The 60,948-nt window shown below is 37.0% G+C and overlaps 7 protein-coding genes across 11 annotated transcripts; 4 read left to right on the forward strand and 3 right to left on the reverse strand.

Annotated features, from left to right (window-relative positions):
• Positions 1–3,034: 3,034 nt before the first annotated feature.
• Positions 3,035–10,088, reverse strand: bcl6b (BCL6B transcription repressor). The gene is made up of 12 exons (XM_052561119.1): positions 9,573–10,088; positions 8,933–8,997; positions 8,492–8,714; positions 7,538–7,768; positions 6,699–6,845; positions 6,418–6,607; positions 6,086–6,309; positions 5,859–5,971; positions 5,645–5,773; positions 5,267–5,397; positions 4,515–4,652; positions 3,035–4,417 (listed from the first exon to the last, which is right to left on the reverse strand). Exons 3-12 carry the CDS (start codon positions 8,704–8,706, stop codon positions 4,268–4,270), a joined length of 1,668 nt encoding a protein of 555 aa, XP_052417079.1. The 5' UTR covers positions 8,707–8,714; positions 8,933–8,997; positions 9,573–10,088; the 3' UTR covers positions 3,035–4,267.
• Positions 10,089–17,312: 7,224 nt separating this feature from the next.
• On the forward strand, positions 17,313–26,400 carry LOC127961844 (thyroid receptor-interacting protein 6). 4 transcript variants are annotated; one of them, XM_052561114.1, is made up of 11 exons: positions 17,313–17,413; positions 17,855–17,917; positions 19,162–19,375; positions 20,064–20,221; positions 20,628–20,732; positions 21,321–21,884; positions 22,928–23,021; positions 23,129–23,298; positions 23,401–23,579; positions 23,771–23,891; positions 24,631–26,400. In XM_052561114.1, the coding sequence occupies exons 3-11, from the start codon at positions 19,171–19,173 to the stop codon at positions 24,760–24,762; spliced, it is 1,728 nt and encodes a 575-aa protein (XP_052417074.1). In that variant the 5' UTR covers positions 17,313–17,413; positions 17,855–17,917; positions 19,162–19,170; the 3' UTR covers positions 24,763–26,400. The 4 variants fall into 4 exon arrangements, with proteins under 4 accessions (XP_052417074.1, XP_052417077.1, XP_052417076.1 ...); XM_052561117.1 differs by having other exon boundaries at positions 22,931–23,021; XM_052561116.1 differs by lacking the exon at positions 17,313–17,413 and adding an exon at positions 17,485–17,653.
• A 43-nt stretch (positions 26,401–26,443) lies between these two features.
• On the reverse strand, positions 26,444–28,935 carry LOC127961848 (somatostatin-1A-like). Its single transcript, XM_052561121.1, has 2 exons — positions 27,587–28,935; positions 26,444–26,911 (listed from the first exon to the last, which is right to left on the reverse strand). The coding sequence occupies exons 1-2, from the start codon at positions 27,716–27,718 to the stop codon at positions 26,720–26,722; spliced, it is 324 nt and encodes a 107-aa protein (XP_052417081.1). The 5' UTR covers positions 27,719–28,935; the 3' UTR covers positions 26,444–26,719.
• On the forward strand, positions 28,935–32,756 carry LOC127961847 (sorting nexin-15-like). Its single transcript, XM_052561120.1, has 8 exons — positions 28,935–29,146; positions 29,629–29,664; positions 29,751–29,871; positions 30,021–30,136; positions 30,472–30,820; positions 30,912–31,061; positions 31,178–31,387; positions 32,170–32,756. The coding sequence occupies exons 1-8, from the start codon at positions 29,045–29,047 to the stop codon at positions 32,280–32,282; spliced, it is 1,197 nt and encodes a 398-aa protein (XP_052417080.1). The 5' UTR covers positions 28,935–29,044; the 3' UTR covers positions 32,283–32,756.
• A 5,744-nt stretch (positions 32,757–38,500) lies between these two features.
• LOC127962616 (prospero homeobox protein 1) lies at positions 38,501–42,972 on the forward strand. Its single transcript, XM_052562240.1, has 5 exons — positions 38,501–38,764; positions 39,552–41,094; positions 41,301–41,408; positions 41,783–41,983; positions 42,071–42,972. Exons 2-5 carry the CDS (start codon positions 39,586–39,588, stop codon positions 42,257–42,259), a joined length of 2,007 nt encoding a protein of 668 aa, XP_052418200.1. The 5' UTR covers positions 38,501–38,764; positions 39,552–39,585; the 3' UTR covers positions 42,260–42,972.
• A 209-nt stretch (positions 42,973–43,181) lies between these two features.
• Positions 43,182–48,177, forward strand: LOC127962308 (transmembrane protein 179B-like). 2 transcript variants are annotated; one of them, XM_052561844.1, is made up of 4 exons: positions 43,182–43,283; positions 44,720–45,852; positions 45,957–46,035; positions 46,853–48,177. In XM_052561844.1, exons 2-4 carry the CDS (start codon positions 45,728–45,730, stop codon positions 47,072–47,074), a joined length of 426 nt encoding a protein of 141 aa, XP_052417804.1. In that variant the 5' UTR covers positions 43,182–43,283; positions 44,720–45,727; the 3' UTR covers positions 47,075–48,177. The 2 variants fall into 2 exon arrangements, with proteins under 2 accessions (XP_052417804.1, XP_052417805.1); XM_052561845.1 differs by lacking the exon at positions 43,182–43,283 and having other exon boundaries at positions 45,957–46,003; positions 46,853–46,996.
• Positions 48,178–51,613: 3,436 nt separating this feature from the next.
• On the reverse strand, positions 51,614–59,675 carry LOC127962666 (transmembrane protein 151B-like). Its single transcript, XM_052562308.1, has 2 exons — positions 59,060–59,675; positions 51,614–55,777 (listed from the first exon to the last, which is right to left on the reverse strand). The coding sequence occupies exons 1-2, from the start codon at positions 59,117–59,119 to the stop codon at positions 54,011–54,013; spliced, it is 1,827 nt and encodes a 608-aa protein (XP_052418268.1). The 5' UTR covers positions 59,120–59,675; the 3' UTR covers positions 51,614–54,010.
• Positions 59,676–60,948: the final 1,273 nt, after the last annotated feature.

Below are 60,948 nucleotides of genomic sequence, written 5' to 3' on the forward strand. Positions count from 1 at the left end.
TAGCAAAAATAATTAAGAATTTTAAGGTAAACATTTGCAAATTCTTACGTTTTCCTCCAGTGTAAACAAATGTACATTTTGTATTTTTCTTGCAGCTATATTTATTATTGTATTTATACTTAAATACTCAGTTTTGTATTTTATAGTATAATAGAGATATTACAAAAGTAAAATTCCTTATTTTGTTTAATGTTTTTATTTAGAAATAATAACTATATCACTATGGACCCGGACCTATATATCAAGCATGGATGGACATCTGATGCAATAGCAAAAAAATTATCTTGATATTTTATGAACAATTACATAAGAATAAAATAAATCATATTTTGTTTCCTTTTGAAACTTAAAAGGGATCAATTTGAGCAGATGATCTGACAATCGCTGTCAGAGCGCACTTCCACAGTACATTCAGCATCTGCATCACATTCATTATCTCAACCATATTCTCAAAACTATAGTTTTCAATTACTTCATATTCAATATTTTGATCACTGGCAGCTTATTCACATTTATATTTCACTGCATATAGTAATTGCTCTGCATTAAAGCCATTCACATTTTTTATTAATGATATGATATTTGCTGTTTTTACTGGAGGAAAAATAACAGATAATAAAACTGGCGTCTTATCGCCATCCTGCCACCAGAGGTCACTCGATGACAAACAAACATATTAGGCTACTGTTTACAAAATTACAGTGTTTACAAATAATTGTTTATTTTTGTTAAGTCCAAGTCCAAGTAATCATGAAGACAAGACAGTTTCTCACTTCTTCAAGGTTTATTCAAAACTTAAAGCAATACAACTACAGCACCATCTCCTGACAAGTACATAGACACAACAATTTTCTATTTGGTTTCCTCAACAAAGGACATCCATCTCCTTGTTTCAGTTTCCTGTTTAATCTCTCTCCTATATGTTGCTGGCTCATTAATATTCAATGTACGATTACCATACTGGGCTGAAATGCAAATTTAAAAAGTACTAGTATCTTTTAAGTTCAGGATATCTCTGTTTTAAAAAGTTTCTAGCAACTAAAAAATAAGAACTAGTCCTATTTTTTCCTAGCAAGAAGGGTATAATTAAATACTAGTTAGTATTGGAATAAGCATTAGTATAATGATTAAGTACTAGTACCTAATGAATAAGCGGGCTGTAAATTCACAAAATACACTACTTTACGAATAAGTTTTGATTCTGACTTATTCAGTTACATTTTAGATACCCAGTCATACAAGTAATATGAAGAATACAAATTATTTCAGGAAAATTAAATATTTGTCATATGCAATTTCTTATGTGTACGTTACATCATATGGATATCCGTACTGGTATTAAATTTCACAGTTTAATAGGTAAATTAATTTAACAGAAACAGATATTCAACAAAAACACTCACAAAAGCACTCACAAGCTAGCTAGTTTTCATTTGTTTATGAGTATGTACAGTACTCCGGTCAGTTACAAACAGGGGTGCACTTTTTTTTTTTTTTTAGAGAACCTGGAGATTTGGTTTGGTCCTCACACTGAATATAGAGTGACCCATTAAATATAACTATAGAAATATGAATATTAATAATAGTTATAATATTATAGCACTTTATTTATTTCGTTTTTAAAATAAAATAATAAACTAAATAATAACGTGTGATAATATTATTAAAAATTAAAGGTAGGCCTAGTATTACATACAAATACAATTGTTATATAGTAAACTTAAAATAAAATGCTAATGTTTACTATTACTCTTAGTTTCCCTGTTTAAGAAGAATCACTTTATGTATTCCCCAATTGTAAAATCTGCATTTCAATTTAATCTTGATTGTTTTATTTTAATTCTATTCTGGTGGCATACAGAGCCACAATTATGAAATTTGTGCTAGTGTCCAAATATATATGGACCTAACTATATATGTAAACTATCGTTCAAAAGTTTGGGATCACAATGATTTTTAGTGTGTTTTAAAGGAGTTTCTTATGCTCATCAAGGCTGTATTTGTTTGATCAATAATACAGGAAAAACAGTAATATTGTGAAATATTATTACGATCTAAAATTATATTTATTTCTTTGATGCAAAGTTGAATTTTCATCATCGTTACTCTCGTCTTCAGTGTCACAAGATCCTTCAGAAATTATTCTAATATGCTGATTTATTATCAGTTTACTGTATATTTGATCAAATAAATGGAGCCTTGATGATCATAAGCGACATCTTTAAAAAAACATTAAGTCTTACTGATCCCAAACTTTTGAATGGAAGTGTATATGTCACATGGAGATTGTCTTATGGTATTTTAACTAGATCACAGCATATATATATAAAACTTGATACTTTGTGAGTTGTGATCTAGTTAAAATGCCACACAACGATCTCCACCTGCCACACGTTTGCCTTCAGCTGTGAGCATGTTTGATCATCCATAAAATAAGAAACAGTGGGTGGTGCTCCTATAGGTCAAACTAAGAGGAAAACTTCCAAACATAAGGACAAACAGGTAGTGAGTGCATGGGGCCAGTTTTTGTCTAACACCGGAAACAGGTGCCAGCTGCTCCATTGTTCCTATTCCAGCACCACCCATAGAGAAGCTGAGACACTTTAGGGTGAGACGGGTCTAAGTTGTGAGCTAATCAGAGGAAGGAAGGGTTAAGAGGTGAAATCTTTGTTCTTCTGGGCTCCAAGAATCAGAAATTGAAGTTAGATGTGAAACATTTAAGTTTACTAGTAAGTGTCTTGATTGACTACTTTTAGGTTTAACTACTTCCATAATTATCTTCCCACTGTTCTTGTGATTTTTAAGAATCAGGATTCCATGAGAACAGCTGACCGAGGTATTTATAGTTAACTAAAACTAAAACCTAAAACAAAACAAAAAAGTTCAAATGTTTAACTGAAATAAAAAAGAATTAAAAACTGTATAAACTCATTTAAAAAATCAACACACAACAACTAACACTTCAAAATTAAAACTATTATTAAAATAATCATAATACTACACTATAGCACTGTAACAGACACACACACAATAATGAGAAATTACTTTAACTTTTAATTTATATAAAATAGGTCTTGTCTTTGTCCAGCAAAAGAGCGCAACATAGTATTGTTGACATCATTGTCCTCATCATCATAATCATCAATCTTTACATGTATATTAGTTTGACTAGTCCTCAACCTGCTTGGACTCTCAGCAACTATAATACACCATAAAAATCAAGAAATGGTTTCTCAAACATAAGTATCATTAAAAAGATAGACAGAGAGGCTAGTCCTCTATGCATTTTCTTATTGTTACTTAAATAGGCTCCAGGCCTTTTAAATTAGTACGCTTACATACTGAATAACTGGTAAATAAACAACTAAGAGGTTATATTTGAGCTTTTCCATTCTGCGTGTTCTGTTATCTTCTTAAATACGAAACAAAATATAGTACAAACACCAGAAAGCATCCAAAAACAAATAAGAGCAATACTTTTGGGCAAAACAAACAAACAAAACAAAATAAATAAATAAAATTACATCATATTAATTTTTAAAAACCATACAAACGTATCTTTTATCTGTTCCTTCTCAAACATGCTTAATTCCTTCTTTACACTTCCTTGCTACATCTATCTTTCTTTCATAATCTTTCCCACTTTCTCCCATATGTCTAAACATTTTTACCTTCATTCAACTCCTACACCTTAAATCTGAACTCACACTAATTCACACTCTGCCACAAACCATCTTTGTCTTAACAGCAAACAAAAAATAAATAAATAAAAACACATTGAATTCCCTATCAATTAAAGTATTTTCAAATAACATGTTTTTACTCTCTTAAGCCCTATTTGGATGATAATTGTTTAGCATCTTGTCATAACACTCTCACATTCCCCAAGAAAAACAATTACCATCTGAATTGGGCCGTATATAGATTACAACAATGATTTTCACCATTTTTCCTGGCACAGAACAATTTTTTAGAGCAACAAAATAACTGATTTAATAGCATGAGGAAAATAAAGTATGCAAAGCAAAATATATAAAAAATATTTTAACAAATAATAAAGGTAATAGTCAGCACATCTAGCGCAGGAGTACTGCATTCTTGGAAGACTGTATTCATGGGTACATTTATAGTTAAGCTGTCCTCGAATGCAGCACTCCACCTCTTTAAACTCTTTGCGATACTCTTTTATAGATCCATCAATCTTCAGCCTAAATCTTCAGTTTAGATCTTGACCTATCTGCAGAGAGAGCATATAGCAACAGTGCCCTTAGCAAGCTTGTAGCAGGGTGGGTCCAGGTTGGTAGGGGTCTGCCAGAACCTTGTAGCGGATCTTGGTGTTGGTGATTGCGCCGTGTTTCTGTCTCAGGTGAAGCCTCAGCTGGCTCTTATGACGGAAGTGCAGGTGACATTTCTCACACTGGAAGAAAAGGTTAGAGCAGCGAGTGAGATTGCAACATCACTTTGCAGTATGGAGGTATGCATATATTGTACATATTTGTTCTAATATGACTGACGCTGTAAGGCTTCTCTCCAGTGTGGATGCGCAGGTGGCTCTTCAGCGTCTGCAGGTGGCGGAAACGGGTTCCGCAGGTGTTACATGGGTACGGCTTTTCCCCAGTGTGGATCAGAACATGGGCACGCAGGTGAGCCACCTACAACACACATACACACATTTTACAAGAATATGATATTAGTTGATCTCTTTTTATTAATGCCTTTCGACAAGGAAAAAGGAAAAATCTATTGAGATTTATATATCATCTGAAAGCTGAAGAAAAATAAGCTTTCCATTGATGTTTAATAGGATCAGACAATATTTGGCAGAGATACAACTATTTGAAAATCTGGAATCTGAGGGTGCAAAAAACTACAAACTTAGAAAATCACATTTGAAGTTGTCCAAATGAATTCTTAGCAATGCATATTACTAATCAAAAATTAAGTTTTGATATGTTTACGGTTGGAAATTTACAAAATATCTTAATGGAACATGATTTTTACTTAATATCCTAATGATTTTTGGCATAAAATAAAATGTAAAATAATTTTGACCCATGCAATGTATTTTTGTCTATTGTTAAGAATATACCCCAGTCACTTAAGACTGGTTTTGTGGTCCAGGGTCACATATATGTGTGCACGTGTGTATTTCATATATATATATATATATATATATATATATATATATATATATATATATATATATATATATATATATGAAACCCTCTGCACCTACATTTACTAATGCGACTCTGTGCAGATGTACCTGGACAAATCTGGCTCCGCATGTGTCGCAGCGGTAGGGCTTTTCTCCAGAGTGGATGCGGGAATGAGTTTTTAAATTGGCAGGCCGGTTAAACTGTGCTCCACACACATTACAGTGGTAAGGCTTGTCTCCTGAGTCAGCGGAAGCATGAAAGAGTGAAATCAATGAGAAAGAGGTAGAACTAGTAATAATAAAATGTTCATTGATTTACAATTATAAGATAATTGAACTTGTACATTTGTAATTACAGTCTAATTTATTTTAATTTCATATAGTTCCTTTAAAAGAACCGTCTCAAAGGGTTTCACATTATAAAAACAATAATACAAACATATACAGGTACATGAAACTACATTAAAAAATACTCAGCAGCCTCACCTGAGCGGGGAGATTTTGTGTTTATGGCTTGATTTCCATTGTAACTGAACTGTGTAGAGAGGTTCTCAAACTTGATTGGGTGTTGGCCCAGTAAATGACTCTGATTGGAAATATAAGGACTGCAGAGACCTGTTAAAAATGAAGAGGATAAGATCAGTCTGTGTATTTTTGTAAGCACATCTATTCATTGTAAAGCCAAGAGATGTTCACTCACCTTTATCCTCACTGATCAAAAGGGGCAGGGGCTGCAAACTGCTGTCCACAACATGATGGGGACTAAGATATATTTTTTGCTGTGATATGTTATATGGAAGAGACAAGGTTTTCCTAGAGGAAACAGAACGTTGCGTTGAAAATGTAGTTTCTTCCTTAATAACGATATATTATTAAACCATTACATCAGAAGTTCTTTAATCAACTAAGTGAAAAGGGCCTATAAACCTATTATTCAGTCCAGGCTCCTCCCCTGTCTGAATGATATTTGTTGTTTTAGAGGAGACTTCCATCCTATCATTGTCAAAGGGGGCGTGACTCTGTGTTTGCCGCTCTTCTTCAGGCCCCTCCTCCTTTATAGGTGTGGCACACAGAGGGTTGAGGACAATATACTTGTACTTCTTCCAGTTACAGGCCTTCGGGTCAGGAGTAGGCTTGGATTCAGATCGCTTCTATATGGAAGAAATATTGGAATTAGTGAAAACTAATTTATTTAGACTCAGCAAAACATTGAAGATTTTCAAACTTTTGAAAGGCAGAGTTCATATCAACACACACACCTTTATCTGGGGAGACAGACTGCAGCCGCTGGACTCAGCAGGTGAGTTGGGCTGCCCGCTGGAATGGGAAGGACTGTCTGGGGATGGTGTGGATGGGGATGCAGGTGAAGATCCCTCTATGGTCTGAGACTTAGGGATAGCAATCAGGCAAGTTTCTGGATCTGGCGACACAAAGCTCTCACTTGGAACCCTGTGGATACAGTAAATTAATTGTATGCCTTTTTAATAACATTTTATTGAGATAGGATTATTATTAGACCTTCCCGCCATAAGTCTTTTACCTGGCTCGGTCTGGGATGGGATCTTCTGCCTCAGCGGTAGGCCTGGAGGGGGAGGAGAAGATAGTGGGATGAGCAGGTGGTGACCTTCCACCGAGGGGTGCTCTGGAGGCTGGCTCCATCAAAGAAGGAGTCACAGAGATCCTTTCACTGCAGAGAAAAGAAAACACTTTCAGTCTGTACAGTACAGTCTTTTCAGAAGTTGGGTGTTCTGACACTTTAGGTGCAAATATTTATTTTAAAGTACTAATATGTACCCTTTATGGCTACATAAAATACAAAGATGTGCCTTTTAGCTTTTGTACATTAAGAAATAAAAAGGAATGTTTTCTGGCAAGGTTCTCTCAAAGTTCTGAACCAACATTCTTCCAGTAACATTAATAGAATGTTTGTTCAGAGTTATCTGGTCTTTAATAACATTATCAAATGGTAGCAAAAAAACAACAACATTTATTTACAGTTTATGGATGTTTTACGGAAATATTTTAGTTGGACAATTTAAACGTTACAACTTATAAGTTTCAGGCAGTTCAGAGATCATTCGAAAAGCTTAGATGTCTGCTAAACGATAAAATGGAACATTCCCATAATGTTGTGTCAAACGTTCTCTAAACGTTTAAACACTGTACTTTTTGAACGTCCAGAAAACATTCTCAAAAGCATTCTTAATAGACAACGTTCCTAGAAAAACACATTTTTGTTAGCTGGGAAGTCACTATATCTGCTTATTTGCATAAATATTGAGCTCTTTTCAGATTTGTAGCATTATGTATTTGGTGTCGCCAGAGATAGTTTTGACTGCAGTGTTCTGCTACCCCCTCTGCTTTGGTCTTCATTCTCACCTGTGAATAAATGCTCGGCAGGTGTCAGCCACATGCTCCATCTGCAGATAGGTGGCAGCTGCGAGCACGCCAGTTACCGTCCGGGGCGTGAGAGGGAGGCAGGAGGTGTACATGAAGTCCAGCAGCAGGGACACGCTGCCTGCGTCCAGCCCCTCGGGCAGAGTGAGAGAAAACCCCTGCTCACCGCCAGCACCGGCCGCTCGACGAGAGAAGAGAGTGTAGAAGAATCCGCTGTGGAAAACACGTTATTAAGGTGCAAGAAAGGGAAACAAATGCATTGCAAAAATGTTTTGTCTTGTTTCAAATAAAAATATCTTAAAAAAGTCTTAAATAAAATGGATTTAATTAATAAGCAAAATGACATGATATATTTAGTCTTGTTTCCAGAAGAAGAAGAAAAATAAATTAAGTGCATTTTGCTTAAAATAAGTTACTCTTGTTAAGAATATTTTGCTAACCCCACTGGCAAATAATCTTACTTAGTTTAAGAAAAATGCACTTAACTAATTTTTCCCCCTGGAAACAAGGCTTAATATTTTAAGTCATTATGCTTATAAATGCATCTTAATTTAAGAAATCTTAGATATTTTGACTATAGAAACAATACAAAAATACTAAGATAAGCCTTTTATTACAGTGTGAATTTTTATTTAAACAAACAAACAAACAAAAAAACATTTAAAAAAGATCTTAAAAAGACAGACAAAGTTTCAACAGACTATAAACTCTAAAAACAAACAAAAGAATTACATCTACTGTGATACAATACACTTGTGAGACAAAAGATGTGCCGCAGGCGGAATATGATCTCATGCAGAAGTGAGCTAATGTCTTCAGACAAAAACAAATCTTGGCACAAACAGGAAAACGGGCTGAGGGGGGCAGGAAAGTAGAAATGAGGGAGGGTGGGAGAAAATAAATGACTGTACATCATGGCACTCCCTGTTGACCAACCTGCATGCGATGAGCACGGCGCAGTGGGCACGCAGCCTGGCAGTGCCCACAAGCAGCGTGGCATCTGTAAGGATGTCCCGATGCCGCAGTTCATTTAAGTTCAGCAACACATCGTTGGAGTGACGGGTGAACTCCTTAATGTAGCCTTTCACCTCCATCACATGGGCAGCTGCACTGTGCTCGGAGGAGCTTCGGTATCCCTCTTCCATTTGCATTAATTGTTCTGTTTGATAAAGGATATATGCATTGATATTTATAAATAATATTATAATTTTAATATGTATATTTTCAAAAAAATTGCAATCTGTGTATTTATGAAATGTAAAAAAATATATAAACCACATTTTTAATGAAGTTAATTAAATAACAATTTAGTCTAGTCACATGAATTATGGTCCTGCAAAGCTTTATCAGAAAATACATTTACAAATAACACAATACCTGACAAGGATGATAAAATGAGATTCAAAAGTGTCTTTTTGGGGAGGCCAGCTCCCTACTCGTACCTGCCATAAAAAAATAAAAATAATAAAAATAAAATAAAAAACATGCATAACTTAAAGTAAAACATCTTTAAAATAAAATACAATTTTCTAAATAACATCACTGATACAACAGCTTCACAACTGCAGGTGTCAGAAGCATTCTGCAAAACTAAAATATCATATACAGTATAATTGTGATGCATTAGTCCAGTTATTAGCTAAATGTCTAATGGGGACAGTAAAGCTTTATAAAAAATATTTTTCATAAAATTACTGAATTCCACAACACCTTTTAGCAAATGCATTGTAAAAAATATAACAGTGGAAAAATGACCATGTTGTCATTCATTCATCACATTTTGCCTGCAAAGGGCCTCCTCCTATAAAAACGACGAAACCTCATTCATAGCACCTTTTTAGCTGAGCAAGGATCCATCAAAGACACATTTTGCATGTGCTTTGAGCATGACAATCAAAAAGCATCACATTTTTGAAGAACTAAATGGAAATGTGAATTCATATGCTAAAAATCTAACTATTTGACTGCAAGAAAACATCTCTAAAAATGCATAAAAAAGATTTAATGGAAAACTCACCCCGACCAGCAGGGACGAGAACACACACCGCCTTGTTCTTACAGCTCCTCGCCTCTGATCCCAGCTGCACACACACGCTCTAACCTCCCTCACGCAAACGAGTCTCTGAAAAACTGACCAGTCTGACCTAGGAGAGAGTATCCTTTATAACACTGCACAGGAAGTCTCATTCAGTCAGGGTGTTTATTTCCTGTGTTAGTAGAAGCTGCCTTTTCACACTGCTCCTGGGTCAGTTTTGTGGCGATTATTATAATGACTGATGTCTGGATCTAGATGGTCTCTGATCAGGGGAAAAAACCCGAGCTGAATCCCCCTATGCTGCCCACGCGCTGGAAGCTCAGCGGGAAAAGGCTCCAGGCCCCTGTGTGTCAGTATTTATAGTTGTGCATTAGAGCTCTTTTGTGTTTAATGATGACAGGAAAGTGGGTAGATTGCTTTTTGATGCATGTTGCGTGTGTTTTGCATGGAAGTGAAGAATTCAGGGAATGTAGGTTTTGTTTGTTAGAGTGTGTAGGGTGTGTTGGCCTGCGTGGGCTTTTAAGTATTGTCAACGGGTCAGATGTCCTGTCAACACTGTCCAGGAGTTCAGCTAACCAAAGCAAATGTGCACGATCCAGTCTCTGTCCAGGGCAAGGGAAACGGCTTCAGAGGAAGTTTGTGCAAATACGTCAACTTTATCATAAGAATTCTTCTGACAAGCTTGGATTGAGTGGAGGGAGAGCAATGACAAGGCAAAATAAATTTGGGTCAAACTGTGCAATCCAGTGCTCCAGAATACATTTTGAAATTAATTTGGCAAGCTTAAAATAATAATTAATCATTTAAAAAATAATATTATCATTCTTTTTTTTTTCAACATTCAACTTACAGTAATTAATTACAGGTGTAATGACAAAATAATAATTTATATATCAACTATATCCAACAAAATTCTAACTTCTTAAACAGCTTTTTAGATAAATGTATACAATTATCTACATTGGTGGATGAAATGCTTAACCCCAAAAAAAAAGGAATATTAATCAGAATATAGGATTTCCATATCTCCCTGACTGTATAGCACAAATGTTGCATCAGAGTCTGAACTTAACTCAACGTAATCAACTCCAATACACAAAGGACACATTAGTAATCTAAGTAGGCCATCTGAAACGAGTCTAGAGAGTTAACTTCCTAAAAGTAATTTAGAATGGACTGATTGAACCAGGTTGTACTGTAAACATGGCCTAAACAAAGGGCATGACCTTAGTTCAGACCAAAGATACGCATCTGAGCCAATGCAGCCAGGTCAGCAGGTACGGCCAAATTATTAGGCTTCACCTGGCTCTCTCAAGGGTTGCCGGAAACCTCTGTCTGGCTTCCTGTGACAGGAGAGTGTGTGTGTGCTTCTGGAAGCTTGTTAAGGGCAATGAGCGGAAGGAAATAGGAGAGTTTAAAAAAAAAGTGATATGGGTGATACCCCTCTCTCACGATTGAAAAACAACTGAGCGACACCTAGAGAAATGCGGCCTGCAGATGTGCAGGAACTATGGAACACCCCCTCCGCTCCACAGCCTGCCCCCCTTAAGGCTTCCTGTGAGACACACACAGAGCCAGAGACGGGGATGAAACGCCTGCGCAGGACATCCGTCAATAAAGCAGGCAGGAGAATGAGACAGGGGATATGGGGGCCTGTGTAGGTCTCCAATAGCTCAAAAACAAGCGGAAAGTTACCTCACCTTCTTCACTCACGGTTCATGGAGAGTTTGGAGGGAAAACTTACCAGTGGGCATAAAGGCAGACAATTAAGTCTATATGCAATTTTGCACTTTAATACTTTAATAATTTTTTTTCATGCACAAGGCAATGATTGCTTTGACTTGCATGGCTATTGGGCTATAGATGTTTTAGTTTATTGCTATCAGCTGATATTTAATTGAGCATAGACAGTTACACTTTTAGATTACCTTTGAGATCATTGTATGCACAAATTTAATAACACTGAAGACTGGAATAATAGATGATCAAAATTAATGTAAATATAGCGTAACAATTATTTTCATTCGTAAAAACTTTTCACAATATTATTGTTTTTGGTGACCCATTAAAAAACTTTCTAATGTGCAAAACTTAAAAAAAATAATAATTATACAGCTAAATATTGTTCAGGTTTTAGTTCACTTTCCCATTATCCACCATGGCAATAGTTGCTTAGTAAGGCCAGAGATTATTTAGTTAATATTTTTTTACATTTTGATTGCCTAGCCATCATTGTATGTTTATGTTTAGAACGCTAATAATTGTAATAACATTGTTATAAAAAATGTAATCTTTAACATATCTCAAAACAAAAATCTATTTTCCACAATGGACATTATAATGCTGCGATGCCTAAATCCACTTGCAGCATTGAAAACGACTGATTTAAAACACTACAAATGAGCCACACGCTGATAGATAATGGCTAGTGAATGAATGAGCACAACCCTGTCAAACATTCAGATCATTTTATTAAAATCACAAGAAACATTCTGTATAATATTTTAGGCTATAATATATTGGTCATGTTTAGTATCTATAATACTGTTCAGAACATTTTTTTATATATAATGTACTTAAAATAAGGACTAAATCAATTCAGAATGAAAGTAACTAAAACCAAATGCATGCAAATTATTTGATATTTCTCTAATTTCAGTCAGTTTCTTATATTAAAAACAAATGGATCAAAGTTCTCCTTTTCATCAAATAAAAACACCAACCATCATAAAACAGCTTTGAGAAGTTGTTATGCAATTACTGCATTCGTCCTTTGTTTGTGTTGAAACATGCACCGAGTTTGTTAATGCGAGTCGGAAGTATCTTTTAGACGAGGGTGTTGAGTGCGTGTGTGTGTCCTATTTGTTTTGATGTTGACTGGATCAATTGTGTTTTTGGTGCAAGGGGAAAAAAGAGAGAGAGAAAAAACAACAGAAGAAAAAAAACAGAGAGGGAGATGTGGGTCTAGGCGACTTCCAGGCATTGTGCGAGCTACGGAAGAGAGGGGGCGGCCGAGGAAAAGTGAGACCATTACTAAACGAGCTCGGCCAATTAGCGGAAACCATACAGTCTGTCAGACTGGCAGCAGCACCGTTATATAGATCAGATCCTCAGAGCTGCGTGCCTCAGCTAGTGTCCGGCAGCACGGCCGGAGTGGGCTCGAACCACTGCATTGTGATTCTCAGAGCTGCTGGGACTCTCTAATGAGTTTTTATGTAGCTGCAGCCTAGTTGAGTCACAGTTTCTGCTTTCTAAAAAGCATGTATCACAGAATGAAAAGATGGAATAATGTTGTTCCGACAAAGATACACTGATTAAAGATACACATTTTAAAAAGGAGTTCACCTAAAAATTAGTCACTTTCTTTCACAAAAGATATTTAAAAGAAAAAACTGACTTGCACTTTTGCTTAAAAAGTGCAAGTCAGTGGTGTCCATACCATATGAAATACAAATCAACTGTATTTATAATGTGCAGAAACAATGAGTGTACTTTCAATAAACTGCCTCTTCCTGTTGAAGCTGAGAGATTTGGACATATAAGGACATGCTTTCTGCTCATCCGGTGTGGAGTATGGATGAAGGGGGTTGTTTGTCCTCTTGAGGAAGGTGGAAGGAGGTGGACAAAAATGGACAATGAAGAAAAGTAGGATGTACTGAAACGGATCACAGGTTGAAACATATGCAAAAGAAAATTCATATGCATGCACGTTACAGTTCAAAAGTTTTGGGTCAGTAAATGTTAAATGTCTCTTATGCTCAGCAAGGCTGTATTTATTTGATCAAAACTACAGTAAAAAATAAGAAATAATATTTCAATTTAAAATAGTCATTTTCTATTTGAATACATTTTCAAATGTATTTTATTCCTGTGATACACAGCTGAATTTTCAGCATCATTACTCCAGTCTACAGTGTCACATGATTCTTCAGAAATCATGCTGAATTGCTGCTCAAGGAACATTTATTTTTTATTATCAATGTTGAAAACAGTTGTGCTGCTTAATATTTCTGTAGAATGTCTTATATTATAATGTCTTAATTTCTTATATAAAAAAAAAAAATTAATTTCTTCATTCAAAAATAATATATGTAATAAATAAACTTTAAATGAGCCAGAAATTATTAACATTCCAAACCCCAGACATCTTGACGTAGGTGCTCCCTGTATAGAGAGCAATGTTTCTCTCAAGATGCTGTGCCAGGATCATTAGATGAGCAGCCAAGTAATCAAGATGTTTTGCTGAATTGTCTGCGGCTAAAAATGTTTAAGATATTTCAGGTCATTTGTTACCTCTTTCATAACCACCACAAAACTATTCATAGAACTTAATGAAACATTAACAATTATCAGCAGAACATCTAAGAAAAATCCCCACCATCAACAATACCCTATTCATATCGCTGTCAGCAACTATTTTTAAAGAAAACTATGCCAAGAGCAAAGTTTTGTAGTATTACGTCTTTAGAGAATTTTACTAAATTAAAATAGAGAAATAGTATGTGTTACATGAAGAAGTCATCACAGTTTTTGGTTCCTATAAAAAGTACACAGAAATTAGTTAATAATGTGACACAGAAGTATGCATTGCCAAAAAATAATTATGTAAAAATGCCTCATCAATTTTTCCCAAATAGTTAGTTTCCGAGTCTCAGATCCATTGTAGGAAGTACACTGATCATACCCAGAGTTAAAAGAATCAATTAATATTTTCTTTTAGACTTCTCACATGAAGAACATTCATTTACACTTCTTCTATAAATACCAGACATCTCTTTGTGAAAAAGAGAGTGACCAACCTGATCAACACCTATGGGAAATGCCATGAATGTATGGTCAGAATTTAATGGTCTGCTCTATTGTTAGAGTGTGCATTTTCTAGAAAGCAACTTTGCATCCTACTTCTCTGTAGTGGTGCCGGCAGTCATCAGCATTCACAGAGAGATGAGTGTGAGGTGGTTAGTGTTATGACTTATCTGTGGGTGTCTGATCCTGATCTTATCTTGGTAGTAAGTAATCTTGGCAACAGAAAACCTGAAGGAGAAAGAGGAGAGGGAAGACTGATACTGGTTCAGGTCAGCCATTTCCTCTCCAAAGCCCTTGAGGTTAGTCTGATGGTCACGTAGAGTTTCAGAGCGCCAGATGCTGGAGGGTGTTTCACGTGTTGGCCTGGAGGTGAGAGGGCAGATATTATCTAGGCAGGATGTTAAAGTGGAGCATAGAGTGTAAGTATCAATAAAAATCAAGTTGTAATAATAAATCAAATAACAATTAATAAATTAAATTAAATCTCAAAGTCTCACACAAGAGGTTGGTTCTGTTAAGTTAACTGATTAAAATTTTATCCCAAAATTAAATTGTAACAGATCTATACATTACATTTAAGTTTAATCATTTAGCAAATGTAGAAATTAGAACAATAGAAGCAATCAGACCAACGAGAGAACAACAAAAGTGTCATGACAAGTCTCAATTAGTCTAGCACAGAACCTTTAGCTGTTTTTTTTTTATATTATGTTTATTATATCCATGGTTATATTTATTAATTATATTTTATATTTATTGTTGTTTATTTGATTATTGTGTTATCATTTCAATTTTATATAACATCATATTTCTAATTGAATTTAGTTACATTTCTACACTGTTGTAGCAAAATCTGTTAAATCTGTGCTATTACGTGATTTAAAGTGTTCTGTGATAAATAAATGGTTTATGTTTAAATTTAGTTAAACTTTAATTTTGCCATTGTAAATACACTAGAGACAAACTATTTTTCAATATATGCAAACACAAGTAGCATTAGAATTGGGAGAATTAAATAATAGATATGCACGCTGTTATTCATAAAGATTACAGTTTCGGTTATTAATCAGTTGTTTTGGTATTTACTGATTTAATCAACTCCAGGAGTTAAATTAGTGGTTCATCTATCAAAGTTCAACTGAAGACAGCTTAACATTCCGTTTCATTTTGAGAACAAGTGATATGTCCAGGATTAAGTTGCCCTAGGCAATAAATAAATCCCTCTTTCTCTCTCCCTTTACTAGGACTGCCACCATATGCCATTCCAATATGGGACACACACAGCAGGGTATCCCAAAATATGCTCCCCAACACCCTGACATCTATGGCAAGCCAATTTAACATGTATTCATTTTAAACTAGCATTTATTTCTACATTATTAATAAGTAATTTCATAGTGACCTTTTCAGTTTCACTGGTACTATTTAGGGGTGGTCCGAATACCATATTTTGAGATTCAAATCGCTTGTCCTTAATTAATTTTGTCTTCTCTTCCAGAAGAATTGAATCATGCGTTCATTCATGGGCAATTCATATACAAGCTCGAATGAGAACCATTTCGCAGGGGATAAAAAAGATTATTTGAATCTTAAAATTGAAAATCGAATGCCAACCCACCAAACAAATATTTAAATAATCGAATATTCTGGTCCAGCCCTATACTATTACTATAAAAAATGTAAATTATAGTTTACCAAATGTGACTGTCAAATTATCGAAATTAAAATTTTATTAAAATCTATCAAATTAATTACAAGTATTTATTCATTACTTATTAGTATTTAAAAATTTGCTATACATCTCTATTCCAAAAGTGACAAATAACTATTCAAAAAATATTAGAATTATTTGTTTAAAAGTCATTCAGATGTCAATTATTCACTTACAGCTATAAGGCCTATATTACAAGTTCTTGCTGGTAACTGTTCCAGTTTTACAAAGTAGTAGGTATTAAAACTTATTTAGTCACGGCCTAATGGTTAGAGAGATTGACTCCTAACCCTAATGTTGTGGGTTCGAGTCTCGGGCCGGCAACACCTTGACTGAGGTGCCCTTGAGCAAGGCACTGAACCCCCAACTGCTCCTCTGGTGCCGCAGCATAAATGATGCCCACTGCTCCGGGTGTGTGTTCACAGTGTGTGTGTGTGTGTTCACTGCTGTGTGTGTGCACTTTGGATGGGTTAAATGCAGAGCACGAATTCTGAGTATGGGTCACCATACTTGGCTATATGTCACGTCACTTTCACTGTCACTTTATGAAACACTAGTATATATCCCATAGGTGATAAAAAAAAAAAACTTTGATATGCTATATTTAATGACCAGTCACAATGCCAGCAAATATAATACATATCTATTTAAATAATTTACTAATTTTAAATAGCCATTTTAAAGTTGAATTAAAAATCTTACAAGTAGCCTATGATAAAAATTTTACTAGTAGCAATTTGAATACACAGCATTTATTAAATATGCATATTTAATTTGTAACTTTATGAATAATTAAATTCAAGTAACTACAGAAAATAAATAGGTAAAAGAAAATAAATTCTATTCGCTACTGAATTTCTTAATAGCTATTTAAAAATACAGTACTATAACGTAACAATATATCATATTAAGTGTAAAGAATTCACTTTTTCCTCAAGTAAGCCTATGGGTGAGACTTCAGTTTCATTAGCCGTTATAGGTAAATAACAAGGAGAATAACAACGTGCAGTAAACGGTAAAACTGTTTGCAGTACAAACCAGTGTGTTCTTAATTAAGATAACAGATTAAAATAATATGATAGGACACATCAATTGCTGCAAAACGAACTGTTTTGTACGGCTAAAAATATCTGGATGCAAATGAGACTGGAAGCTAGACCCATATAATTTACAAATGGCTGCGCCCATTTTTACATCAGGAAAAAGGTGGATAGGCTAAATGTTAAATCAGCTTGCCATGTGACGTCATGCGTTTGGATTGCTCCACACAGGCCTCTGTCAGTCGCTGCTGGATCCTCCAGGAAAAGTAGGTTATTAAAATGAAACAGACAGATAACTAATAAGTCCTTCACAAGTGTATTAGGTTAGCCACAACCCTAAAGCAAACAGAGCTTGCTGATAGTGTTTACCTAAAACGTGTGAGCGTGTTCCGTTTAGTAGAAAAAACTCTCGGTTTAATCAGCCAAAGCGACTTGCAGTATTCGCATTATCTAACATAGCTACTAATAAACAATGTAAACTGGATGTTATGTTGCTTACCGATAAGGTAAACGATATAGGCGACTGTTTTATGTTTTCTTTAATGTCTAGAGAGTTTATTTATAATGGTTTAACAGTTTCATTAATAAACCACTTTGTGGTAAGTGCACGGTGCGTCTGAAACCGCATTAAACTGAACTTTACCATTTAAACATTGAAGATATACCAGAAGCAAGGACTCATTTCATGAGCTGATTTCATTTTGCAGATGAATACGAGGCGAGGCGAAGCAGATGGTCGGTAGACTGGGAGTCTGCAGCGTTTTCAAGAGGTACGGGAAATCGTTAATGTCCCATTGTTTAAATATCCCAATAAACACAGGACTCAAGTTACATGTATGAGTTGTTGTTATGCGCGTGACGTTCTTGCGCGGCAGTGTCGCGCTTTCTCCAGTCGATGTAACTTTGGGATTTTACATTGGCTACATGCAGCCGAGAACTGCGGTATCACTAGCCTAGGCTATATGTCGCAGATGAATGTGTTTTATAAGATGAAAGCATACTCGTACGGGTGATTAATCGGCCTAACAATCCCCGGCTTTGAGTACGAGTTTTCACGGATTGCATTGCAATCCAAGGCGGTGAGGTTGGACATCTCTGGATGCAAACCTTCACATTTGTTTGAATGTAGTTCATTGCAGTGATTAGAGATCAGAGTAAAAGTCACAGATGAAAATTTTATTTTAAGATGCTATTTGTTTTGTTACATGATCACGCTAGTCATCTGAGACCTGAGAACAAGCAAACCAGCAACTAATTAGTTATATTAAAGTGGTTAAACTGTTTTTGGGGTGCATGATAACTGATCAGCTGGCTAAAGACCAGTTAGAAACCAGCTACCATTTTAAGCTGGACTATCCTGCACAGTTTCAAAGTGTTTTAATATCTAAGATTAGATCCTTTCTTATTGTGTTTTGCCTCTTATATTGTTGTGATGTTTATTTGCTTTGTTTTCATAAGCTTATAATAACCAACACTTCTCAGCACTTGGATACACGGGACATTGTCCAGCGGACACCAGATGGCTCAAATCAGAAGTTGATCATTACACAACATTTCCTATATTATTTTCATGGACAGACTCTGTAGATAAAGGATTGTGGATGAAGTGTTGGGTACAATGGCTATTGTAGCAGTGGGAGACTTGAGAGAGGAGCGAATACATTGCGAGTGCTGTGCACCTGTGGGGTATTATATGTATGTGCGAGAGAGAAATGCAGTTCAACTAAGGAACCCTGGAATTCCCCTTTCGGCTGAGAATGGTTGCCTTTTCCTGCTTTTTAACTTAGCACCAATTGTTATCATGGAAACTATGCTTTGGCAATGGAAACCCAACATCAACCTGTTTTGTGTAGTTGTAGTTATTGCAATTTTACCAGCTTGAACAGCGCTGCTTAGGGCCTTAACGCTTGAGTTTGTGATCACATGTTCAGAATGCACATGTAAAATAAAACACTTAGCAATTAGAAAAGTTACACAATTGTTAAATCATACTTATTCTGTTCTGTCCTTGTAGAAGCCTGGTATGTCTGGCCCCAACTGGCTTCCTCCAAGAACCCTCGGTAGCCCAGATAGAGCCACAACACCAATGTCACACTCTGGCCCCGCTCTCTACAGACCTCCCAAGAAAGGTCTGCCCGATCAGAGGCCAAAATATAACATGTATGACCAGAATGGTGGAACGGGAGGAAATGTTATGCCTATAAGATATATGGCTACTGGACCTTCAGGTAAACCTTTCAGTGCATGTTTATGCATCATGCTTACTTCTCGGAGAAAATTGTTTTATTCTGCTGATACCTGCGAAAAAGATTTTGTTGAAGTTTATCCAGCCCGAGACTAGAACTCACAACCCTTCGATTGGGAGTCCTACCCTCTAACCATTAGGCCACTACTTCCCCAAACATTCCCCGACATTCGTTTATGCCTAATCCTGATTTCAATGTTAGGATTATGGCCACGTTTCAAGTTTTACTATAAAAAATGCTGTGAAAAAAACTTAATTTGGTTTTGACATCAAATTTATTTGGCAGATTGTTAGTTTAATATTAATTTGTTAAATACTTAATGTTGGATATTTATTTTTGTCTACTTTGAAACAATTTGAAAAATTTGATCTCAATCCTTTTTATTTATTTTTCTGGTCTCAACATCATCAAAATAGGTAATATTATTCCTTTACAAAACAGCAGAATTTGTTTCAAGATGCAGGGCTGTTACTAAATATCATATTAATATCGTAAATGGTCCAGACCAGTATGTGACATGATTCTTGTTTAAAATGTAGAATTTTCAAAATCACAAACAGTTAATATTTTACATTAAACTCATTATATTATCGGTTTCATTGAATTTAATCTTAAAGAATCTAATGCTGGATTACTGCTGATGAATCTGAACTGATGTTTTTCTGCTCAGGTGGAAACATGCAACACCAGCATCAGGAAGATCGCTCGGGGTCTACTACCTACAACCCCTTGACTCCCCAATTAAGAGAGCGATACTATGCTCCAGGCCAGGGGCCTAAAGAAGACCACCACACCTGGAACCCACGCATGGCCAGCCATGAACTTCACGTCAGTGACATCAACATGTTCATTTATAATTATAATTTCTCTGCAGAACTGTGTTTTTCAAATCTGAATTGAAAGATGATTTACTTAGTAAATTGTGCCTAAGGAAAAGGGGGGGGGGGGGGTCTATCATCATTTACATGTCCTCATGTCCTTCCAAACCTGTATGACTTACTTTCTTCTGCAGAACACAAAAGAAGATATTTTAAAGAAAGAATTCCATTCCTTTTGGCTTCTAATATACTGTTGATCTATATAATAGAATTAACTGAGAAGCATAAATGTTTGGAATGATGTGAGGATGTTTAAATAATGATGGAATTTTCATTTTTAGTTGACCTATCCCTTTAAATCTGTATTCATGAATGTATTATAATGTGCGTTTTGTTTGTGGTTGTTGTTTGCTCAGAATCGGGGATCAGAGAAGCACATGTCTAATATTGATGCAGAGATAGACTCTCTTACATGCATGCTGGCTGACCTGGACAGTCACACTCAGAGCTCAAGCACACAGGTACAACACACCAACAGTGATTCATACAGGTGCCTGGACTATAAATGCTTTCGAGTATATTGATGAGTAAATGTGTTAAGGATAGAATACACTACACAACTTCTGAACAAACATTATACACTTGCTGACTTTGTAAGTCTTTAGACAGAAAAACTGGGCACAGTAGACTGAAAGACTGAGAATCCACACTACCAGACTTTAAAGTCGTTCCAAAAACACACACACAAAAACTGTCAGTTTCATCGCAGATGGCTTTTATTTTGGCAACACATCATCGATAGTTTACGGTCTCTGTCTAATGAATTCTTAAATGGAACTGTTTAACTTTAGCTTTTTTGTGATTTCATCATATTTTGTAAGGTCACTCTGTCCTCTTAGATATTGGCATTGGCTATCAAGAAAACAATATTGGTCGAAAACTACCCATCATATACTACACAACTTTGGATCACTTGCATCGACTCACCCAGATCGCAAATATTCATGTTTTGTAATGTATTCCAGCTTTTAGGAAACATTTAGTATCGTGGTATTGTTTTTGGTTGTTGTTTTTCTATGCAAAAACAATCTTTCTCATTTCTTCAACAGTTGTATGACAATGTGCCTTACAGCAAGCACCTCCCTATCGACCACTATAACCCTCCCAACCAGATGGGGGCTCCACCATCAAGCAGGCCGTCAATGGGCTATCAGCCTCCACTCCAAAACCAGTACCACCCCGCCCCACCTTACACCTCTACACCTCAGCCAGACTATGTGTACTCCTCTGCTGCATCTTCCGTCCACAAACCTTACCCCCAACCAGTGCCTGCCTCCTACACCACCGCCTCCACCCCAACCGGCCCACGCTTCTCCGTACAGGTGAAGACAGCTCAGCCCGTCACCTATTCTCAGAGCGGACGGCAGGCAGAGCAAGCTTACACCCCTCCACCGCCCCGCCAGCATGCCTCTCGCCCCCCTCAGCAAGAACGAGCACATTATGAGCCACAGGGACAGGGCTGGTACCCACCACCACCTCCTCCTGTACAAGAACCTCATGGAGATCCTGCTGCTTATCAGGGGGGATCAGGTAATATGCCAGGAGGGAGAGCCGGCCAGGGACCACCGGTGAAGAAGAGTCAAGACCAAGTGTCGGCATATCAGTCTAACAAGGTTAGACTTATTATTCTGTGAGGATGATGCAGGTTGTAGCAGAGATGGAAACTTTCTGGCATGAAAATTAACACAGAATTTCTTTTGAGTGTTGTTTACGAAAAGCAAAAAACGATAAAGATAAAAAAGAGAAAAAAAAATATTTATTGTAGGTGAATAGTCCTTTATTTGCCAAATTGATAATACATAAATAAAATAGTTTTGATTCAAGAAAATGTGCTGTTCATTTTAGATATTTGTGGCTTGATGACATATTTAATATTAATCGTCGTTCAGTGCAATTAAATAATGTAGTATAGTTTACATTAACATTAAGTGCAATAAAAATAAAAAAACATTTCTGAGTGCTTAAGTAGGACAGAAGAAAATAATTTCTTTATGTAATTGCGTGATTATTATAATTTTTTAAATTTGGCTTGTGACACTTGTTTGATATATTAAAATATACTGTAATGTCACATCTGTAGTAATTTGTATGTAATTAAATGTATGCATTTAAAATATTTCTTTTAAATGTAATATTGAATCGCACAATACAGTTACAATAACAAGTAACTTACATGTACTGTACTTTACTACGGTGACGCATTGCTGCCACACACTATTTTTTTTCCGCTCAATTGTCGTAAAAATGACATCTTTTTTCATAATGAGATTTTCTCGTTTAAATTACATTTTCTCGTAAAAACGAGATACGTTGTTAAAACTATATAATTATCGTTATAATTTTTTTTTTTCGTAGTAACGACATATTATGTCAAAAACAATATGGTTTCCTTTCATTATAGATATATGGTACATTATGTTAGCGAGCGAAGCAATTGTCTGCGCTGCAGTTGTTTTGACAATAGCCTTAAGATTTAAGAGCCTCAAGAAAGGTTGTGAACATGTCTGAGTGATAGTATGATTTTGTTTTAACTCTACAGTTTGAAGTTTGAAGTTTAAAAGTTTGAGACCATATAAAGAATACATCTGTATAAAATATGTAATGAACAACAGGAATGCATCAGCATGCTTAGCAATGTTTTTCCATGTTCTTCCAGCAGGGGGCAGCACCACATCCAGAAGAAGAGTTGGATCGGCTCACCAAGAAGTTGGTGTATGATATGAATCATCCCCCTACTGAGGAATATTTTGGTATGCGCCAACATTTTACATCCTCTGTGTTGTACTTTTGCTTTTACATCAAATATGTGTTTCAAATAAGGGTCATGGATTTCTCTCTCTCCATCTTTCTTCCTCAGGTCGATGTGCTCGGTGCGGGGATAATGTTCTGGGAGACGGCAGTGGCTGTATTGCCATGGAGCAGGTGTTTCATGTGGAGTGTTTCACCTGTATCACCTGTCATGCGCGTCTGAGAGGCCAGCCTTTCTATGCACTAGACAGAAAGAGCTACTGCGAGAGCTGCTACATAGTGAGTTTATCTGTCGACTCCTCTTGGTTTCTGCCTCTTATTTTTCTTTTGTTTCTTTCTGCATTCAGACTCTTATCGTTTGTTCTTCCTCTCTGCTCCCAGAGCACACTTGAGCGCTGTTCGAAATGCTCTGAGCCCATCCTAGACCGGATCCTGAGGGCGATGGGTAAGGCTTACCACCCTCGCTGTTTCACATGTGTGGTTTGTGGCTGTTGCCTGGATGGAGTGCCTTTTACTGTGGACGCCACATCTCAGATCCACTGTATTGAGGACTTTCACAGGTACTCGGCAACTTCTGTGTTTTTCTGTTTCTGTGTGGTTAGAAGTTTCTGTTGATAAACGATCAGATGCAGATAATGGAATAGCTTTTTGTGTTTCCCCACACAAAATCTTAGCTTTTTTTTTAATGGTTATGAAACTCCACCAAATGTCTACATTTTATTAAAACCTGGTTTGCTGCTTCTGTGAACAGGAAGTTTGCCCCCCGCTGCTCAGTATGTGGCCAGGCCATAATGCCAGAGCCTGGGCAGGAAGAGACAGTGAGGATCGTTGCACTGGATCGCAGTTTCCATGTTAACTGCTACGTCTGTGAGGTAAGAAGTTTCTGACTTTCACTTCATGTTTAATCAGTTATGAAATACAATCTCATATATTTGAGAATGTTTCGTTTTTAAACATGCATGTAAAATAAAGGACTCCTGTAGCAAATCCATGATTTTTCAAAAGAAAAATATCCATATTTTGAACGTTATAATTTTTTTTTCTTACTTCTGGTTTCTGTCATACATGGAAGGCGATATGATTATAATAAGGTTAATAATTATTTTTTTTAAAGTATTAAATTTATTCCTAACCTTATGTCAAATTCTTACAGCTAATCAGTTAAGGAAAAACATTATAGATTAATATGGTAATTATAGATAAATATTAATATTTCACATACTTTGAATATCCAGCATTTAAATGATCCTGATGAGTGTTCGTCGTCACAGCTGTAAACACGACGTCTAATAATAATAATAATTAAAAATAATAATTAAAAAAAGACCAGTCTTGGTCAATTAAAAACAATGATTTTGCCTGTATTGAATTGCATTAAATAAAGCATCAACAAAGAGTTGAAAAAAAAAAAGCTGCATCTTCTTTAGATGTATTTGCACAATGTTAAATGCAGCACTGAGGTGTCATGAATGCATTTACACTACACTTGCAATGGAATAATACTATGAGATTTAAAATGTTCAGTTACATTTTGAATATGAAATAAGCTAAATGGATAATAATAAGTGAAATGATCTAAATGCGTGCTAAAGAAAACTGTTTTTGTTGCAGGATTGTGGTCTTCTCCTCTCTTCAGAGGGCGAGGGAAGAGGCTGCTATCCCCTGGATGGACACATTCTCTGCAAGAGCTGCAGCGCCCGTCGCATCCAAGATCTTTCTGCCAAAATCTCCACTGACTGCTAATGCCCCCATCCCATCACTCTGTGTCCCTTCTCTTCTTCAGTTATTCTTCAGAATGTACCACTATCGAAACACCCGCCACCTGTCATTTCTCCCATCCTTGACTTTACATGTTGATCGCACAAATAATATGAAGACATCCCTCTCAGGGTAGCATAGAGCTGAGGAGAAGCTAATAGCTCTTGTGCTTAGAGTAGCTTCACTGGAAAGCTGTTTCCTAAAAATAGAGTAACACAGATGATGAATCAAATATGTGTTTATGTATAATCCTCTGCGTATGTGTGTTCATGCAAAATGTGAGTCTCGTGAGCAGGGTGCATTTCTACCTTGAAGCAGTCACTTTTACAACACTTAAATAATAACCTTTAATGGAAATATAGTAACATGTCACAGTTTCCTCTAATGCCCCAATTCTGTTGCCAGTTGGGGTCACTTCATATTGTCCCCTTTCAGATCATCTCTTTTCTTTTATCTTCTCACAAACAAAAACCTGATGTCAGCGGATATCCAGTGCTCATTATTTTAATACTTGAAATCATGATTGTTGAAGGATATGATTACTGTATTTCATTTACTGACTTGATATTAGTTTATTATCATTATTCATCATGACACTAATGATAATTCTGGTAAAACGGTTGGAAAAGTTCAGCACCGGCAGCTGTTTTGCTCTGTTTTCCGTGCAGTCTCTAGCTCTAGGTTTACACTGATTTCAGAAATATTGGTGTCAGATAGGATAAAAGGGTCAGTTTATTTAATGACCGCTTCATTGAAGGAAATCTTTTGACAGGTGTGTGTGGGATCAAAGTGGTTGGTTTCATTTTAAAGCTGAGTAGCTGCAGTTTTTTTTTTTTGTTTGTTTTTTGCCATGTTCAGCGGTTTGGTTTTGGCAGCAGAGTGGATTTTTTTCAAGGAGTTTGAATAGTGAAAGAAATGGAGAGAAGTTAAGGAACGGATTTGTGATTTTGTAACTAGATATACATTGTTTAATGACTAACAGACAGTAAATAGTCAAGTATGAAGGTTACAAGGAGGGTAAAGTATGTATTAGAGAAATGACTTTTGTGCAGAGATTGTAAGTGGTTGGCTTTATTTTTTTACATCTCATTTTCTGAATTTTCTTTACGTCAAAATGCATTTGATTGCCTGTTATTTGAATGATGTGTAGCAGCAAGCATCCATTGCTTAATGCCGTTATATAAAAGGTTTCAAATACGGTGTTGATTGCAGCAAAATAAGTGCTAGTGTTTGCACTGACAAATTGTTACAATTATCTAGAAACTAAAAGCATAAAGTGGTTCAGATGGTTGCATGCTTTATTTATTGATTTGTCTGGAATATTTTGTAAGATTATTCCAGCATAGTGTCCATCTGGTCAATTTGCTGCCAAAAAACTTTGATTGCAGATAATTGATGAAGTGCCCTGGTACTGCACAGTCTGTTTCAATGGCTGATTTACCTTTTAAGCTGCCAGTTTATTTCGGATGAGTTTGCTTCTGTTTTTGTTTTTTCTGATGTTGATTTTAGGGAGAGCAAAATATCAGCTTTATAATTCCATCTGTCTTTACTGCAAATGTCTATATTGACATCTAGTTTGTACTGACATTGTTGATGGATGTGAAAGAAAAAAAAAACTGACAATGTTTAAGTGTGTTCTTAATATTACGACCCACAGAGCAACATGCTTTCCCTGATCACACTTTATTACAGAGGAATAGCGATCAATCCAATGACACTGTTGCCAGCTCAACACAAAAACCTCTATATCAAGGTTTTAAACATTAATCGTATGATCTCTGACCATCAATTCTAATAGTACCCATAATACAAACATTTTATAGCATACACTGCATAAACGTCAGAGTTAATCTCTCTCTATACTGGGATAAAATTTCTGGTCTCATTGTTATTTTGATGGCTACACAAGTACAACAATGTTTGTAAGGGTCTTGCAGGTTGACTAACAAGAGGTGAAGGTCTTCCAGTAGAAATTCCTGCAGCCTGCTTTGCGTTCTCGTTGGGAGAGGGGAATCTGGCGAACCACTTCATTACGAACCTCAAGATCATCGATGCTTTCAAGAGCTTCTTTCTCCTCAGGTGCCACCGACTCAGAAAGCTGCTTCAGAAGCAGCAAGCGAGAGAGATCCTGGAGCTGAAGAGAGAAAAGATGATCCAGAAACCTTTCATTGTCAAAAAGAAAACATTCTAATCCGAACTTGCTGTAGTTCTTAGAAATGCATATTATTATTTTCTAAATGGATATTACTTCAAAGCTGCACTGTAAAAAATCTTTTTTCACTCCAAATTTGCCAATTTTACAAAAGGTTTTATTAGACTTTATTAGAAACTTCACTAGGTGAAAAATAGTTCTAAAGTATTTATTGATCTTAATTTCAATATTTAGTATTAAAACCAAACGTTGCATCTATTAAAATGATTTAGTGGAATTGAGCTAACATTCAATATTCCCAGTAGTTCATTGTCTAACATTAACAATTTGGCAATACATTTGTTACAGTATTTATTAATCTTAATGGTAATTACTGTAAAGCTTTTCCAAATTGACTTGCCATTTCTGAGAAAATTGTTGCAAAATCCCCCAAAAAGGGCTTTGAAACTATTTGAAATGGCAAGTAACACCAAATTATACAATAAATTCTGAAGTAGAAAAACTGAAATATGTACTGTAGAAATAATTTGCACTCAAAAGTAATAATTGCTAGTACTCATAACACAAATAACTACAAAGAAATGGCAAGTGACACACTGAATCAAATATGGATTTTTAAAGTTGAAGCAATTCTGTACAAAAAAGTTTGTGTCTCACCTCATTCTCCTTGGGATCCACTTCTGATTGGAGCAGCTGGAGCAGCAGGTCTCCTCTTGGTGCCGAACTGACGCTGCAAAGCAGCAGAGACATGGACAGAGTCACCACAAACACCCGTAACAGAGAGAACATTCTTTCAACACTGTAAAACACTGCCTTTTAGAGGGGTTTGAGGATGATAGGCTTTTATAGGCATCAAAGGTGGGATCCTGCGGTTGATTAGAGAGCACAATTGGTCAAAAGATAACCACGAAGCACAGTGGAGGTAGTGGTGTTGGTGTGTGGGTGTAGAGGAGAAGGGGTAAAGGGTGAAGAGACATTTGTGCATGAGAAGGGACTCCCAGACCCAGTAGGAAAGATGTTTGATAAGGTCACACCAAGGTGTTACTTCTGCATCAGAAGTCTTATCAATTCTTTCATTTGCAATAATATATCATGGGAAAATGAATTATTTGAAACTCCTACTCCTATATACTCCTGTTTGACAGGTGGAATCATATTAACTTCAGTGGCGAGGAACTAATGAACTGCTAGGGTGTTAATTATTACAGGGTGATGATGCTATTATGCTCTGGTAAGGCGTGGGGTGTCACTTGTGATTTGGAGAGCTGTGCATTTCTGTGTCTTGTTCTCACTATGAGGTCCTCGTTAGACTGTGGTATTAATGATGCGAAGTGACTCAAATGTTAATTGGTCTGCTTAGCCCTTTTTTCACACCATCCTCCATCCCTGGGGAGTTGCTTGATGCATTGCATATATAGAGTGATCCTGTCAAGCTGATCAAAGTTGACACTCGTGTGTGCGTGTGTGTGGGACATGTTTGCAGGTGGGTGACATTATAATCTAAATCACACCCCTTATCGAACCCACATTGAACTACAACTTTGAGATCTCAGAAGGCAATTACTCAGACTTGGCCATCTCAATGGGAGGCCATTAACATTTACAAAAGAGAGGTGGGCATGTCAGGGCTACGAGTAACATGCTGGGCATATAAATGAGGCCTGTCTCATCTTAAGCTTAATATGTCTGAAATAAGTTAGCATTATGTTTAAATAAAGTGACACTATCTATCTATCTATCTATCTATCTATCTATCTATCTATCTATCTATCTATATTATTGTTTATGCTTTATTTTTAATACTTTTTTTTACATTATATAAATGTCCGTATAAATTTGTAAATTATTTTCAATTATCATATCATATCATATCATATCATATCATATCATATCATATCATATCTTTAGAAGCACATTCAATGAAGAAATACAAATCTCCTTTTGACCTTTCATGACTTTTATTTTGAAGTGGCTGGAATGTAGTGCTGTTATCAGTCTGCGCATGCGCGCCTCTCAGAACAGGAAGTGCTCCAAACTGTCAACAGTACCAGTCACCGCTTGATTCTGTCCACTTATTTATATTAATGTAAATTTAAACATATTTATGTGACAGGGATGTCTCGAAAGGCCAAAAGAGAGGAATATCACCGCTTCTTCACTGTGACAGATCCCCGTACACATGAGAAAGGACACACGGAATATAAAGTGACAGCTAGGGTTAGTAGCACAATATAACGTTTTTGTATTTAGTTATAATGTTTACGTTTCATCTCCTTATAACAGAGAGCAATAATACTGTAGATACTGTACAATTATTAAATGAGTCTGGACTTCAGATATATTAATATTTTGAAAAGACTGTTGTGTTGTTGTTATTATTATTATTATTATGAATATTCCAGTAAATAACAAAGATGATTTACTCGTAACTTTAAACTGCTTTGTACTCTTCGATCAAATATGCTTCATAAATACAAAAGGCATAAATCCTTTTGAACTGATCCTCATAAAAGCGGTTAATAACTACTAGTACAAGGCAATGTTTATCAGGGTTGCAGTCAAACTCGTGATTTAAAGAATCTGGGACGAGGTCATGTGACTTCAGCCTCCCCCTTCCCCATTAATGCTTACAATCAGCCCTTTCAAATCCTCTCCCTTTGGTGTTGTGTGGTTTAATTCATCTCTATCTTTCTCTGTAGTTTGTATCAAAGACACATCCGGAGAATGTTAAAGAGGTATGAGCACCCTTTTGTATTTGTACATATACATGTTGGATCAGAGTTGCACTGGGCTCACTGGGCACTCTTGGTTTGATTGGCAGGTCGTGGTGTGGAAGAGGTACTCGGAGCTGAAGAAATTACATGGAGAGCTGGCGTACACTCATAGGAACCTGTTCAGACGACTAGAAGAGTTTCCCTCATTTCCACGAGCACAGGTTTTTGGTAAGGGCAATGGAATTGCAAGACATGATATGTAAACAAAAGAGAAATTACCCAGTTCAGTTTGTTTTATTTCATCTTTTATGACTTGATGCTGTACCGCACTCAGTATTGTCCGTCCTGTCTTTCTTTTTTCTGTGTCTCTCTCACAGGACGTTTTGATGAGGCTGTGATTGAAGAGAGAAGGAAAGCGGCTGAGGCCATGCTGCTCTTCACTACAAATATCCCTGCTCTGTACAACAGCCCTCAACTCAAAGACTTCTTCAGGGTAAGAACAATCTTCTGGAAGATGCATTTATCATGTATCATGTATTCTATTTTATTTTATTCCTATAAAATCTGTGTACTACCATTTTTAATGAAATGAATATTTTTATTCAGGATGTGACAATAAAGATTGTTGTAAAAATTTCTGTATTCTGTATTACATCTAAAATATTGTATCATATAATATATAATGGTATACATACATAAATAAGTCGTCCATATTCAACCTGTGTCTCATTGTCCATTGTCATTCAGGTTTGCAACAACATGAGGGTGAATTAATGACTGAATGTTTATTTTCTGCTCCTCTTTTTGGTTTTATTGATCTTGTCTTAGGGAGCAGAAGTGAGAAGACCAATGGAAACCTCTGCCGTTTCTACGTCTCTTCCGCCTCCTCTTATTCCCTTGCCTGAGAAAAACACTGAGCTGCTGGCTGAAGAGGAGACGGGGAGAGAGGCTCCTATCCAGCCTCAGGAGCTGGAGTCCGACCAGAGACTGACGGACCTAACCCAACCTGAGATGGCAGAAGAGGCTCTTAGTGACACGGAAAGCAGCCCCACACAAGAAACACACACTGAAACCGAAATACAAGGACTGACAGAAAAAGAGAGAGAGACTGACATCACAACACCTCAGAATAACAGCACAGACCAGTGCTCTGCTGCTGCTACCGACACTACAACATGTCAGTTGCCATGTTACAATTATCAATTCTGTAATGTCTAATTTGATTTCAATCATAACTGATTGTTCTATTCCTATTTTTCATCTTCCAGATGCCTTGCCTGAAATTCCGGGTTCTCTAGTCGACCAATCCGAGGAGTTTGATTCCCTGTTTGACTCGGGATTGGAAGAACATTCACACAAGGCCCCGCCTCCGCTTTCAGATACAGACCTCGCTATATTTGACCCGTGTGCCAAAGAAGGTATAGAAGTCTAAAATAAAGTAAAATTAGTTTAATTCATCATTTCTACATATAATTGTTTTTCTGAGTTGTTGTTTTTTTAATGCAAACCTTAATCTTATCCCACAATCTTCCAGATCAACCGTATGGATCACCCAGCCACGCTGAACTCCTGTCCGTTCCTCTAACCGTTCCAGATGGGACAGAGTCTGCTGGAGATGTGAGCTACGTGTACCAGGCCAATGAAGTGCTGAAGGCCGCCCAGGAAAAAGATAGAAACGGCGAATACAGTGTAGCAGTACAACGATATAGGACGGCTGTTGATATATTTATGAAAGGAGTGCAAGGTAAGAGAACGAGGCTGTTCTTGATAATAGACTAACAAACTGCAGTATATCATGCATATACTGTGCACACCGTGAAAACTGTGTCTCTTTGCATGAAATACCCTGATATAAAATGTGTATTCAACAAAGCACACTGTAGGGAATATAGTATCCCACACTGCATGCGCTTGACTTCACTTTTCGTTTCCTGTGTTAATAATGAACTGAAAGTTACAATGTGCACAAAATTAGGTTACACTACCCTTTACAATTTTGTGGTCGGTAATATTATGTAACTTTTTTGAAAGAAGATTTCTGCACTCATTATGCTTATCAAGGAAAAATCAAAAATACAGTAAAAAAAAGGCTGTAATTTTGTGAAAAATTATTACAGTTTAAAACTTACAATTTAATAACACCGCAATGTTTTTAAAAACTGCATGACCAAAACATTACTGTTTCAATGAAAATGGTTTTTTTTTTCTTCTTTTTGTTTTCCATCTATATTAAAAAAAAAATGAAATACTGGCCCCATATGCAGATTACAGATGCTAAATCAGCCAAATGTCAATTTGCTGTGGTCAGGATGACCCTGGCATGATTCAATTATTCGAGAGGAAAGAGCAGAGTACCTCTCAACTCAAGGACATTAACATGCAATGTTGTTTTCCTCAAAGCAGGAAATGAGCTCTGTTTGGATGCAATGCAGAATATTTAAATGGTATATAGACCCCATAACAACATATATCCCTTTGTTCTACCCTTTTTCTCTTCTCTTTCTATTACTCGTTCTCTCTCGCTAGGAGATGTAGATTTGAAGAGGAGAGAAGCAGTGAAGAGGAAGATTGCTGAAATCCTAGAGCATGCAGAGAGACTTCTCTCCATACAGACACCCACTCACGACCACAATACATAGAGAAACAGATTAAACACACACACACATGCACACTCCCACATACGTACTCTCATCAACTGAGTTTTGACTAACACACACATATTGAAACAATTCCATCACAGTTTCACTTAAGTACAACTCGCTGGCCACCCACACAGTCAACACACACACACACACACACTTGACTTCCACACTTACCTTACCCGCTTACTCAAATAGTTACACTTGTAGGATATGTCCAACAGCATTATAATCCCTGCACTGTAAGACCACCACAACAGAGTTTTACTTGATTTGACACTATTTTATTTTAATAATCTGGTACATTTTCTGAGCCTAAGGAACTTTTTTTTTTAATCCAATGGTTGATCTCTTGTATAAATGAAGCTGTTATGTAAATGACTGTTGTTTAAATGAAAACATTGACTTTTCAATTAAATCTGCCTGTTTAGTAAATTATAAGTAATGTAATAAATTGTTATTATCAACATGAAATGGCATTTTGACCTATTTTACTTCTATAATGTGACTTTCAGAGTGGAACGGGATGTTCAGTGTGTATTCAAAATGTAGGAAAGGACTTGATTCCATCCATTGGGAATTAATTGGATGGTGGGAATACCATACCAGGGTTTGCAGTTGATTGTAAATGGCTTTATTCCACTCCTGAAACAGTGTGTTCCATTTTGAGAAGGCTGTTGTTAATGGCTATTATTGCATTTATAACATTAGCTTTAGCTGGCATGAAATTTCTGCATGGGATATTGGCAAGCAAGCTTTAAATCATACAATAGTAGCTTAAAGAAATGTTCCAGGTTCAGTACAAGTCGAAAATGTACTCCCCTTCAGGCCATGTAGATGTGTTTATTATTTAATAGAAAATAATTGGATTCAGCATTGCATCACTTGGATTGCATCAATGGATCCTCTGCAGTGAATGGGTGCCGTCAGAATGAGAGTCCAAACAGCTGGTAAAACATTACAATAATCCACATGACTCCTATGAAAACTGAATGTTTGTAAGACACAAATCCATCACTTTTGGCTAAAATACCAGTCTTTTATCCATATTATTTGTCTTTTCTGAGAAATATTGCACAGATCAACTGTTTACACGTAAAACCAGTTTTAAAAAAATAATGGATTTTGAAGTAAGAGGTCCATAGATGATGGACTTTTTCACTGAAGAAAGAGTTATTATGAATTATGGACTGGTATTTTGGGCAGTTTAAAATGTCTTGATGGATTTCTCTCTTAGAAACATGCAATTCACAATATGCAAATTGATGGAAAGGAGTCATGTGGATAACTGGTGGATTATTGTGAGGTTTTTATCAGCCGTTGGACTCTCACTCTGAAGGCATCCATTCACTGCTGACGATTCATTAGTGAACATGTTATGCAAAATTTCCTCAAATCTGTCAAAACAAACTCATCTACATCTTGGATGCCCTGGGGATGAGCACATTTTTATAATTATGAGCTGATCCTTTAGCATAATGAATTAAATCCATTCAATGCTGTTTGAATTTGGTATATTAATTTAAAACAATGTCTAAATGGCTTTAATTATAGGTTAATATTAACTAAAGACCAACATAGCTTTGATGGTAAAATAAAGGCGTTTGAAAAACGTTTGCAGTTGTGCGCAGTTCCATTTTCGTGTAATGTTGACTTTTGTGAGTTTGAGTGCAGTTTCTTAATCCACCGCCAGATGTCGCAGATTTGCTTAGACTCAATCAAGACACCAGCGCAGATTAACCCCCATCTCTTTTAGGGCCATCGTGCTTAAGGCAAGTCGTTCACACTTTGGCTCTGTTTCTGGGGTGGGGTAAAAGAGAAAGAACGAATATAAAGGACAAAAGGGATTACATAGCAGAAAGAACTGAGGGATGAGCAGAGGATGAGCGTGGATCATCTCTATTGTCAGTGGATGGAAAATATCCCCCTCTTTTCCCTCCTACTGTTGTTTTCTCTCTCTTTTTCGCTCTCCCGTCGGGCTTGTGTATTTGCTGTTTTTTTGCTGCCTGGAGTGAATGTGGAATGGAGAGAGGTTACCGCACCTGTGCGTGTGTGTGTGTGTGTGTGTGTGTGATGAAGAGAGTGACAAAAAGGAAAACGGGGGGAGATAGAGTGTATTTGGGCATTAGCATGCTGAGAGTGTCAGCTCTCAATGTCCCTCTCTCCCCCTCTCCATCCCTCATTCTATCTCTCACTCACCAATCCCTCTCTCCTCAGTGTCCATGGCAATTATACCATCAAAACACTCCAGCCAAAGAGGATAATTGCAACCTGAGTACTGCGGAGAGAGAGACTGAGAGCGAGAGTGAGTGAGACTGTGTGCGCGAGCGCGTTTTCTCACGTCTGTGGGATCTGTGCGCGGTTGAGAGCGCGAGTCGGTACATTATATTGTATTCCTGAGGTTCTCCGCCGCATTGTGAGAGTCATTCCGGTCAAAGATCAAAGAATATGTTTGCTGTGCTGAGAGGACAAGGACAGTCCATTGAAGACATGCACACACTCAGGGTTTTAATAATGTGCATTACCGCAGTCAGTTTCCTGAAACTCAAGGTCAGAGGCTTAAACTCAGAACAGAGCTTCAGTAAAAAAAAGAGGAGTTTTAGCAGAAAGCTGCTGAAACAGTGGCTCTACTGAATCCAGCATCCAGTTAAATTTAGTGCTGACCGATATCTATAAAGCAGGGTGGCTGATAGCTCATGTAATGCAGATATATAAACGAATAACACAAAAATTTACAGGATCAAACTCTATTTTTTTATGTGTGCACTCTGAAAATTGTAAAAAAAAAAAAAAGTTTGGGGTCATTAAGTTTTTTTTTTTTTTTAAACAATTAATAATTTTATGCATCCAGGATGTATTAAATTGATCAAAAGTGACAGTAAAGATATTTATGATATTACAAAATGTTTGATTTAAATTCCGGAAAAAAAAGAAATATTAAGCAGCACAACTATTGTCAACATTGGCAATACTAAGGAAATGTTTCTTGAGCATCAAATCAGCATTAGAATGATTTCTGAAAGAATATGTGATACTCAAAACTGGAGTAAAAGTTCATAAATTCAGAATAAAAACCTGCTAAAAATCAGCTTTAACATCTCAGGAAAATGTATATTTGAATACATATTAAAATAGAAAAGTTATTTTAAATAATAATAATAATAATAATAATTTATGTTGTAATAATTTCTGTGTTTGTAACTGTTACTTTTATTTATGTATGTATGCATGCATTTATTTCATACATTTTTAGATCAGATAAATTCAGCCTTGGTGAACACGAGATTTCTTTCAAAAACATAAAAAAATCTGGACAACCTCAGACAAATATAATATAGATACTTAGACATATATTCATAAATGCTGTAAAAAAAACTTATAAGAAAATGTACAAACAATAACAAAGTAATGGCAAGTAACACACTGAATTAAATGTGCAATACTGCAGCAAAAACTGAAACGATGATACCGAATTCATTAATTTTAAGGCCAACAAGTTAAACCTTAAAGATAGTTTTGAAAACAGTTCATTTGCATGACATGCATAAAGCTTTTCATAATTTTGTATACTGACAGTAAGTAAAATTACCGTTTTCGGTCACCCTGCACATTTTTTTTTTAATCTGCTAATCTCAAAATATCTCCCATTTAATCAGCCTAGCTTATATATCCATATCCTCTTTCATTATATAGGCTACTATAAACACTCGGACATCATGCTTGTGTGGATTTGTTTTCCCTGGGGTTTTGACGTCTATGTGGTACTAATTCCTGAGGCCTCGATTCATTATTATGTCTCTTCAGTTTGAATATCCTCTAGTTCAACTGCAGTTGTCACTCACTGTCTCCCCTCAGTCACCTTGCCCAAGGCTGAATGTGTGAGTGCTCTTTCCTCTCATACACACTTTCCCTCAGAGGCGGCCAGTGGGCAAACACTTTGCCTGTCCATCGACCCCCTCAAACGTCTGTCTCTACTCCTGCTTTCTCTCTCTCTCTCTTTCTCTCTCCCCGCTGGATACCGCATTTCCATTCTGCACATATTACCGACTCCTAATGCAATATGTTTGATCGTGACTCATTCAAATGAGATATTTTGATATGTCTCCCACCATTTGAAAGGATCAACATTCGTGTGGCATTTTTAAAACACTGCTCGCAAACGGTTGCGTCCCTTTGGTGTATTTCATAGCTCTTTGTCAGAATTGCTCATGCATTTTAATATTGTTTGCTGTCAGTCATTTGGCTCCGGTTCAAAGGATTCAGTGTGAGTTGCTAATGTAATTCAAAAGCCTTTCGGCCTGACCTTACTAAAGGTGTGTGTATGTGACTGTAATAACAGATAAGGAATTCAGCAAGGAATTTAACACCCATGTTGAACATTTAGTTTAGCGTTAATATCAAAGTATGCAGGGTGTGTGTCAAATCTGTATGGGATCTGGCCAATATTTGCGTTTTTAAAACTCCATTTTGCTTACATTTGTTTACTTAGATCGCTCTATAGTCACAAGCACCTTTTATTAATTAGGCTTTGTGTCACATTTCTTGTTTCCATAACAACAGGAGCCAGTGGTTATTGTGAACAGTTTGCTTGGTTGAGGGGTATTTCAGTGAAGTGCATGGGGGAGAGAGGGAGTGATGGAAACAATGAAAGAGAGAGAAAGGGTACTATGAAGAGGAGTGGAGGGACCGATAATCAGCTTTCACACACTGAGGGGTGGAGGAGTCTCTGATTATGAAGAGCTCAGTTGCTGCTTTTTCATGTTGGCCTTGGCATACAGTCTCATAGGGCACGTGTTTGGAGCAATACGTAATCAAAAAAATCATAATTTAGTAAAACATAAAACAGACCCTTTAATTCTGAGATATTGGGTAGGCTGTATTATGTATTAGGCTAGTATCTACCATTTTTATGCACACTAATATCCATCCTCTCTCAAAACAAACAATTCTACAAAAACTGTAATCAGGTTTCCAGTCAGTGTTACTATCATATAGCTCTTATGTGGTATTAATCATAATTGCCATGAAAAAGAAAATTAGTAAAATAAAAACTTAAAAATGTGTGCACAGTTGCTACTAGAGTTCTATTGTTATTTAGAACCTCTCCTAAAGCATTCCAGTGGAAACGGAGAAAGAATCCTTAGAGAAGCAAATATGTTCCAATATGGGATAAAGGAATTTTTAGAACCATTTTTGCATTTTGCATGTTCTTTATTAGTAATTTATTGTAACAATGTCTTACAGAATGAGCTGTAAGGGGTTTAAAAATGTGAAAGATTTTATTAAGATTTCTTGTGATGTACACTATACAGTTCAAAAGTGTGGCTTGGTAAGATATATTCATGTTTTTGAAAGAAGATGCTCAACAAGGTTGCATTTGTTTGATCAAAATTACAGTGAAACATTAATATTGTGTACTATTATCAAAATAACGGTTTCTTATTTTTATATTTTTGAAGTAACTTATTCTTGTGACACAAAGCTGAATTTTTAGTTTCATTACTCTCTTCAGTGTCACATGATCCTTCAGAAATCATTCTAACATGCTGATTTTCTGCTCTAGAAACACTTATTATTATTATTATCAATGTTGAAAACTGTTGTTTTGCTTAATTTTTTTTAGAGATAGAGATTTTTCAGGATTCTTTGGCTAATAGAAAATCCATATAAATCTTTACATTCACTTTTGATCAGAGTAATGCGTCCATGCAGAATACAACTCATTTCTTAAAAAAAAAAAACTTTGTGTAATACAGGGGCATTTTTTTTTCTATATGTGGACAATGTTCTGTGGTGAGCTTTATGTATAGGCCTACAAAAATAAATAAATAAATAAATAAATAAAAAAAGATTGAAAAAAATCAAAGAAAAATGTTCTGTTCTCTTCTTAGAATCAATTTCAGTCATTATTCTAATTGGATTTATGACTTGAAAGCTTCTTAAATTGCTTGAATGAGATCCTATATTACTAACCAGTCATTCATTAAAAATATTAACAAAGAATTTTGTTAGAAAAAAAGGTCACTATAGTATACTTACCATATGTAGCCTACAACAGATTATTTTAGTAAATCAGGTCGTTTTTGATTGGTGCAGGCTCATGACCAAGTAGTTGCCCCACGTGGAGAGTGTGTGAGAGAGTCAGAGAGAGAGGAACAGTAAAGCGCGTGTGTGTGTGTGTGTGTGTGTGTGTGTGTGTGTGTGTGTGTGTGTGTGTGTGTGTGTGCGTGCGTGTGCGGCTGTGCGCGCGCACAAGGGGGCAACGGCATCCCTCCCTCACGCCTGGACGCCTATCACCACGCGATAGAGTGCGCGAGGATGAGAGATGGACAGCGCGAGACAGGAGTCACAGCAATAACAGGAAACTCGGTGGCGCTTTTAACGCTGATGCTGCCGGTCACCAGCGGAGACCTCGACGAAGACCGAAATATAACACGACAAGACAGCGACCGACCGCGGGATGCTTTCTGACTAACTGTTTTGTAAGTTTTTAGATCTTTTTCTGTTCCTTTTGGGATATGTGGGTATTTGTTTGTCATTGTCAAACGCGCCTCATCTGTTTATCTGTTAATGAATCTGCGACACGAGCGCGCGGAGTTTACAGATGTCCGCCCTGCACCGGAGCGATGTATCCGCCTTCATAACGAGAAGAAAACTTTGATGTGAACTCTGTGTGTCAGTACTTAATGCAAATCAATTTTCTATAATATATCCGTGAGGGTGTTGTCCTTCCATCTGCTACATTTATTTTTTTTCACGGCAGTTAAACGGCTTTATATTCCAGCAGTAATCCGATGACATCTGTGGCATTTACGCCAATGAGGAAAATGCATAAACATCCGTTTAGGAGAGTAATTTCTGTTAATCTGATTTTAGGATAGAATATTATTTTAAGAGTTTTTATTCCATATCTGTCTATCTATCTATCTACTAGTACTACAAGGTATGAATTAAGTTAAAATGCAATGCAAATGCACTATAGTAATCTCATTAAAATACTCACCATCCATGTATTTGTGTTGTGCGGATGGAGTATGTGTGTAGGAGAGAGAGAGAGAGATAGAAAGAAGGAGGAGAGCAATAGAGTCAACAGTCTGAACAAACACAGGGTACAGCTGTCAGCAGATAGATAACGCTCACATGCAGAGAGGAAAAAAAAAAGAGCCGATGATGCTGATAACAATGAGAGGATTATGAATTTTTTTTAAACACATCCAAATAGCTGCACATTTTTGTCTACGGTTATGCATTTATTGTTCTCTTTTGAAGATCCTGAAACCAGATCAGAACGGAAAAGGGGACTATGGATTCCCCTTCGGATCGATTTCATCAGCAGCTTTCCCAGATGTGTCCCTTCGAACTGTATCGCAGCTTGCCAGATTCCAACCCCTCAAGCCACCGAATTTCCCCGGGCAGCCTGTCTTCCCACCCGCTCTTCTCCCCCCTCATGCACCCCAACAGCGCATCCCAAAGGTGGGGTAGTTTCCTACAGCGCCAGGGCTTGTTCCCTGGGCTCCTGGTAGATGATGATGTTAGTGAAGAGGATGTGTTTGGGAAGAGAGAGTTTGCTGTGGGGTCTGTGGCATCATCGCAGCGCTGTCCCGGAGAACAGGGACAGGGTTCGGCTCCCGATCCTGGCGACTGGGGGCAGGATTTTGCTAGAGTTAAGAGACTCAGGATGGACTCGGCAGCTAGAAGCGAAGAAGAAACGAGGAGAGAAGGGAAGAGGGGGAGGAAGAGCACCGCTTCGGTTAGAATGGATGAGAGGAAGGCAGCAGAACAAGGGAACAGGAGGGAAAGCAGGGAAGGTAGGAAGCGACAGCGGCAAGAACTGAAGCTCCAGCTGGAGGAAACCAGAGGGAAACTTCTGGAACTCCAACGCAAGGTTTGGAAAGTGTACGGAGGGCAGGCGGATGACGGGAAAGGAGGACAGGAAGAACAAGAAAACGGCCCGATCAATCTCGAGGAGGTCGCGGAGATGTTTTCCGACATCGATGATCCGCTCATTGGCAGTGGATTTTCTCCTCTGCGTTGTTCGTCTAAGAAACCCAATGAAACCAATGGGAATTCCGGGATGTTTCCAGAGACCTCCATGGACCTGGATTTGGAGTTAAATGGTGATCAGGTGTGGCTGGGATGCAGCCTGGTCAGAGGTGAGTGGGAGAGCGCAGAAGGAGGGCAGAAGTTTGCACAAGCTCTAAAACAAGAGCTGGCAAATGTTGTGGCTCAAGTTATCGACAGAGTTGTCCGCCTCTATGCCGAAACCGACCCCTCGGCAGTCACATCCACCGCCATTCCTCAAGAAACCAGCATGGCGTTGGATCTAAACCCAAAGCGGACGCCGAGAACTAGTGTGGCGGAGCAGGTGGAAGCGTTGCCACTTGTCACAAAGAGTCCTCAAGACAAGAAGACCCCTTTTGCACAGAGTGTACACAAGGACCTCCTCCTCCCTCATGCCAATCCCAGCCTAGCTTCACAACCCCAGCCTCCTCTCCCGGCTCTTTTACCCCCTAGGAGCAAAGAGCACTTCCTGCCCTCCTATCCCCCAGACAACCCCGTTCCCCTTCCCCTTCTTCACTACACCATGCAGAATCTCTTTACCCGCTCCCTCACCAGTTTGCCTCTTCATAAGGACTGCCTGTCTGAGTCTTTCATGGACTTCCGTTCACACAACTGTGTGTTTCCACACCTCCCATTGCTGGGCCAGCTAGACCCCTCTCCGTCGGATAGAGCGAGGGAAGGAGGGATGAGAGGAGGTGGAGCAGGAGTGATGGATGGAGGAGATGCAGCGCTCTATCTTGCTGCTGGGTCAATATCCTTTTATAAAAGATGTGAAAATAGATGTATAAATGTATGTATGTATATATATATATATATATATATATATATATATATATATATATATATATATATATATATATATATATAAACACACTAATGTGCCTTAACATTTGAATGGTAGTATACATGTATTTATTATTTTTTTGTTTGTATCAAACATTCCTTAACCATCTGCACTCTCAGGAAGGTCTCTCTCCATGCCACCTGAAGAAAGCCAAACTCCTGTTCTTTTACACACGCTACCCCAGCTCCAGCACACTCAAGACATATTTCCCTGATGTCAAAGTGAGCGTCGTTCATATCCTGAACACAAAAAAAGTATAGCTGTGTGTGCCTAACCTGCACAAATTATATGGGCTAATGACTTATTGAATGAGTCCACGCTGACCTATATACAGCAGTGTGGCATGGTTTCCTTTTGAAATGCTTTGGCTCAATTAAAACAGTCAGAAAATATTCCTACATTTATAATAAATGAATATCTATGCAATTTTTTTTATATTAGATTAATTACATTAAAGCTGTATTGGTGTCTTTTACGTTAAACATCACACAGCGTCATTAAAACATTACACTGAAATGTGTTGACACAATCATTATATGCCATTTTTTGAAATCCTGCCACAATTAACTTGGCATTTGCGTTTTTCTCTACACAGTTCAATCGCTGTGTCACTTCCCAGCTGATTAAGTGGTTCAGTAACTTCCGGGAGTTCTTCTACATCCAGATGGAGCGCTTTGCCCGTCAGGCAGCCAGAGAGGGGCTTGCATCTGCCAGGGAAAGAGCACTGCGCCTGGGCAGAGACACTGAGCTCTACCGCATTCTCAACATGCACTATAATAAGAGCAATGATTACCAGGTCAGTGCATGCACGTGCACATGTAAAGGCTCGAGTGGTGTGTGTAGCCTTTTAATTATCTGCATAAACATCATGTGCATTTTCTAGGTCCCAGAGAGGTTTGTGGAGGTATCTGAGGTGGCCCTTAGGGAGTTTTTCACTGCCATACAGAGTGGCCGAGATGCTGATCCGTGCTGGAAGAAGGCCATCTACAAGATGATCTGTAAATTAGACAGTCCAGTGCCTGACAGCTTCCGTCTGCCCGGCTGCCCCACGGACTCTTACCGGATGGGTTAAACAGAGTTGATCACACACATGCACAGCCTCATAAAAACACTGTGCATGGATTGATATCATGAGTGTGCACAGAACTGTTAACTATTTGAATCAACGGCAAAGGACGAAGAAAATACTAAATTGTGCTGTAAGGATTGAGAACATTGAATAAGCGATTTATTATCATCATCATCATGATGCTCTAAAGTATTACTTGTTTAAACATTATCAGACTGATAATTGTACTTTAGTCCAGCATTATTCCACTGAAAAGCGTTCTAAATAAATGGAAAACGTTCTCATTTTATTTGCTGTTACATTAATGCTTTGTATGTTATCTGAAAATGAAGGCCTGGTTGGCTTATGATTTTTTTTTATATTACTTGTTACTTGATAGATAATGTTGCAGAGTTTCTGTGAACCTGTGGTGTCGTGTAATAAAATAAGTCAAACACTCCTTGCTGTCAGTCAATGCTACAATTTAGTGCTAAATAGGTATTGTAAAATTCATATGCAGCCTTGCATGACATATTATTGGCGGAGTACACTGAACAACATGAAAATGTCAAATGCTTTACTGTGGGAGAGCAAAGAGACCCTGGTTCTCAAATGATGAAACTGACAGTAACTTACACTGAAGCTATGTCCAAACACCTGACCGCAGAGGAATGACCATCTACTGCAGTCAATACTAGATTTGTACTGTTTTACATTAAAGATTGGTTGATTAATTATTGGAAGTGTAAGTTTGTTTTTTTTTTGCTGTGTGGAGAGATCTTGACAGAAACTAAAAAAAGATAATTTACAAGTGATAAGGTGTTGATATCTAGTTAGATGTAGGTTAAAAAAAATAGTATTTACCAAAATAAGGTGGTATGGTCATTATCATAAACGTGAACTATTTTGATGCTATATTTAAGAAAAATGCAACCTTGAATGCACGTTGACTCGCCGAGTGTGTGTGTGTGTGTGTGTGGAGCTGCTGAAATACGCCAGCTGTTTTATCTGCGGGATCATCACAGCCGCCTCTGTTACTATCTCACAGGTATCTGCTGTTTGTTAGTTCACATGGGAAACTATGACAGACTTCATCTTCGTGTTACACGGCGATTTGCGCTCGGAAACGCGCGAGATGCGTTTCAAACTTTAATAATGCTGGATAAAAACTTGTGTTTTCTCTAGCAGTATTGACATGTGACATCGTTTCCTGTCTCTCTGGAGGTATTTTGTGTTTGCACTCTCACGAGTTGGCCTAAAAATCGTCGGAGTCATGTGACTGAAAAAAAAAAGTAAAACTAGGAGTGTAAAAAATAAAATAAAAAAAGAGTGTATTTATCCATGCAGCAGTTTTAAAAGTAAAACCCGGAAGTGAAGAAACTGAAAGCTTGACAGGAGAAGCAACTAAACTAAAGCTTCCACTTTTGTCCTTCTCTTCACTTTTTTTCTGTCATGTGACCAGCTGAGAATCTACTCCCAAGAATAATTAATTGTCTTATTAAAGTCAGGTGAGCAGAAAAAGAGTGTAAAATTAGAGTGTTTCTCAGTCAGGTTTTATCCTGCTAGCTCAAGGAAAAGAATATAGAAGTGGGGAAAAATAATAGTACAGAGATCGTCCACCAAGAATGATGGTCTCTATGCAGTACTGGCAGTTTAATACAGTTTTTTTTTTCAACTGCTTACACACAAAATCTTTATTTGTCAACAGTTTCTGAAACCTGACACACAAACACCATTAGCACACATTTTTTTATTTTATTTCCTAAAACACTTTTTGCAAAACACAATAAAATTCTCTATCCAACATACATAAATTTATCAGGAATTAATATTGTGGCAAAGGTGTTTGTAAATGTTTGCTTTTGAGATGTGTTTGTAATATTTTGAATGCAGTGCTTCATTTAGCAAGAGATGCAATTCTTGGAGGCGTGTTTAAAGTTTTGGAAAATAATGTAAGCAGTTGAAAAAACTAAAAAAAAGTATACTTTGATGTACTTTTTTAAAAGCATTAGAAACACAAATCCCATGTTTTTAAAGATAAACTATTATATAACATAACATAACATTATACGTTAAAAGTATCTAGTTTGAAATGCACAAATATCTGTATTGCACCTCTTCATTTTGACTCTGAGATATTGAACATTCAATTAACCAGCTGTATCCAAAAATTAAAACAGTATCATAATTTGACAATTTATTTAGCTGATATTTGGTGCTTTATTTTTAAGTAACATAATTTTGACATTTCCTAGCATAGTGTGAAGTAATCTCATTATCCTTTGCAGTTTTTCTTATGATTTTATTTTTTTAAATAAATTGTGCACTGAAAAAAAAAACAAAGAAAATGAATAAAAAAAATTAAACTGATCTTTTTTTTCCCCTTTAGCTCTTTGTTGAACCTTATTCATGAGAATTGTTTACTTTGGTTATAAGATGCATTTTTATAACAGAGGTTTTTCTTTCTTTTTTTCACTCAAACAGGGCAGTTTTGATGGGAAATGCATGTTGTACGGATCAGTGTGTGATCCATCGCTGTGCTTTCATCCAGTTCTCCTTTCCTTTGTTACTTTGTGTCAGCCATCTCTGTGTGTGTGTGGCGGTCTTCTGCTTTTCACTCGCTCTCTACTGGATCTACATGGCCTGTGTTGACTGAGAGGTGAAAAGGTAAGTCCAGGAATACAGTAAATCATGTGCTAGTGGGTTTGGTTTAGGAATGAGAACAGAGGTTATCTGAAGGTACCTCTGTTTCTGTTTCCTGTTATGCCATGCTCTAGTATGAATGGATTGCAGGAGGTACTCTAAACGGACGTGATGCAAACTCATAAAAATAAGTTGTTAGTATTAAGATATGTGATATCACGGTCAGTCAGAAATGTATACTTCCATTTAAATAACGATGCAATAAATTGATCAAAAGTGATTGAAATAAAAAAATTAAAAAGCACAATTGTTGTCCGATTTGGTATTAATGTATTTTTTTTAAACACCAAATCAGCAATTGATTTCTGAAGAAAATCAAAATAGAAAATATATTAAAATAGAAAAAACTTTTTAAAAATTGTAATAACATTTCACTTTAACATAACATAATAACATATTACTTTTTTACCATAGTTTAATCAAATAAATGCAGCCTTGGTGAGCAAAAATATTAACTACAAAAATGAGTGACAGTTAAATAGTAGTGTGTATATATATGTCTTCATAACAAGCTGTTATTGCATTATGATCTAAACAAAATTATAAGAATCCCCTCAATGCACCATTATTAAATGGAAAAACTAGGAAAAAACTTTTTTTAGGGTGTGAAACCTTGTTCATATGAACAGATGACGTCTTTTTCATTACAACTCATGAAAAATAAATGCAGTTTAAGCTCAGTTTAAATACATTAAGATAAAAAAATTATAATTGTAACTATATTTTATTTTCTAAAATGTAATGCAAACAATGTGCAATGTTGTCTGATATATCCGAGAGAAATTATGGATGACTGTTACTCTTGGCTTGTCTGGAGTCTTCCTCTTCTTCCTCTTGGTGACGGGATGCATCCTGAAAATCGTCCGAGACAGACTGTGTGACTCAGTGATTCAAACAGTGAAAAATATAACCAGGTGAGTGTGAGCGAGACCTCGGTAATAGCTTTTGATCATTGCAGGCAAACAGTATTGTCCATGATAACAACCATAAATGACTTGTAGGTTTTGTGCATTTGCAGGTGTGAAGAAGCACAAAATAAGCCTTGGACGAGTCCTATAAATGAGAGTCAGTTCTACTCCAGACTACACACTGTAGAGGTACTGTAGCCAAACACACTGAGATAATACAATAGCATTTCATATATATTTTGAATTAGTTCTTATTTTTTTGTATTTTCCATTTTTGTTTTAAATTCTGTTAAAAAGTTTTAGTAATTTGGTGTTTTTATTATAGCTATATTTTTTGTGAAATATGTCATATTTTACTTATCTTAAATCGTTTTTAAATGTAATTTTATTTCAGTTTAGTTATTTAAGTACATCATGTTAATCTAAATTAAAATGAGAAATGCTGTTTTGGCAACTAGCTAGAACTAGCTGTTTATATAAATATTATAGCATTTTATTTTATTTTATGTACTACTGGTCAAAAAGCAAAAAAAATAATAATAATAATAATTCCTAATATTGTAACAGTGTTACAAATTAATTTTCTATTGTAATGATGTTTTTGCAGCCATTACTTTAGTGTTACACGATCCTTCAGGAATCATTCTAATATAATTTATAAGAGGTACAAAAAATGTAAAAACCTAAAAAGTGAAATTTGATACATGCCAATCGAAAAAAAGAAATAATAATAAGATCATCATGAATATAATATAAGCATGAAATTATTATATTTTATTATTTATTTTAATTATTTTATTATGCAATGTCAGTAATTACAATGGCCTACATGTTTTTTATTGTAAAATCTGAGTGAAATTTCATGCATGGCAATTTTGAAAAATATATATTTTTTCTGTTATTTTTATGCAATGCCTTTAATTACAACGTCCTAAAATTATTTATTTTAGCTGTATTATTTATTACATCTTTAATAAAGGTTTTTTTCTTTCTTTCTCTCTCTCAGACAGCAGTATGGGTGAATTTCTTCTTTTGGCTGATCATAGCAGTTCTGGTTCTGCTCCAGCGTAACAAAGGGTCAGAGATCCGGTCAGAAGGAGAGGACCCATCAGTGACCCCTTCTGAAACAGAGCCCTTCTTAAACCGCCAGGACATTCTTAGTGGATGTCTAAAGCAGTCTTTGTGCCTCTTGAACACACTCACTCACACGTACATACGCTCGCACTGACAATCACACTGCTGGCTAGCGGTTGGCTAGCCGAGCCGAGAGGATTTTGGCAGCTCCAGTATATGGGTTTTTACCAAGGGTTAGTAGCCATGGTTACTGATCTGAAGCTGGCAGCACAGTCCTGGCAGGTGATAGTGTGCGGTTGCCAGATTGGTGGTGTGACCTGAACTGATTGAGACACGGCTTTATGCAAAGAGCATAATCAAATCTGACAACATTGTCATTGTTTTCATATGCAGCAAAACAGTATAAAAAATAAACTTGAGGAGTTCATACTCAAACCTTCAAAAAAAGGACATTTCATGAGTACATATGTCAATTCAAAGACTTTTGTAGAATAGCAACCATTAAATTGAACCTAACTGACCTGGAGTCAAAGCAAGTAAACTACTGTACTGTAACTTTTAACTTAAGCCTGCTCTTTGTTAATGTGCAACATTTCGCCCTCTGCTGTCTGTTTATATGAATTACTCCATAAATCCAATTAGACGGTGCTCCTGTGCCTATTTTGTGAGCCAGGACTCTCCCATAAGTGATTTTTCCGCCTAATTTCACATTTCTCCTACTCGTAGTCCTTAGTGTCCTTAACATGAGCAAAACTGCTTGAGAGCGTCTTTCCAAGAGTGTTTGGCTATTAATCTTGTGCCCAGTAGAGATGTCATTTTTTAATGGCTTTTTCCTGCACACAGCCACGGGAGGTAGGAGTGTGTGTGTGTGTGTGTGTGTGTGTGTGTGTTTGGAATGACAGGGACATAAATCCATAATTTAGCTTCTGATGGTATCTGCTTTCCACAGGCAAAGTGCCAAATCTGAGGTGCTGCCCACAGCGCTAAAGTCCTCAGAAACACAGTGTCCTTCCGCCCATCCCGAAAACACAGTGTCCACATCCAGTGTCCACTAAATGCTTCATCATCATCTGATAATTTCCCCTCCTTTTTGTCCTGCAACATTTTGTACATTTTCATTTAACTTACTACTATTGTTTTATAACTACTGGTTATGGATTATTCACTGACTTTTTTATGAATACTAAATCTTTTGTATAACCTGCTATGTCAGAGTTTATGGATGTGTGAACATTTCAAATAAATTTTATTTGTCAACCAAGTGCTTATGGTCTCACAATGTCTATACATTAAAAGTGCATGATGACGTCTTTGATATTTTTTATTTAATGATTTAATTTAATGGCACCCCTTTCCATACAATTTGATGCAAGATGATGTAGTTTGTTTCTACATATAAACAGATTTGGAGAAATTTAGCACTGCATCACTTGCTCACCAATGGTTCATTTGCAGTGAATGGGTGCCGTCAAATTAAGAATCAAAAAAGCAGTTTTTTGTAAAAAAAAATAAAATAAAAAAAAAAAGTAACCCACACATCTCCAGTGCATCAATTAATATCTTGGAAAGCAAGAAGCTGCATGTGTGTATGAAACATCTTAAATTGCCAGAGAGTGGAAATTAATCAGGTGAACTCTTGCTTTACAATAACAATAATTACTGTATTTGCATTACTGTAAGGGGTGGGTACAGGGTTGGGGTAGATGTAGACATTAATAAAACACAATCTAATAGGCAGAAAAATTATTGTTGGTTTCTGGCTGTAGCTCTATCCATTCTAATCACAACCATAAACAACACATACTGTATTTACATTGCTGTAAAGAAAGGTTTAGGGTTGGGGTAGGTGTAGACACTAATAAACCATAATTTGACCGGTAGCATTTTTTTGTCTAGTTATATTACCTACTACTGTTTTAATGGTAGGTAGCAAAATCGAAACAGCACCGGCGGTAGCCACTGACTTCTATAGTCTCTTTTGTGTGTGTGTGTGTGTTTAACAGATGAAACTCATTCAGGTTTGGAACAACAGGAGGGTGATCCAATGACAATTTTTGGGTGCACTACCCCTTTAAGAAAACAGACCCTTGGTGGCTTAACTAAATATTTTTAAACACAGGCCTGTATCCACTAATCTACTCCTAAATGTTGACAAAAAACATAGAAGACTCTTTGTGTGTGTGTGTGTGTTTTCTACACCTTCTTCAACGGGCAGAAACTCACGAGCTGCTTCCCAAAGTATAGATGATTTACATAGTGCTTACCAAGGCCTCATTAAATGCGTCAATCATCAGTTATGACGCCTCATCCTCGGTTTGATCCGCCGGGCTTCGAGCGGTATCAAGCGGTTTACAGAGGCTTACCGAGCCCCTCTCACATCAGTCACAATGCAAACATTAACTCCTGTTAAAACACGAGACCGTATAAAAACAACAAAAGGGTAAAGTCGTTACAACCTCAGTGACTTCATTCAAAAAAGGTATTGTGAGTGTTTTGTATGCAGTTCTTGTATTTGACAACTCGGCATGCAAAACAAACTTAAGTCTACAGTTGAACACAGATAGCTAAAAAACGCAAATTACTTTCCACATTAATCAGATAAGATACCAAACCTACAAGACTTTCCTTTCTTGCTCATGCAGTTTTTCTGCTTGCTATCTGTGAGCGATTCAGCGTGTCTGTGTGTGTTAAATCCGTGATTTTCTCTAACGAGTGGCTTAAATCTACTAAATCTATTAAATACGACAGGATTGAGAGAGAGACAGCTGAGAGGCATTCTCATAAGATTTAGTTTACAATTTGTGTAGGCTATATTTTGCATGTAAATAAAAGTAGACTATAAGGATTAAACTAACAAAATTGTGTGTCTGCATAAAATCTCAGCAAAAAAAGTAGTATAGTTGAAAAATTGTTTTATATATGTTCATTTAAAATAGTTTGTATTAATAAATTTTTTCGAAATTTACACCTTTTTTAACGATTACAATTTAAGTTTTTTTAATGAGATTGTAAACAAGTAAAACTACACATTCTGAACAATTATACAGTTTTAAACTGTAATAGTAGGCTAGTTAGTATGCTACACTCTAAGAAAAGTGTGTAAACAGGGCACAATCTACAATGTTAATATGAAAGAGATAATTTCCTGGAAAATTACTAGTCCCTTTTCCAATTTTTCTAGATATTTGTCCTGCAGTGTACCAACTGATCAAGTGTAAGCTACTAACAAAATATATAATAAATGAACAATTATTACTAAATTATTTTAAAATTATTATTATTAAACAATTGCAAATAGCAAATAAATGGTAAATGTTCCTTTTATCGTTTCAGTCACTTATTAAAAGTTGCAATATTAATAAAACAAAAAAAATCTAAATGTGTTGCTAGGTGGTTTTGGAAGGAAAGTTTGCTAGGGTAGTCTGATTTAGCAACAAAATCAGTCTGTAATACCAGCACTGGCCAGAAGGCGGCGTAACACAACACAACCTGTGTGTTTAATTCGGATTGGTGGATTCGTTTATACAACTGGTAAAGGTGTTTATGTTCAGTTTGTTTGGGTCCCTGCCCATGTAGGTATTGATGGAAATGAAGAGGTGGATATTCTAGCTAAACAGGCCTTGAAATTGGATGAGGTTAACATCAATGTCCCTCTATGCAAAGCTGAAGGGAAATCTATTATTCAGGAAAAAGTGATTGGGATGTGGCAAGAGCAGTGGGATAATAATGACACTGGCAGACATCTTTACTGTGTGCAAAGAAATGTGGGAGGGGGAAGATCTAGGGATGGAAGTAGGAGAGAAGAGGCAGTGATGACACGTTTAAGAATTGGCCATTCAGGTCTCAATAGATCTTTACTCCGTATAGGGAAACATCAGACAGGAGGTTGTGATTATTGCGGTCAGCCAGAAACAGTTGAACATGTCCTAATAGAGTGTAATAATTATATGGAAGAGCGTAGTTGTTTAACATCAGTCCTATATAAAGAAGGGAAAGCGCTTACTTTAGTTAATTTATTAGGAGATGTATCTAAAACTGTTAAAAATCAAGTTATGAGGTTTCTCAAAAATACGGGGTTGTTCTACCGTATTTAATATGTACATATTTATATAATAAGTATGCGCATAGGTGAATAATTCCCTCTGACTATTCTCGACGACCACACTCCTGTCTGGTAGATGGCGGTAAATGCATCTTAAGTTGGTTTGCCAACCGCCAGTTAAACTCTAAAAGAAGAAGAAGAAGAAGTTTATACAACTGCTGTTGTTCCAGGTAGGCTATGCTGCTAACATCCATAAACTTTAACAAGCTCTTTATGAATACTAAACCTAATGGGGACTTCAAAACATTCAACTTAATCGGTGACATAAGGAAGCAGCTCTACAAACATGGGCTGTTTAGAAATAAAAACAATTACAAATGTGAGATTAAACCTGTAGACATGTCTGGATAGCATATTAGCATTATAAATTGTGGGAAGCACTGCAATGGGAAGGTCGTATGCATTTGATTTTACCTTCCCGTTGCAGTGTGTTGAATGAATTACTAAAGCATGTTTTTTCATTGTTTGATCAGACAGTCAAAATAATTTTTTTACACAACAAATTATTAAATTAGCAGTTCAGTTTCCAAAATGATAGACACCAAGTTGATGCAATGTCAAGATGCAACTGAAACAATGTCAAGGCACAAATAAGATTTAAAATTAAGCAGTTTATTATGTTCCATCAGTATTACGTTTATCATGATCCTTATTTTTATTTTTTTCAGTCTGCCCACAGGCTCCAACAAACACACTTGCTTTCATAACTCCGAGCCAATCCACTGTATAAAATAATTCAGGCAAACCTGTTTGAGGCATAACAGCAATATTTTGTTTGCTAACAACCTAGTCATTTTGGGGAGGGACAAATGTAAAGCTCCTGCAAACATCTCAGTGAATTTAGCTACATCTGAAATGTCATTGTCACAAAAAGTAAAGTATTGCTTTTTGATGCTACCATTGAATATTAAAGGTTTCTTATGTAAGTCTCAAAAGGGTAGTTGGAAACACACACACGCCAAACATACAGACAGTTGATTTCAAGACTGCCTGAACCTTCTGCAAATTATAATAATAATACAAAATAAAAACTCTCGCCATCCATCTCTAGAAGACAGTTGTGCATCAAATAGAAAAATTCCAATTTCTAGAAATTCAAGTATTCCGGGAATCCAGGTTTCCACCTTCTGGGTATCAACAAGAGGCGAATGGATGAAACACACTGCACTGTCAAACACAGATGACATACTTTACATTCTCATTGTGATTTAAATAGACACCACAACACTGTTAGATCAACATTCACGTTGTGACAGAACATTTGGATAGTATTGCAAGAACATTTTCTTTTTCTTAATCAAAGGTGTTTTAAATTATTTGCAGTACTATTGCAACATCTATGTGACCTGCTAAAGGATACATGAGAGAGCATGTCTGCATGCTGTAGACTTATGGTAGGACTAAGCATGTGCATTTCTGCTTCCAAAGTGTATTTGCAGATTATATTTGAAGCTTGACAGCATAACACAAGTAGGAAGATTTGCATTTTTACACATTTTCCAGGTATTAAACATTCACATGTGTATGCTGCAGTGAACTCACTACTAAGACGTCTCACGAGGATCCACAGTTACCAGGAGATGGATGTATCTTGGCACACTAAGCAGTCTCATCTACGACTGGCCTATTTATTCACATGACACTTCAGCCAATAAAAGACGAGCACAGAGGCTACGATGGAGGGCAACATGCTGTACCATTATTTATGTCTGTGAGGTGCTCTTCTGTGTCAAGCTCTTCACGAGGCAAATTGGTGATATGATGTACAAATAAACAATTATTGACAAACAATAAATACAAAATACATACAGTGAACAAAAAAGGATTACAGCAGCCCACAAAAGCAAGATTTTTCATCTGAGAAAACATCTCCACAAACTTAGTTTTCTGATAAGCAAACCAAAAATGTGTTACTGGGACTTGCAAGCCTGCAGAAAGAAAATACTCTCAGCGAAGCTGCAAGAAAATAGCTTAATAGGATTATATTCCTTTCAGTAATAATGGAATCCATTAGTTCTATCAAAGATCCATTTCATAAGAACAGTATATGCAGTGAAGGAAATGTTTGAAAAAGAACAAATAGTTACAATGAAATGTTTCAAGAAGATGAATCCCAACATTTTTGTGCAAGTTAATGAGGTTCCTCTTTTCTTTTTTCTTTAAATAAAACAAAACTTATTTTTGACTTGTGGGACACAGCTTTATGTTGGCTATGTGTATAGATTAATAACATTCCTCTTGATGAACTGAACTGTTCTGTTCTCTTCGTGATCTTTGGAAGACTTTCCAATAGTCTTGTCCTTTGCTCCATGACCAGAGGAGGTGCAGTTTATTGAAGGTTCTTCTTTTGTTGTGCATCCCTTTACATTTTTACAAACACTCTCTTGCGGTTTCTTTATTGCATAGATAAGTTTATATTAACATCAGTCATTGTTTGGTCGATTTTTGCCTCAGTATTAAACTGAACCAACTGATCATTCCCTAAGTGCTGCCTTAAAAAATTAACTGACCAAACCCACTTAGCAACTGTTGCCTTTCATTGTTTTCTCAGACATGCACTTTTAATGAAAGTCTCTGATGGAGCTGAGAGGTTGGATACTTTAAATGCAATTTTACTTATATTATGGTAAAACACTGTTGACTGTTCCACAAAGTACATAGAGTTGATACAAGTTTAACCAAATATATATTGATTCATCTTTTAAAAATTATTTGTCTTTTCAGTTTTCCGTGGTCAGGATTCTCATCAGTTTTTTTTTTCTACTCATTAATTATATGCATGCATTACAATGTAAAAACTCATTGTGAATGTATATCCCTAGTTGATTCCTATGGTATATTCTGTAAAGTTTGTCTGAGTTAGCAACAGTGACCAAGGGGAATGGAGCTCAATTCACAAATCGCTTCCTTCACATTCTATTTGGCCATGACTTTTCTAATCGTCTATATTATCCCTGCAACCTCAAAACGGTTTTTGATGGGAGCTCTTCAGGAAATGTCCTCACCTGAATGGCAACTCTCCTCTCCATGCACAATCAACACAGGGAAGAAAAAGGCATCCTGATATGTAGGAGGTCTGTCTCCTTCCCTTGCTTCCTCCTCTTCTGCATCCTCCTGTTGCTCTCTTTCCTCCCCGTCTCTCTCATCTTCTTCTTCTTCTTCTCTTTCTACCACATTTGGCACCTCGTCATCCTCATCCCCCTCTTCCCCCAGCACTCTTCTGCTCTCTTCATCTTGTCTAGCTCCCAAACCCAAGAAACCACCTCCCCCACTTGTCTCTTCTCCTCTTGTCGCTAATCCTGCACCGACACTTCGGGAGTGGAAGAGGGACGACGGCCGAGGAGCCTGGAGACGCCCCAATGAGAAGCCACTTCTGCTCAGAACCAGCCGTCCCGGGCCTCCAGGACCACTTCCTGATCCACTAGCTCTCATCCCAGCCATGGTTCCACTCAGCAGGGCTGCAGTTGGGCCTCTCAACCGGGATGGCAAGGAAGCACTGCTTGTGGTGCGCCGACAACGAGGACAGTTCTGGAGCAAGTATGCTGAAGCGAAGGCCACTGGAAGAGTCGGGCCACCCGTTGTTGAGTTAGTTCCCTGCCCGGCTGGAGGAGCGTAAGTACTTTGGTTACCCCCTGAACCAGGATCCATCAACAGGGCCTCAGAGTAGCTAGGCACCATTTGTTGGTTGCAGCGAATGTGCCACTCCAGCTCAGTCATGTCCACTGTATTGACACGTGAAATGGCACGATAGCTTGATCCGGTACCAGGTCCAGGCCCACTTCCATTCTCGTTGCCCCCACTATTCTCAGTTACGTCACCCCTATCATCAGCATCGCCAAACAGTTTCTCTACATGGTAATGCACATACGCAGTGCGATACTCTGCAATGACTCGAAGCGGCCAGGACAAGAGTAGAGCCGAGGCCAGCCAGAAAACTTTACACCTGGCGTACCAGGGCTGTCTGGTCGGGTCCGGAAAAGCAAGGATGTGCTCACGGAAGTCCACATTCTTCAAATGCATTCCCTCACGTGCCTCCATGTAATCATCAAGCCCTTCATTTTCACCGAAAAACCGTGCGCGCTGGAAGAGGTAGGCAGCCTCTGCTCGGGCACTGGCAAAACTAAAGCATTTGGTGAATCGCAGCCGTACCGCTGGGTAATCCATCAGGCCTCTAAGTTCCTTCGAAACGTCTTTGGCGCCATACCTCGCATAGTCAAACTCTGAGCTCGCGGCATGCGTGTTTACACGCTCATGATACACTTGCGTAGTGGTATAGGCATCCCCGTTGCGGTAGCGTGTTACCTGTCTTGTTCGTCGCACGTAGTGGTAACTGATGGCCTTCCACCAGATGCATGGCGTTGCTTGCTGCAGCCTTTGCACACGCTCATAAACCTCCGCAACCTCTGCTTGAGCCAACATGGCCGTCTTGGAATAGCAGTGCCAGCATTCCACCAGGTAGACCACGTACAGCATTGCCAGGAAAGCGAGAGGAATATAAATGTAGCCGCTGGAACAGGGACTATCCAGATCCACTTCTAGGGGGATGTAGACATCGGAGATTGCTGAGGTCGTAGAGGGGTCTCTGGGCTCCACAACCGCAGCCTCAGGCTCTGTTGGAGCTAGCACTGGAACTTTGTACAGCTTGCACCAGGCCAGTGTGCCAAAACAGCCAAACATGAGCAGAGTGAGGAGAAGACACTTCCAGTGAGACTCGCGGCACAGAGAGGCAGCCAAGGACTGCTTCACCGGATGCTGCTGCAGAGACGTGAAGGCAGACAGAATATGTCAGAGTGAGCATATGGACAATAGTTTATAATAATTAAGACATACTTTGGATTTTAGTGCTGGGAAAAAATAGATATCAAATTATATTTGCAAATTACCTGTATGGTTAAATTAAAAAACACTCTTGGGCTGGCCTGAAATAATTTTCATGCACATTAGGTTCCAAAATTTAGATTTAATTACCTTACACCCTCCATGAGAAACCAGACAAGCACTTTTAAGTGCAATTGTCAGAAAAGGTATGTTAACACTTGTTGAGAAGCTATTTGCTCTTTGACAAACTGACTGCTATTATTTTTTAGCCTAACGGATAACATTATGCAAATTCTAATTATGTATCAACTGTATTCTGAATTTTTAAGCATTTTCAGTCTATAAACAACAGTGTTGTCTGCAATTCATTCTTTCATGTACTGTGACAGAATCCTTCACAGTCTGATTTCACAGGACCGTTATTTCAAACATTTAGCAAAATCATCTTATAAATACTACAAAACTTGTATTGTAATCTAACGTACTATTGTAAATATTTAATACTTAGAAAAAAAATGAAAGAATGAGGAATGCTGAATGCTTTTCTCAACATGTCACCTGGGATGCACGTGAAGTTTTCTGAAACAAATAAACAAAAACAAAAAAATACAGTAAATTTTGTCCATGTTAAGACATAGAAAAAAAAATACAACTGCACATTCTACATTTGAAATGCGCAGTTGCAATCACTCAAACACTCTTTGTAACAATCTCTCTTCCATAGCTTCTTTTTTTCACTCTTTTTCTAATTAACCAAACCACAATTTCAGAAGTTAAAATCGAAGTGGAAGTAGAGAGAGGATTATGGCCTTCCAATGACTACTGTAGCTACTTGAATCTTAAAAATCGGTATTTGTGGTTTGGTTAGCTGAAAATGACTGGAAGAAAGTGGGCTATGCAAGAGAAAGGAACATAATACGGAGAAAGACGTTGGTTAAAGAAGGAATATGATACATCTTTACAGTCAAAGAGCTAAGTATGTTGGCAGGAGGAGCAATATGTCAAAGCCAGATACTCTCTCAGCATTCTTCATTTAACTTCAGTCTTTCATCTTCCTTCAGCAGCCTGTCCCACATTAATGTCATACTAAAATGTACAGAAATAGCACACTATCTGTTGTAGCCTATTACTGCTGCCAACCAAATTAATTTAAAACTGCATTTCTGATATGACTCACGGCTTTCTTCCCTTCAACCTGTCTCCATTTCTATTGATCTTCATGTAACAAGAGACAGGAGTTTAAGTCAGCACCAATGAATAGAGGAGAGAGAGAGAGAGAGAGAGAGAGAGAGAGAGAGAAACGCTGTAGTTTGTTAATATGGAGGGCCTGGAGGTCAGTGCTGACTCTGGTCTTGAGCATTGTCACAGATTTGTTGACCTAACCAAAGTCATTATCTGCCTTGAAATAACACAGACCTTCATTGATCAGATACTGTACCAATGAGAGGACATCTATCAGACAGAAGAACATGATAAATGTATACAGGAAAGTGCTAAGTACATTGGGAGATAAAATGAGAAAGAGATGTTGCCAATAAGGCTGGTAGTAAAACAACAGCCCAAAATGGAAAAGCTCTGTCAAGACCTATGGTTAAAGACATGCATATTACCAAAGTACCACAGTACTTTTTTGTGCAATTAAATTATGTGCAAATACAAGGGTACCACCTATTAAAAAAAAAAAAAATAATAATAATAAATAGCCAGACTGAGGACAGAAAAATCTGGGGAAACAACAAACTGCAGTGCAGAGATAAAACATATGCTTAACAATAATATACTGCAGAATGTTTGCTGTGGAGAAACCCGCTATATTATTAAACTCATCTCAATATTTCCCACTAAAACAATTTTAAGATTAAAATACTGATAAGAGTATAGCTTGATTATGTCATGTGGCAAGCTGTTTACACGGCTTGTAATATTTACTTCTTAAAATCAGTAAGTACTTCTGTTACTATACCTAAACCAGGGGTGTCCATCCTGGTCCTGCATGGAGATCTACCTACCTGCAGTGTTCAGTTCCAACCCTGATAAAACGCACCTGTCTGTAATTATCAAGTGCTCCTTCAGATCCTAATTAGTTGGTTCAGGTATGCTCGATCAGGGTTGGAGCTGAACTTTACAGGAAAGTGGATATCCAGGAACAGGATTAGGCACCCCCGAGGTAAACTATATAGATAAAGCTATATAAACAATCCAATAATGACCTGTAACTTTTTCATTCAGCTATCTTAAAAGTACTAGAAGAACTACAATGAACCCACATGAACAAAAAATACTATAGTAATTTATAGTAAATACTATACTGTTTTTGAACCCTACTGTAGTAAAGTACTTGGCTTAATTTGCTGTGGTAATATAACAACTATAGTAATTTAAACAAATCATTTTACCCAATACTGTACTACGTTTATATTTTATATTATTCTAAAATACAGTTTACTGTAGTAATAACTAAAAGTATACTAGAGTATTATAGTTTATCAGTTAACTATAGTTAATACTTCATTAAAAAGTGTTGTAAATATAATATATACAGTATAATAAACCTTACTATCCGCTTGTTATGTCTGACATCACGTGTCACCGCTTCTGTGGATAAACACTCTATCAGATACCACGAGAAAACAACAAAAGGTGCTAATATACACTCACACTGTGATATAATACTACCAAAAAAGTTATAATCCTAACCTTTAACTCCATACTAAAGCCAGACAATGAAAATATAAATAAATAAATATAAAAATTATTTGTGTTTGATATGCTGTGAGCATGGAGACTGTAGTGTACACTGTGAATTTAAAAAAATGTTTAGCTTAAATGATTAATATTAATAAACAGTGCTCATAAACGGCTGCGGAGGTAGTATTCTCAAGTCAAGCGATTTGAGGCTTGGACCTGGAAACAGCGATTCTTACATCATCACTTAACAACCGAATAGTACATGTTCAAAAGCACACCCTTCACTAGCTAGCAATAGTAGTATCTAATAGTTACTACTGAAACTCAAAGATACAATTATTCTCTGATGGATTGTTTAGCAAGTCATTAAAAGTCGTCAGTAACAAATGTTAAAATGGCTTGCCATATACGTCGTGACCGCCTTCCCGGCTCAACATTAATACTTACTGTACTACACCAGCTAACCTGTATATGTAAACACAAATACATAATTTATTTCGGATCTGGAGAATTTACACGCCCTCGTCTCACCTCTTCCCTCCCAGCTCTGTTGGGAATGGGCTCCTCTCCATCAGCCGTCGCCTCCTGCATCTTTCCTCCGTCCCTCGAGCCCCACGGAGGCACCCCGGGCTTCAGGATTGGCGGGCGGCCCTCGGGTAAGTCACCCCATCCGCCGCTGGTCCCGATACGTTTGCTCGAGAGCAGCAGCCTGGGCGAAATCGCATGAATAACGCCACATTACCCACCCGCACTCTCCGTCTCCTCCTTGCCCTTCACACATCAAGTGCATGCATATCTTCTCAAATAGTCTCTCGGTTCTGACCATCTCCCCATCAGCTTCATCACCTTCACTGTGGTGAGGATGATGAGGTTGTTGTTATGGGTGTAGGTCCGGAAACATGGATGATGGGAAAAGAATGCATCGAGGATTTTATAACGCACGCGCCTGTCTGAATGCTGGATGTAGGCAGCAAAACGTCAAAACACATTTCCACGAAAGCAAGCAGCGTCGATTCAAAGCGCCCTACTTGTTTTTGTCGATATGCGTGTTTCTCCTTGAGGGAGATTCAGAGGACGTCAGCGGAGTCCCCCTCCTATCTCCTGTAAGGCACAGCAGCCGTTACCTCAACACTGCTTTCTTAACACTGATGTCACCCACCTGGCTTCCCCATGCAGCTTGTCCCAATCCATTGCACCAATGCCCCCTCGCAATTATTTCCTTCATTTTATTGCACATTTTGCCTTTTTAGAAATCTTATGCTTTAATGATTAACGCTAAGGCACAGCAAGTTTACAGTTTTTGTTTTGAAGCATATAATTGAACTGCAATACTGCAGAGGCAAGATAGAATAACTGTAATTTATATCTTTATTGCTATAGACATCATTTGAGAGTCAACAAATGCACAGAATGAAAATGAAAATGCAATGATTAAACTGAAGTGCAACAACACATTTGTACATGTGTACAGTAGAGCTGATATATAGTGTGGCTCAATGCAGGTCCAGTATTCCTGCAATAACAAATATATATATATATATATTACAAAATATTACAAATATAGATTACATTTATATTACAAAAATAAAAAATATCTAAATTATTAATTGAAGTCATTAAGGCTAAACAAGGAATGCATTTAGTTTATATAAAAAAAATATATTGTGTGATTTTGGTATGAAATAAAAATCTATACTTTTGACCCATATATGTTTTTTTTTTGGCTAAAAATATACCCCAGGGACTTAAGACTTATTTTGTGGTCCAGGGTCACATTAAATTAACTTTAAAATCTAATTTATTCCTGTGATGAAAAGCTGATTTTTTTGCATCATTACTCTTAGGAATCATTTTAATATGCTGTTTTGATTCTCAATATTTCTTGATGCTATCACTGTTGAATAAAGTTTAATATTTTTTTGGAAATCACAATACATTCTTTTAAAGATTCACTGATGAATAGAAAGTTCAAAGAAGCAACAATGATTTAAAATAAAATGTAGGTCTTTACAGTCCCTTGATTAATTTATTGCATCCTTTAAAAATATAAAAATATAGATTTCTTTATATTTTCTTAATATTTTTATTTTTATTTTTATATAGCTATTCTTACCACATGAGCAAACAAAGCCATTATATGTAATTTAAACACATACTCAAATACATACATACATGGAGATATCTAGACAGAGTATAAACAAATCCGCACAAACAAAACAAACCTTTTGAGTTTACAATTATTTGATGGATGAAAGAAGTTTATCTTTTTCAGTTTCATTGGAGCACTGATTGTACACTTGTAATAAACTAGAGAAATAATAAATGACCAAAAAAAAAACAAAAAAAACAAATGATTGGGTGACCAAAGAGGTAAAATTACATGAACTTGACATGTTGTCATCCATTTATGTTACCCAGCA

Source organism: Carassius gibelio, chromosome B7 (genome assembly GCF_023724105.1).
Source record: "Carassius gibelio isolate Cgi1373 ecotype wild population from Czech Republic chromosome B7, carGib1.2-hapl.c, whole genome shotgun sequence".
In the NCBI taxonomy this organism is placed as follows: Eukaryota; Metazoa; Chordata; class Actinopteri; order Cypriniformes; family Cyprinidae; genus Carassius; species Carassius gibelio.

Excerpts from the sequence above, each read along its gene's own strand:
- bcl6b (XM_052561119.1), bottom strand. The coding sequence starts at position 8,706 with ATGCAAATGGAAGAGGGATACCGAAGCTCCTCCGAGCACAGTGCAGCT. Across the intron at positions 6,310-6,417 it reads GTCTGTCTCCCCAGATAAAG|AAGCGATCTGAATCCAAGCC; the intron begins GTGTGTGTGTTG and ends TCTTCCATATAG. Across the intron at positions 5,774-5,858 it reads TTTGATCAGTGAGGATAAAG|GTCTCTGCAGTCCTTATATT; the intron begins GTGAGTGAACAT and ends CATTTTTAACAG.
- LOC127961844 (XM_052561114.1), top strand. The coding sequence starts at position 19,171 with ATGTCTGGCCCCAACTGGCTTCCTCCAAGAACCCTCGGTAGCCCAGAT. Across the intron at positions 19,376-20,063 it reads TATGGCTACTGGACCTTCAG|GTGGAAACATGCAACACCAG; the intron begins GTAAACCTTTCA and ends TTTTCTGCTCAG. Across the intron at positions 23,022-23,128 it reads CCCTACTGAGGAATATTTTG|GTCGATGTGCTCGGTGCGGG; the intron begins GTATGCGCCAAC and ends TTTCTTCCTCAG.
- LOC127961848 (XM_052561121.1), bottom strand. The coding sequence starts at position 27,718 with ATGTTCTCTCTGTTACGGGTGTTTGTGGTGACTCTGTCCATGTCTCTG. Across the intron at positions 26,912-27,586 it reads TGGATCCCAAGGAGAATGAG|CTCCAGGATCTCTCTCGCTT; the intron begins GTGAGACACAAA and ends TTCTCTCTTCAG.
- LOC127961847 (XM_052561120.1), top strand. The coding sequence starts at position 29,045 with ATGTCTCGAAAGGCCAAAAGAGAGGAATATCACCGCTTCTTCACTGTG. Across the intron at positions 29,872-30,020 it reads TCCACGAGCACAGGTTTTTG|GACGTTTTGATGAGGCTGTG; the intron begins GTAAGGGCAATG and ends TCTCTCTCACAG. Across the intron at positions 30,137-30,471 it reads AACTCAAAGACTTCTTCAGG|GGAGCAGAAGTGAGAAGACC; the intron begins GTAAGAACAATC and ends ATCTTGTCTTAG.
- LOC127962616 (XM_052562240.1), top strand. The coding sequence starts at position 39,586 with ATGGATTCCCCTTCGGATCGATTTCATCAGCAGCTTTCCCAGATGTGT. Across the intron at positions 41,095-41,300 it reads TCTATCTTGCTGCTGGGTCA|TCTCAGGAAGGTCTCTCTCC; the intron begins ATATCCTTTTAT and ends AACCATCTGCAC. Across the intron at positions 41,409-41,782 it reads CATATTTCCCTGATGTCAAA|TTCAATCGCTGTGTCACTTC; the intron begins GTGAGCGTCGTT and ends TTCTCTACACAG.
- LOC127962308 (XM_052561844.1), top strand. The coding sequence starts at position 45,728 with ATGACTGTTACTCTTGGCTTGTCTGGAGTCTTCCTCTTCTTCCTCTTG. Across the intron at positions 45,853-45,956 it reads ACAGTGAAAAATATAACCAG|GTGTGAAGAAGCACAAAATA; the intron begins GTGAGTGTGAGC and ends GTGCATTTGCAG. Across the intron at positions 46,036-46,852 it reads CCAGACTACACACTGTAGAG|ACAGCAGTATGGGTGAATTT; the intron begins GTACTGTAGCCA and ends TCTCTCTCTCAG.
- LOC127962666 (XM_052562308.1), bottom strand. The coding sequence starts at position 59,119 with ATGCAGGAGGCGACGGCTGATGGAGAGGAGCCCATTCCCAACAGAGCT. Across the intron at positions 55,778-59,059 it reads ACAGAGCTGGGAGGGAAGAG|CAGCATCCGGTGAAGCAGTC; the intron begins GTGAGACGAGGG and ends ACGTCTCTGCAG.